The 72089-nt window shown below is 32.3% G+C and overlaps 5 protein-coding genes across 14 annotated transcripts; 2 read left to right on the forward strand and 3 right to left on the reverse strand.

Moving 5' to 3' along the window:
- Positions 1-1850: 1850 nt before the first annotated feature.
- LOC126665739 (uncharacterized) lies at positions 1851-12715 on the reverse strand. Of its 6 annotated transcripts, none has more exons than XM_056104014.1 (20): positions 11012-12715; positions 9804-9889; positions 9307-9327; positions 8845-9198; positions 8651-8734; positions 8201-8566; positions 7325-7385; positions 6001-6112; positions 5813-5919; positions 5477-5722; positions 5103-5350; positions 4773-4994; positions 4457-4690; positions 4323-4376; positions 4070-4135; positions 3855-3995; positions 3717-3770; positions 3509-3568; positions 2511-2906; positions 1851-2392 (listed from the first exon to the last, which is right to left on the reverse strand). In XM_056104014.1, exons 1-20 carry the CDS (start codon positions 12327-12329, stop codon positions 2378-2380), a joined length of 4245 nt encoding a protein of 1414 aa, XP_055959989.1. In that variant the 5' UTR covers positions 12330-12715; the 3' UTR covers positions 1851-2377. The 6 variants fall into 6 exon arrangements, with proteins under 6 accessions (XP_055959989.1, XP_055959987.1, XP_055959988.1 ...); XM_056104012.1 differs by having other exon boundaries at positions 1851-2432; positions 8213-8566; positions 11012-12714; XM_056104013.1 differs by having other exon boundaries at positions 1851-2432; positions 4475-4690; positions 11012-12714.
- Positions 12716-13762: 1047 nt separating this feature from the next.
- Positions 13763-19794, reverse strand: LOC126655984 (uncharacterized). Its single transcript, XM_050350418.2, has 5 exons — positions 18763-19794; positions 17843-18588; positions 17665-17754; positions 14736-15437; positions 13763-14291 (listed from the first exon to the last, which is right to left on the reverse strand). Exons 1-5 carry the CDS (start codon positions 18869-18871, stop codon positions 14163-14165), a joined length of 1776 nt encoding a protein of 591 aa, XP_050206375.1. The 5' UTR covers positions 18872-19794; the 3' UTR covers positions 13763-14162.
- An 18570-nt stretch (positions 19795-38364) lies between these two features.
- LOC126664248 (mitogen-activated protein kinase kinase kinase 1-like) lies at positions 38365-43900 on the forward strand. Of its 2 annotated transcripts, none has more exons than XM_050356543.2 (9): positions 38365-39613; positions 40302-40386; positions 40570-40632; positions 41196-41353; positions 41932-42004; positions 42106-42165; positions 42371-42481; positions 42762-43009; positions 43362-43900. In XM_050356543.2, the coding sequence occupies exons 1-8, from the start codon at positions 38667-38669 to the stop codon at positions 42969-42971; spliced, it is 1707 nt and encodes a 568-aa protein (XP_050212500.1). In that variant the 5' UTR covers positions 38365-38666; the 3' UTR covers positions 42972-43009; positions 43362-43900. The 2 variants fall into 2 exon arrangements, with proteins under 2 accessions (XP_050212500.1, XP_050212498.1); XM_050356541.2 differs by having other exon boundaries at positions 38366-39613; positions 42759-43009.
- Positions 43901-44545: 645 nt separating this feature from the next.
- LOC126663365 (uncharacterized) lies at positions 44546-48289 on the forward strand. Of its 4 annotated transcripts, XM_050356420.2 has the most exons (3): positions 44546-44815; positions 45811-45973; positions 47000-48289. In XM_050356420.2, the coding sequence occupies exon 3, from the start codon at positions 47013-47015 to the stop codon at positions 47952-47954; it is 942 nt and encodes a 313-aa protein (XP_050212377.1). In that variant the 5' UTR covers positions 44546-44815; positions 45811-45973; positions 47000-47012; the 3' UTR covers positions 47955-48289. The 4 variants fall into 4 exon arrangements, with proteins under 4 accessions (XP_050212377.1, XP_050212376.1, XP_050212378.1 ...); XM_050356419.1 differs by lacking the exon at positions 45811-45973 and having other exon boundaries at positions 46739-48289; XM_050356421.2 differs by lacking the exon at positions 45811-45973 and having other exon boundaries at positions 46964-48289.
- Positions 48290-65628: 17339 nt separating this feature from the next.
- On the reverse strand, positions 65629-71082 carry LOC126681606 (nitrate reductase [NADH]-like). Its single transcript, XM_050377154.2, has 4 exons — positions 69939-71082; positions 68988-69128; positions 68482-68714; positions 65629-67212 (listed from the first exon to the last, which is right to left on the reverse strand). The coding sequence occupies exons 1-4, from the start codon at positions 70963-70965 to the stop codon at positions 65863-65865; spliced, it is 2751 nt and encodes a 916-aa protein (XP_050233111.1). The 5' UTR covers positions 70966-71082; the 3' UTR covers positions 65629-65862.
- Positions 71083-72089: the final 1007 nt, after the last annotated feature.

Genomic DNA, 72089 nt, shown 5'->3' on the forward strand with positions numbered 1-72089 from the left:
TTTTATTTTAATATATGTATTATGTGTGTATTTTGAGATGTGGTATTAAAATTATTATTTGTTAACTTCTCTCATATGTTTATTTTTATTTATAATTTATGATTTCAACAAATTTTTTAGCAAGAAGTTTAGTATACCGTATTATTTTTAGAGAATGTTTTTAAATTGTCTTTGAGATGAACACAAATTGTATCCGAGTTGTTTCTAAAATTTCATGGATTGAACTCCAATTCGCTGATAAATTATCGATAGATCTCTGATACATTGTTGATAGTAGTGACTGTAATTTATTAGAGTTAGTAAATGAAAAGAGCCGTGAAGTAAATTGTTTCCGTTTTAAATAGTTTTTGTGATACATAAATAATACATATTAATAATATAATTTTGAGACACATAAATAAAATATATAAATAAAATATATAGTATGTTTATCAATGACGATAAATTTAATGAAGGGGATAAATATTGTTATTAGTTCTTTTTTTGTATATTCAATTATATAAAGATATTTATATTGATAAAAGTTGAGTTAAAAAAATTATAACTTATTATTTTTATATTTCAATTTATAGTGGATAGTAACATATCAAAAAGTTATTGATATTATTTGATGTATGAATTTTAATTAAAGCACGTGATACATATATCTTTTAATTTAAAATATATTATACATACACCTTAGACACACATAAATAATACATATTAATAATTTATTTATTTATTTTTGTTTTAAAAATATGAAAAAATAATAATCAAATATATACTTGATACATATCTGATACATAACAGATACATAAATGATACATGTTTGAATAGTTTTGAAAACCTGACGCGTGGCTGACACACAGTTCTGACGCGCGTGTCAGACGCGTTTTTGACCTATTCTGACGCGTTTTCACTTTTTTTTTATTTTTTTGTGTATGCCATGTGTTGCATTCTCATTAGAAAGGTATTAAATGTAAAATTTCAGTTTTTTAAGGTGCTCATGTAATATTTCAGCAAGCTTAGCATTTTCGTTATTTTCTTCCACTTTTTGTCTAGTTTTGTAATCTTCCCAAATTTTAATAAAAAAATCTTGACTTGATTAACGAATGTTAAGATTACGAATCCTCCAACTTCATAACGGTATTCTTGAATTTTTACTCTTCTCACAATTGAACCCTCAAACTTCACTTTTATTTAAGTGAATCTCAAAACTTGATTAACGAATGTTAAGATTACGAATCCCTCTCATGCTCGATTGCATGAGATAAAAAAACAAATACTCAAAATATGTCACCCAGTTCTTTTAAATTAAAACTTTCTACGTTATTCTGAATGTAGAAACTTGGAGGTGATAGTAAAAAAGTTAATAGACACATGCTGACGGCATAAGAGCAAATTAATTTAAGAAGCAAAAGATTAAATGGCTTAATTACTTAAAAACCACCCACCTTGAATTTTTTTTTCGTTTATACCCTGACCTAGAAAAAAATTCATTTATACCCTGACGTATGTGTTTATGTTTCACCTCTACCCTAAATTTCAAAAAAAAAGATTATTTATTGAAAACAACTAAATATAAGGATTATTCTATACTTTTTTCTATTAAAAAAAATACAAAGAAATACTTCATCTTTAAAAATGTTCAAAAGTAAGAATTATTTAAAACTTTTTTTTAAATGAAAAGAGGTTAATTTAGTGCCTCGGGGTAGAGGTGAAATATAAACACATACGTCAGGGTATAAATGAATTTTTTCCTAGGTCAGGATATAAACGAAAAAAAAAGTTCAAGATGGGTGGTTTTTAAGTAATTAAGCCAAGATTAAATAGTGCATGGACATAATTTAGAACCTCCATCAATCTGAAGCTGCGTGAAATTACTTTTAAGATTGGCATTGCAGATATATTTACATTTAACTTTACAGCACAAGCAAGCACCAGCGCTACCTTTAATTCCTTGCGTAAAGATAAAAGAAAGAAGCAGAGCTTCTCAACCACAACAGAGACTGGAATTTGAGCCGCTTGCGATACATGTAATACATTTAACCCCTCACCTCACCCACTGTACAATTACTCTCACAATGAATATACAACAATGCCCGGGAACGCCTGTTCCTTCATAATGCCGCTCCTGTTAAACGTGTTCATCTCTGCATCATTCTGCCTTTCTTCCTCCGTAAATAAAATGAAACGTAGAGCACTGAGGCAGAAGGCAGTTGAGCCGTCCAACAGATGGTTGTGGATCTCAAAGTGCACAAATTAAAATCCAGAGTTCACTCGCTCTACCTCTGTTCTTCCAAAGGTTCCCCAGAACACAAGTCCTGGCTCATCTGCTTCTCCTTAGGCAAGCAATCAACAGGAATATAAAAATATCCTTTAGGTAACTTCTGATTCTTCATAGATGCTTGATCTGATGTCATCACTAACTCTTTCTCAAAGGTTTCAAAATGCTGTAAATTTATATATCTAGCGAGAATGAGCAAACATGCACAATCTAGAACAAAAATAAGGAATAATGCAAAGCACACCTTTCTTGTTATAGAGCTCCATTCTCCATCATCCAAAGGATTGCGCAAAGCAAGGGAAGCTCTGTGAGGAATTTGCTTTCCAGCAAATGTTGTCCTCTCCATAGGTTTCCGATTAAACAGGCTTTGCGATGTGGAGCTATCATCTGTCTTTTGATCAGTGTCCATGGTGACTTTAACTCTGTGCAGAACAGAAATATTGCTGTCTACTGTTACGTCATCTGATCTTTGCATTGCATCACTACATGATCTATAACCTTCTATATTGCCTTTAAGGGATGTTGTAGCTGATTCAGAACTGATGTCTGGATGGAAAAAAGGATTATGGGCAAGCACAGAACGAGCAACATGGTCTCTTTTGCAACTAAGAATGCTATGAGAGCAAAGGACCAAATCCCGCTGCAAGAATCCATATAAAAACAATTGCTTTTGTGATACATGCTCATTGGAATTAAAATCTTATCTATAGATAGAACAATGTGTTAAAATAAAAGATGCTGCCCCATTAGAGATCTAAAAATACACTTTTTTTACAAATGATAATCTATAAGGGAAAACGGTTGGCTCAAACAGTAAAAAAATGAATTACGCTTTAACAAGCCCATTTTTGAAGTAAAGGGAACAGCGGATAGAAGAAAAAGATTCCCAAATAGAAGGAGCTTCGCTGCTACCATCAGGCTTCAATATAAAGATAAAAGTAGAAAATTCAGAAAAGAAAACACAGTGCAAGCGCCTGTTTGGTAATTATAATCTGAGGTTGCAGAAGAATATCTCAAATGCCAACAGATCATATTAAGACAATAACCAAGGGAGAAAACACTCATCAATCAAATAAAGAATTATTTAAATGTCTCCTTTTTAGGACCTAGAACAAATAGCAAGGAGTATATGCAAAGGCCAGTGCATTCAAAAAATACTAATTCGCTACAGCATGTAAGCTGAGCACCAAACTAATTAACTAAAACTACTATTACAATAAGTAATTAATTTAGAAAAAATACCTTTATCTTTTCACGTTTAATGATTCTCTCACAAAGAAGACGAAGCCTCTCCAACTCAACCTGTAAGAATGCAAATTAAATTACTACACATTCTGACAAGCAAGTAGAAGATGAATGTTTCATGTTCATCAAGATTAAAACAGTATATCATAAGAATATATAAACATTGACAAGTACTCTGGACATCAGAATGGAAGTACACCCATACCCTGATTTGCTTCATGCTCCTTAACTCATCAGCTCCATGCTTTTGAGTTTCAGCCTGATAACAAGCCAAAAAAATCTCAGTATAAGAATTTTGTTAATGAAGCACGGAACATTTTGAGTGCTTAAATGAAGCCCAGACCTTTGTCTTCTGTTCCAACCCATGTCTTTCACAATAAGCCTTGTGCTGCAACTTTCCATTAAGAGACTTAACATTCATGTAAAAGCCTGCACTTCTAGCGCAGGAAGGATGGAACGTGGTGTGACAATGACCATAGCTACACTGCAGGGGAAATTCGTTGATTTAATAAAGTGTCATAGAGGAAAAAAGTCGCAAAGCAACCAAATTGAACAGACCTTTATGCAGACACCATGTTTGCGACGGCAAATACAGCAATGATCAATTCCTTTACCAACTGTATCCTGGATCCCATTACACAAAAAAATAGGATGTTAGACAGAGTCACTGAAACTATATTGACCCGCATGGAAAACAAATATGTAGCATTTCTCATGTAGTCAATTTAAATCCAATAACTCAAAACTATTTCATGAAACAGGTCTAAAAGCAGCTCTTTGACAAATATTAACATAAAAGTCAAGCACATACCATTCCTTCAACAGGATTCACTTGTCCCCTTCTGAATGTTGGTTCAAACACCCACTACAAGAAAAAATATGCATTAAACATCGATCCTCTTTATTGAAGATGAAGTGAAATAAAGTCAAGACAATCATAACAACCAAAATCAAGATATCCACCTCCGCACAGAAGGCATGCACCCATTGATTATCACTAGATTTTCTAAAGGCCCCGGTGGTTCCACCACATAAACCACACTCAAAATAGTTCTTTTCCCAGAAATCAAGTGAACCGGCTGAAGAGGATTTAGATGATAATAATTCATCACATAATTCACAATACCATGGACCAGTAGATTCTCTGACACTACGGTAGCAGTCCAAGTGAACAGCAACCTGACGCAGGAGCTTTGTTGAGTTCAAGAAAAAAAAGATTGTAAAAGAGAGAAAAGGATACCCATGTCTCAGTCAAGAATACCTTGCAACTGGAACAAACTAAAATAGGGTTCAGTATAGTGTCAGATCCTCTGCAAACATCACATGATCTAGGGTGCTCTTTTGAAAAATCTGAAACAGATTGAACAAATTCAGAGTACTTCTCTGAAGAATTTCTTGGAATCGCCACCCTTGATAGTGTCTCTTTCGTACGTGACAACAGCTGAGAAGAAATTCCAGCCCTCCCATTAGAAATATTAAATTTCTGCAAAGAGCAGAGAAATAATAAATATTGGATTCTGGAAAAGTATTCAAGTTGTTCTTTCAGGAAAGGCTAGAAGTAGCAAATAGAAGAAAATGCAGCATCACAAACCTCCTGATAAGAAGATTCATCGTATACGTCCTTCCTAAATGATGAAATCCTCGAAGAAGCTGCAGCAGCTGCAGTTGCAGCTGCCAGCACAGCCTGTGCCTCTTTATGCTTTCTTTCTTTTCTTCCCTGCTTTTTTGCTTCTCTAATGTCATTTAGATACTGATTAACAAGCACTGCATCCCATTTTTGAGACCTGGTTATGTCAATCTCGTGTGGTAAACTCTTGACAACTTTACAAATTAAGTTATCTGCCAGAGTCGAAGCAAAATATATGCGTTAGAGTTCCAATTCCATTTCATAACACAAAGACAATTCAAGGGCAAGAGTTGGAAAAAAAAAGGGAAAAACAGCAGAGCAGGAAGAAAAAATGAGACCTGTAAAGCGCTTTCTTGATATTGCATTACTGAGCAACCTATGCTGAAAGTAAATAATTTCTCCTTCTACTTCATCCACTGGAGACATTTCTTGAACACCCAATTTTTTAGCCTTAACAAACTGCTCTGGATTTACTTCATCAAATCTGCAAAGATCGTTACATTGTGGATGGCTAGTTTGGTGATCACAGCAGACACCAGTATTGGATGACGCTTCCAGACAGCAGGTTTCTCCCACCCTCAAATCTGCCACAAGAATATGCATTAAAATTGCATGTCATGGAATATCAATAACAGATAGTTTATCATGAAACTTATCTACTGTGGTATTTCTACCTTCTGACCCATAAAAAGTGTCTTCTAAAAACAAGCCACTCTGCATCTGCAACAGTTTCTTATGGATGTACGGGTGCACATATAAACTAGAATTTTCTTTGATTTTTCTGCACCACAGAAATACAAATATTTGAGAAAGCTCCCATAAAGTTCGAAACTTTGTTGAGAGATCACATTGCAAAGCTTACTCAAGATCAGGAAGGACTATACTCATATCTGAGTCGCCATACAGGATACCAGCAGTATGCTCTAACTCGGCCTTTTCAGAACGGGTACAGCCTGAGGGACAATCTGAGCTGCCTGTACAACATACATACTTATTTCAGTATAAACAAATAGTAGTTACATCATTAAACAAACAAAAAACAAAAAAGTCAATAGATTATTATTATTATTTTTATTTTTTTCACATGAAAGCTGCAGAAAAACAAACTACTTATTTGAAAATGTATCAATACTAGTTACATAATAAACATCAGGAATTTAAATGAGTTAAATGTAATATGATTAATAAAATTGACGGCAATCAAATCACAAATAAAGATAGCCTAGTAAATAAATGGCATCCAAATCATAGCTCTTGATTGGCACTAAATCTTATGTTAGAGAGCAATAAACATAAAAACAACATGCTGAATCATGTTTTAACATGACAGCTTTAAACAACAAAATATGCTAAATTACTCTTCTAATTTGTTTTTACATGAAGCTGCATAAAAACAACTTTTTCAGACAAATGTCTCGAGTGTATAAATTAGATGGCATGCAAAGAAAAAATAAATTAAGAAATTCAAGATGAAAGCCAACAACCTGATTTGCTATATTTTTTAAAAGCTCCAAAATTCCTCTTTGACACAAACAGCTCTACAACTCAAGCAGAGGGAGACAAATAGCAAAAAATGAGAACATGCACGTTTCTATTGACAAACAATGCAACGAAGAACAATGCTCGAGCAGAGCAAGAGCAAAAGAAGGGACAACAATAACATTAAAACTCCGGGTGGTGATAAGATCTACAAATCCTAATAGAAGAGAAAGGAAACACAGCGATGTCAATATACCTAATTTAAGAAAAATTAAGAAATGGCAGAGCATTGAGATTGATGAGCAGAAAACTATTCATAAAATTTAAGTCCTCAAAAATTGAAATTATAATGTTTCAAGAACATGAAGTGCATAAGGCATTAAACTCATACCAGCTGAAACATTATCAACCCAGAATAATCTTTCATATTTTCAAGAGAATCGCATTCCATAGAAATTATGAGAAGTCAGACTTCCCTTAAATGTAGGTCATCCACAAAAATGTCATTTTCCATTTCATCATACTTGCAGCATTATCCTATTATTGTGGCCTCTAAAAAATAAGAAACAACTATCCAAAAGAAACAACTATTCAACTTCACAAACGCCAACTCTAAGATACCAAGCGAAACCTACTAACCCAAGAATGCTACGGCTTTCATCCAGCACAAAGGAACTAGATCAAAAAGACAACTTTAAAAAATATACCTTCAGATTTAGGTAGATGTGCTGCCAAAGCGTCATGGATCCCATTAGGCTCTATTGATGTCTATACAAAAAGCAGAGGAAAAGAAAATTAGAATGAAGGCAACATAATAGGGGAAAATACGCCTTTTCACAACCAAATAAAATAATAGGAACCTAAAGGTGCACATGCTAACCGCAATCCATTACTATCCAAGACTGAAGAGGCATCCGGATGCCCCCAGACAATTAGTTTGTGGTCCCCACATGAATGTCAAAAAATGCATACAGAATAATCCCACTAAGCACTTTCACAACATTGCTTCCACATACAAATACATGAGGCATTATAAAAACTGCTGCTAAAGGGAAGCAAATATAGAAAAGAGCACCGAAACAGATCTACAATTATAACTTCCATAAAAAGAAAATTCCAGAAAAAGATACTAAGATAAAGAAAAAGAGCATCAACGCTAAAACAAATGCCCACCACAATCATATTATGTACTTCACCTAAACAGTAGTATTCACTTATTCAGCAAGCAATACTCAGTTCATGATTATTGAACAGAATTACATTCTTACTTCCATTAGAAAATCAAATAAAAAAACAAACAAGAATACTATAGCATAAATTATCCATATGCTACTAGTCAGCTAGAAATGCTCTGAAGAGCCACATCCAAACAAAAATTGGGTTAAGAAATAAACACCAGGAACAGAGGGGATAAGTTACAAGAGCAGATGAGAGGAGACCAAAAACGGAATAATTCCCCAGTCCTATACAATCAAACTACAGAGATAACTTTTTATGAAGAAAGATAATGAATAGAAAAAAACAATAAGATGCTTGCCACATGAATCTTCCAGAGAGAAAAGTAATCGATATGATAAGATTACCTTTTGAATTACCTCAGTCGAATTTTCTGGTTCTTCATGTACACGTTGATCTACTTTAAATTCGTCCAACAACATCCCCCCGTCACTTGAATATTCCTCAGAAGAACAAATTATTTTGTTATCGCGCAGAATTCTAACATTGTTTTTTGTTCTTCGTCGTGGGGGGACTGACCTTACCACAACATGATCTGTCATGTCAGACTCTGATAACGTTATACCATCAGAAAGATCATTTGCTTCCATTTCAGTCTTAGATAAAACAGTGACTTTTTGAACTTTCATATTCTTATGTGAGGTGCCCAAATAAGCATGATTTCTAAGCCATTTGACTAATTTGCATTGCATTTCAGGCACTAAACTATCTTCCTGCAGGAAAAGGATCATTAAGTCTAAAGAAAAAAAATCAGAAAAAATAAATTGCATAATAAAGCATCATCATTTGAACATTACATCAAGTGTTGAACGTAATGACTCAGGTGAGATGCCAATGTCCAATTCTAAATCTTTCAGATTGACTTTTCCACGGTCAATTAGCTGCAAGAAAAAAAAATATGCTTAACTGAAATTGGGTGATTTGATGAAAATGTCAACTGAAATATCTGATGAGAGACAGCTGATGTATCTACAGAAACATAATATCTTACCTTTTTCAAAATAAGAGTAACATTTAGTGAATCTGGAAGGTTAACAGCCTCGCCGTCACTTCTCTCAGACATATCAATGTTACTGACCTGGTCCCCATCTGCAGATTCTGAGATAAGCACATCATTTGATCTGGAATCGGACAATACAATTTCCCGTGATGCACTATCACCAGATATATCAGAAATGATATTGGGTGTTTCTATAAGGACAGCAACTTTATCTCCATTTCGACCAATCCTCAAATTATGTTGTTTATTGGTTGAGTCACTGCTGACAGCTTTATTTCCTAATTGCAGATTAGTTCTGCCCTCAGGCAATTCTGAGTGCTTGAAACAAAAAGCCCGTAATTCAACCTGTAAAAACATTTGGAACCACCACATGTAATCTATGAGGAGAACTCGTTAAGATGGCACTCTTACCTTATTAACACAAGCATAGCAAAAAGCCAGTGATTTACATACTGAATTGAAGACTTCTTGTCTCTGTTGTATGAATAAAGCAAGTAAAATAAAAAGCAAATTACTATGAGGCCCGCTACATATGTCATGATTCACACTTTCGTCCCTCTTGTTTGAAAATCAAACGATGCGGTCTCTCACTTTTGTTTCCATCAACGATTTAGTCCTTCCGTCCATTTTTTGTATTAGACAACCGAGTCAAAGGACTAAATTAAAAAAAATCAAAAATAACAGTGTGGTCCCCAACTTTTGTTTGTGTCAAAGATTTCTTCCCTCGTGTTTGAAAATTAATTTACCCTTAAGTCGTTTGACTACTAACATCAAAAATGGATGGAAGGACCAAACTATTGACGGAAACAAAAGTAAGAGACCATATCATTTGATTTTCAAACAAGAGAGACTAAAGTGTGAATTATGACACATGTAGAGGGCTCCAAAGTAATTTGCTTTAAAATAAATTGACAAAGTATCACTTTAGCAAAGAAATAGAAGGAACTTACATCCTCAGATCCATGTTTTCCCCACACCTCGATTCTATGTTTTGCCTCCCTTGCACAAATGGGATGAAATGCAAGTCTACAATTTCCTGAATAAACAAACCAACCAGGAAGCCACTGCCATTAGAAGCAAAATCAGCATGCTTACACAAAATTGGAAAGGGAAGCAGTAACAAAAAGGCCAAACATAATTAATCCTGGGGCACATTATAAATATACTGGCAAATGTAAAATGAAAAAACCAGCCAAGCAAGCCAACAGAAATAATTAAAGAACTGAAAATGACACAAAGACAGCTATCATCGAAAAAATAAAATCTAAAAAAAAAAGTGAATTGAGGGGTAGAAAGGAAGAAGTAGAGGATGCAGGATGAGGGAAAAAAAGACCAAGCAATTAACCAACAGCAAGAACATAGATAAAGGACCTAGGTTTACTTTACCAAGATACTAACAAGAAGAGCTAGTTCTTGCACCAATCTACAAGAGCACAAAGATGCCGCTTTCAAAGACAACAGGAAGATGAACATGAAAAAAGAGGCCAAATAAAAACAAAAAACTGAAATAAATAACCAAACAAATAGAACTCAGCAAAATGATTCAGGAATAATATTTGAACAAGACACTAAGTAATTACCATTAAAAGCAAATGCGATTAAACTTTCACTAGCAAAATGTATTAGTTAGTACAATAGTAAAGTTTGGGCTTGCAGAAGTATGGAATAAAATCTTAGGAGTTAATTATTGTCAGAAAGTGTAAAACAGTAGCCAAAACAGCTAAATTTTAGCAATATCACAAATACAATGTAGCCATACAGACCCCTAGTTTTATAATTTATGCAAGCATTTGCGCTCATAAGAACAAAATATGGCAATAAACATCCATCTGAAAGACCAGGTAGCGAGAAATAGTGTCCAACATAAGCCCAAGTCACAACTAGGCACTAGATGCAGCAAAAAAAGCTTACCCCTGGCAACAGCTGATTTCAGAAACGAACATAGCAACTGCAGCTTATAATGTATGGTTATGAAATGGATTGTGTGAGGGGAAAAACAACAGCAGTTACACCATAAAACACTGTATGCAGCAGGTTATCTGAATTCATTTTGCAGTGTAAAGTCCGCACAAGTAACATAAATCCAAGACGGTGTACGGACCAAATAGATAAAAGAAATTGCGAACAGAAAAACAAATAAAGGAGCAGAAGAACACACCATTACTGCAGCGAACACAAACACCGTGCTTCACCTTGCATACACTGCACACTGATTTCCATCGTGTTTCCGGTATTAAATTCACACCCATTATGTTTTCCATCTTTGTTAACACCTCAACAAAGACCTCGGGCATCCATAAAGAGCAAAACAAATGAACAAACTCAGTAACAGAGTCGCCATTTTCTGGCCTAATAGGTTTTAGAGCACCAGCCTGCTTTGGGCAAAGAACACAAGGCTGCTTCACTGAATAGTCACCATCCGTCCTGAACTTACACCAGGAACACAGCCAATATTCATCTATATCCCCTTGCACACCATAACAGTTCAAATGAACAGCAACCTTACAAGAAGAACAAACAACTAATGGATTTGACTCATCACTGATCTCGCTCTTGCAGCAAAAATCACATAATGATGTATTCCCTTCACAAGGTGAGCCCACCAGAACCTTCTCCAAACCTGCATCCGTACCTAAGAGTTTCCTCCTCTTCGATGGCCGTTCTGAAGTCAAAACAGTCCTACTTCTACACCCTAATAGCCACTCTAAGCAGCTAGAAGAAGTTGAATTGGCAGAAACCTTTCCTTCCTCATGAACCAAACAATCTGCACTATCCTCAGGTACACACTTAGCTCTGTCACTTTGAGCTCCAACACTATCAATTTCCATGAACTGTTCTTCTTCTTGCTTTACCTCATTCTTTACTTGAACTTCAGTCCCATGTTCATTTCCATTCTTCATAACTAAACTGGTATCTGCAGTCTCCTGGGCATTTCCACTGTCGCAATTCAGGGTCAGGTTACTATCATTTTTCTCATTTCCAACATTAGGAATCGAAAAACACTGACTAGTACCTAAACACTTAAGGGAAGAAGACAATTCGTACAAAGCATCAATATCTGGCAATGCTACATCTCTAAAGTAATCCTCAGTCTCAACCCAAATATTTCCTCCTTTAGAACGGTTGGAGGATGACTTTTTTTTATCAGAAGTAGAATGTGATCTCTTATGTTTCTTTCTACTGCTATCAGATTGCTTGAGAAGGTTAGCTAATCCACCAGGCAAAGTTGTTACACTTGAACTGCCCGACCCATCCTCGGGGACATCAAATGGAGAGCGTTCACTTAATGCCTTACGTGCCTGAGAGAAGAAATCAACGTTATTAATTGGAGCGGTCTGCTTCTGTTTTAGAGAATTTTCAGGTTGGGTCGCCGGAACCCTAGTATTAAGGCGGCAAGGCCTTTCGTCGGTGCCGCAACCTCCGTCAGGACACCTACCCATCATCTTCTTCCGCCGGGGACATCTGCCTCCGGTCATTTAATACGCCATCCCCCACCACCGCCACCAGCATATGCTGATAATTTCATAACGGAAACCTAAACCCTAATTTCTAATTCCTAACCAAAATAAATAAAATAATTCGAAACCCTAAAAACAGAGCATAGCCCTAACCGTAATATTTGAAACTATTCGGTGTAGATTCCCGAATTAACAGAAAAGGGAAAAATCAAAAACACTGATAAATTAAGAAAGCAAAGCCGCGGCCGCTAGGGTTAGGGTTTCAGTTACTCAGGTTCGTGTTGTTGAGGATCCGTTTTCACGAGTATTTTTTTTTTAATTTCGTTGTTCTTTTTTTATTTTTTTGGTGTAAAAAATTGATTTTCGAGGGTGAGATTCGCGTTTTTTGCAGGCAAAAGAGGGCGGTTCATTTAAAGAAAATGATTCTTTTTTTATTTTATATGGGGTTTGGATTGTATGTTGTGACGCAATAGATTGTACTCGTGTGGCTGCTGCCAGGTTGCACGTGCCTTTGTTTTATAGGTGCTTTGGATCATTGGATGATCTTTTTTTAAAGCAAGATTAATTTTGTGAATTTCTTACATTCATCAGTTATAAATAATGTTAATTTTCATTTCTTGGGGAAAAAGTTATTGCTAAACAGAAGTAATTACATCATTCAAGATAGCACATCAATTCTGGTTTAAAAAAAAAAAATAGCACATCAATTCTGGTTTAAAAAAAAAAATAGCACATCAAAACTTAAAAAACAAAAAGAAAATGAGAACACGGTAAAACATGTGCTACTATATTACATATTATTAAATATAATTAAAGATTAACCTATTTTAAAATCTTTTGATTTTATTTATTATTTATAAGATCTCTAAACATTCATTTAATCTTACCTAATCTTTCAATTTGTAGTACAAATTTTTCATCTAAAACTTATACTTATGTCTTATCTAATTCCTAATTTTTAATTATTATTCTTACCTGGTCTTTGAACTTTAAACTTTTTGATTCCTCAAGTACTCAGACGGATGCCCGGTTGAGGATCTGAGGAAGCAAAAAATCCAGATAAGATCAAATGGAAGAATTAATGGTGATAAAATTATAATTAATAATAAATTGTTATTAATTTTTAAAATTTAGCATATTCTATACTAGATGCTAAATTTGCCATTAATTATAGCATTGCATTGGAAGAATTAATGGAGTACTAAATTATAGCATTAATATAAATTTATTTAAAAAAAATCTACTACCATTATAAATGTGCACTAATAACCAGTAGTGGAAACAACTTACAAGCTATTTTCATTTTCACTTTACCTATTTATCACCATTGGATGAATTATGACCACCTTAATCCCATGGTGGAATTGATAAAACAGATCACAAATAAAATAACTGTAAAAAAGCCCTAAAATATAAACTGGAAATGCTCTAAATTTCTCTTCGAAAAAGAATGAGGGACACCAGAAATGCTTATATTAATATGAACTAAACTAAAAATCAAAGTTTTTGATTTCCCTTTTTTTGTTGGTAAAATTGACAAAAACACCATAACACTTTTTTCCTGTAGGATCAAACCCTCATAAAAATAAAGAAAAGGAACCAAACTACCCCAAAGAAGATGAATCTTCAATCTCGGACAAAATAGCCCCTATCCTACCCTCTCCCACAAACCATCAATCTCAGTTGGGAAGGCAACACTGAGGCAACTGTTACTTATTGCACTATTTGCAAATTGTAGAGTTCCATCAAAAATCCATCCCCAGCAGCTACCATAGTAAGGAACAAAAAAAACTAAAGATCTGCCATCAAAAACTGGAAGCTTTCTCGATCTACATTTCAAAAGGAACACCATCACATCCCTGATTCGGAGTCAGAAGAGTTCAGTTCAGAGGAAGCTCCAACCAAACCAGTTGCTCGAGATTCAAGCATCTTCTGCTGCACGCCTCGGCAGACTTTTAAGGGCATATTTGTTTCTGAAACCTGGAAAGAACATGAAACAAACATCATAAGTAATGCTGCATTATATCATATTCATTTAAAATCAACAGCTCAAACCCACATATGATAGGTACATAAATTTGCTGGAGGGCTTTAATCCATGAATTTTGCTCATCACTTGGTTTCCAAAATATCCCATTCACCCAAAAACCTCAAAATACAGGATCCCAAATCCCATCATGATGAGATTTCTGTAAACCCACTCATTTCAAATAACAGGGGACTGCGTCTGCTCTATATTATATAAAAGCCCTTAGGTAAAAAAAATGAACTATTTCTTAGACTTGAGAACTCAAAAAACCTCGGTTTTATATAAAAAAAATTGAAGAGCTAGTAAAACCTAGGTTTTACAATAGGCTGATTTTGACAATATCCATGCAATATACCATGAAGACCTCATCAACCAAAAAAGTAAAATATGTGTACCTTGCTAAGAAAGGCATTAATCTCCTCTTCTGTAAGGAACTCATCTTCCCCGGAATTTTCTTCCCACCCAAGAGAACGAAGGAATGCAACCTCTTCAGGGGAAACCTCTTCATACATTCCACCATTATTGGTCAGAGCTCCATTCTTAACACCCTGAGAAGGTGGAGGAGAACTAGCTGCTTCCTTGTTTGCTTCGCAAGATTTCTCACTTACCGTAGATGAAACAACAGAAGTTGAATCCGCAAAAGTTGCCGAACTGTTTGTTGAGGTTTTCTTTTTCAAGAGATTAAAAAAATCATGTCGACTCTGGGTTTGAGATAGAGAGGGTCTCTTTTCCACATTGAACCCCGAAATCAAATTCGAGCTTGCTGACTTGCGATCCCCCAAAGAAGATTTAGGGTTGTTAGGACTTCTCGAGGGAGCTGAAGGAGCAGCAAGTTGGCTATTTGCTACCCTGCTGGCGTTATTCGTAGGGCTTGCAGCATCTTTTGGAGAAGGAGAAACACCATTTTCCCAACCCGGTTTCAGAACAAACAGCTTCCCATGAGATGCCTTTGGTCCATCTGATTTCACATGTCCTCCAAGTGCAGAGTGATTGGCAGAGTGCAGTGAAGATTGCTGCTGCAAAATCTTGGAAGCCATATTCATCTCACCAGATCTAGCTACTGTTTTGGGCTTTGCTTTGTCAGATGCATTAAGAGCCTGTAAAAGGAAAATAGGAAATAAATACCATATATAGAGAGAGCCAGAAGGCAGTTATTGTAAGTAGAAGAAACTCAGTGTACCAAATTAGGCTCAAACACAAGCATCAAGAACAAAACCTAGCATAATTCAATACTATAGCCAACATCCATTAGAAAAAAGCACATCTAGAGTGGCAGCCTTTTTACCAGTAACAGATATTCTGCATTCCTAACAATTGCATCAATTACCATACTATAGAAGAAATTAGAGCAAAAGTTTGCTTCTTAACAAATAATTAATTCTCGGTCCTAACCACAGTGAACAGCAGAAATAGGTCCAAAATTGCCGATAGAAAGTTAAAGCTAAGACCTTCGCAATTTTTTCTAAGATTTATGAGACAGAAAAGGACATATTTAAACAAAGATAGCCGTATTACTATTGTCCACTCCATATGCATTGCTACAAGTCAGGACTCTAGCAAAGGAACCTTATTCACTTCAAACTTCCAACACTGGGTTCTATCATCAAACAAACGACATTAAAGGGGGTAACAGTCTCCAAATTCTCAACCTTTTTTTAAAATTCCCAATTTAACTGACTTCCACTGTCATTATCTTCGCAAAACCTTACATAATAAACACAATAGAAAAATACATTTCCAGTCAATTCATAACTTATTATACAAGGATGAAATACAAGATAGGCATTTCAATGCAGAAATTGCAAAGAACAAAATGATTTAAAAGAGGGAAGCAACTCATGGCTTAGTTGGCATAAATAATTAAGCATATGACACAATACATATCCATCATCGTAAAACAATATTCATTCAATAAAAGAAAATATATGACAAAGAAAACAGATTTAGCAATATACATCTGCTGGCTTCATTTATGAACGAATTTCCATGTATCACTATACACCTAATAATACTGCATACCAGAATCTAGAATGAAAAGATCTGCTAAAATGCGTTATGTGTCAGAAACCACCACTGTAAACTGCCCTTGGAACTTGAAGAATGACTATCCAAGTCATTCTTGAAGTTCCAAGGGCCATTTAATAGAATAAGGATGTAGAATGAATAAATCTGCTAATAAATGTGTTATCTATCAGAAACCACCACTGTAAACAGCTGTACATTTTTCATTTTGCTGCACTAGAGAGAGCTTCGCGGTCATAGAAACAATGATAGAAATCAAGGATCGTTGGATCATAACATCTAAAACAGTAAAACTATACGCATTGTCTTAAAGAAAAAGGATAAGACATTCCAAGTCATTCTTCAAGTTCCAAGGGCCATATAACATCAGTAAGGTCTCAATAATATAGAAAAAAACAATGAACTACTACAGCCAAAGTTAACAATTCCATATTAAAGCTGATCATCAAACAAAAGTTTGAATCACAAGACTCCATAAAGATAATTGATTTTATATTATTAATCAAGATAATAAAACATACGGCCAAACCATAAACAATATACAAGTAGTTACCAACTCAAATTCAAGATATTTGGTTACTCCCCGATATCCAAAATAACAAAATCCCAATAATGATTCAAAAATGAAGCTCAAAGTCCAAAACAAACAAGAGCAAACAAACATATTATAGCCACATCAAACCAGAAAAGGCCAAAAGGGTTTCTCAATTTCTTAGAAAAACAGCTCCTTTGTTTAAAATGCAGAATTAAACATTTAATGCAGATATGGTATTCCAGTGCAATTGTATGCGGCACTCTAAGATGTTAAAGTAGGCACAAAATTAATAGGTCAATACCATGAAAAGATTAGTATGGGTGGCAGTTACACCATACATGCAACTGCTGATATATGCTAGGTCATAAGCATTGAATTGATCACAATGAGAAAAAGTAGCAATCATATGGTTACCTACAATCAGACATGGAAGGACAGAGTACATAAATTAAACACATTTTCATCAGCTGGTTAGGACTAACTATAATTTTTAATAATTTATGAAGCAGAATAGGCATACTGTACAAACACACAGGCAAAGAAATAAGGCAAACAGGTTGTTCAACATCTCCAGCTCCAAATTGGAGCTTCCATGATATTAAATATTTCCCATAACATTATCTACATAATGAACAAACAGCAGTGAAAAACACATCTATAAGCCATATCAGTGATATCACACATGCAAAAAAGACATGCTTTACAAAAGTCTAAAATCCTATAAAAAGTAGTAACATGTACAAATAAAAAAATAACAATGCTCTTACCAAACTCTTAGGCATTGAAGGTGTCACTGGTATTAATTGCCTTGATTGTTTAATAGCCAATTCCTCGAGCCTCTGAGTTTGGACAGACAACTGCAAAACAATATTATCTTTCATTTAGACCAACCAAGGGTATAATGATTAAACGACTATCAGAGGACAATGTTACTAGCACACTTACCTGTGGAGCAATACGAGTTCTTGAGGGAGCCTGAGTTAAAGCTTCAGCCATATTCAGACCAGCAACAGAACTTGATGTGACAGATACTGAAGTTGTAACCGTTTGTGAAGAAGACAAGGAACCACTGCTACTATTTCCTATAATAGCAGGCACCTCTGCTAGAGCTGAGGTCCATCCTTCCCCACCAATCAAGGCAGAACCACTAACAGGTAAGCTTTGGACAGCTGTGCTCAAGCCAGGAGATGAAACCCTTCCTATTTCAGGCACTCCTTGTCTCTCTTCACTTCCAAGGGAAGGAAAATCCTTCTCAAACACTGCCTTTGGAATGCTACTACCGACACTACCCCCAGAAACCAACCCATTACCATTCACATGATTGCTGCTGCTGCCGTTTTTTAAGTCAGAAACAAATCTCCGGGGTAACACCTCGCCCGGTTTCCTAGACACCATAGAATTAGAACGGCGCAAGGTGTCCTTCTCATTCCTTGACAATATACTTCCCAGAGGATCAGAAGCGTCATGATCCCAATGGTTCCCAAAACTCAATCTGTCTTTATCCCTTTCCCGGTCCTTGTCACGGTGACTTCTACTAAAATTGCTGTATGCATGCTTGGCAGAACCATTACTAGAATTTTTCCGAGAGTTAGAAGAAGATGTGCGGTCAAGATAAGACAAACGAGGGGAATCAAAATCACTCGTACTCTTTGTATTCCTGCTTCTAGTGTGATGCGCGGATGACGATACATCTATTTATTACAACAACAACAACACATGTATCATCTAAAACATTAATATATATATATATATATATATATCTTAAGACATGCCTAAAACTAAACACATATATAAGCTTCTAAAAGACCCAAATCAAAAAAGGAATTATGTGATGTAAAAAATGAGGAAAGTGACTAGTAATATACCTGAATGCGAAGAAGACGATGCAAAGTGGTGGGCGGAACTGCCACCCCCTGGTACACTTCCAGAACTTCTCAACCATTCTGGAACTAAAGTGGGTTCACTTCTTTCCATATGGAGCTCTAATTAACTTCATCAGTTTCAACTATAGCTAAGAAAATTATGTACCTTCTTCACCCCACACCCCAGGTATGCTAATAACTCTATATAATATATAATATAGTCCTTTAAGATTCTATTTCAAACCCTATCTCCCAACCACCACCAGCAATAATCCAACTTTCAATTGAACCAGCACCCAGTTGAGTTATTGACAATTTAAGATGATCAGATTTTCAGTCAGTAATAGGGCAATGTCAAGAACAAGGCAATGGAAATAGAATCAAAAACTTCTCTCTACGCCTCCATCTTCAATTAAAAAGACGGATTTGCAGATAAAGAAAAAACAAACAAATAGAACACGTTTTGATTAGACCCCCATCCCCAAATAAAAATTAACGAAAAGAATCCATAAACAAGGCTCTAGGGAAAGTAAAAAATCAATAACCACCACGATTGAAGAACAATAATAGTTCAAGGACAAAAAAGGAAACCCTAATAAGAAAGCAGATAAAAATCAAGAGTGTGTGCACACACCCTGCCCCCAACAAAAATAATGTGCCACAAACCCTAACTTAAACACCAGAGAACACAAGGGTATATTATGTTAGCGTGCCAAACTGCAACAACGTTCTAGGGTTTGAATAATAAGAACCAGACAGTAAATTTCAATTTATAATTCTTTTAATAGTGAAAATAACAGAGAGAGATAAGAAGAGAGGAAAAAAAACAGCCAAAGCAAGGAGAGAGAAATAAAAATTATATGATAGAAACAACTAACCCTAAGCGCCCTCTATGCTAACATATCACGAAAACGTAACCGTTTCAATAACCGCTCTCCACCTCCGAGTGTTCAATTTTAATTTCTCGCTAACCAAACAATGCGTTTCAAGAGAAAAGAAAAAACCCACACAGATTACTGTTGCTATTATAAATTTATAATGTTGTTATTGTTAATGATAATGTTTCTTTTTGTGCGTGTTTGTCTCTGAGAAAACTGAGGAAAACAAAAAAAATTAGGGTTTTGTTTAGAGAGAGGTGCAATTTTTATTTTTGTTTTCGTTTCAGATACTGAAATTAAGAAACGTATGAAAACAGCCTCTTTCCTTCTCTTTTCTACTTAGCATTTTTTTAATTTTTTTAATTTTATTTCATTTTTTGTTCACCAATTTTGTTGGACTTTTTTGTTTCTTTTTTCTTCATTAATTATTTTATTATTTCAGATATATTGGTCTGTCTTTTATAGACCACTCTTTCGGTCTATCAACAAATGAAATTGCATGTGTCAATTAAAGAACATTCTAGATTTTGGTGGAGACATTTTAACAATAAATTCAAAATTAATTTAATTAATCATACTTACGATTTAGATATTTAGAAGGAAAAAAGTATTTGTTTCGGATAATTTATTTTGATAATTATCGATACAGAAAATGGTTTGATAAGATAGTAGGTATCTCTCGTGTTTGGCTAAATAAGGATATATATTATAGAGTTTGATACTTTGATTATGGTTATGTTTTTTAATAGATAAATGTAATTTCATGTTTGGAACAATTCTGCACGCGTTGGGTCGTATGAGAATGATGTGGCTGTGGCAATGTCATCGTTCTTTCGCCTTTTATTTGGCTAAATAATTAAAAAGGACTAAATCTTTCACCAAAATTTTAAAAAAAATCCAAAAAATTTCAATTTCATCTAATTTATTCTCAGACGCAGAATTTTATTTCAATAATGTCCAACCGTCAATTACTAATTGATTTTACATATGTGGCGCTTACGTGGAGTTAATGAGGCAATGCCGCACATATGTCATCATCGCAAATACAAGGTAAAAAGTGCAAATAAATTCTTAATTTTTTTTAAAAAAATATCTACATTCTCAAACTTTAAATCGTTTCAACTTAATTTTAAAATACTTACCAATTCTATATTTCTAAATTTTTTTAAACAATTTCACACTCTTTTTCATTTAAATATATACATTAAAACCAATTAAATAATCAAACCAATCCAATCTAACACCCAGCCAAATCACATACAAACCATCCCGTCTATGCCGTTTGACGAAACTTTTTTCCCGATAATTTTTTTCCCGTAAAACAGAGGAGGAGGAGCTGCTCCTCCTTAAGCGAGGAGCATATTTACCCCTCCTCTGTTTTCAAAAAAAAAATTAAAAAAATACCGCATAAAATTTTGATATTTTAAATTAGTTCGGTTGATTTAATATGGTTTCAAAGTGTTTAATTATGTTTCAATTGGTTTAATTGAGTTTTAATTTGTTTTAATAAATATTTTAATTTTAAGTATTATTTAATTATTGATATGTAAATGGAGAAGAGGGTGAGATGTGCTAAAAAAATTATAAGTATAAAATTGGTAAATTTTTTAAACATTAAAAATTTATTTACACTTTTCACCATTTAGTTCCCATGGTGGCACATGTATGGCACGCCACATATGCAAAATCAATTGGCAATTGAGAGTTGGACATTATTGAAACGAAATCCTGTGTTTCAGGACAAATTGGATGAAATTGAAAAATTTGGACTTTTGTGAAATTTTTATGAAAGGTTTATCCCTTTTTAGTCATTTGGCCTTTTATTTTCATTAAACTGCACTATAAATAAACTAGTCATAAGCCCGCGCATTTGCGCGGAATGAAATTAATATTTATTTTAAACATTGATTATGTTAAAAAACAATGTTGACAAAAAAAATGTCGACATTTTATATTTTATATTTATACTCAAATATTTTTAATTTCCTCACAAATTTATATACAATTGTTTATGATAATAAATTTTGAACCGATTATTTTAATTCTTAATACTTTAAAATATTCATTATATCTTCTTGTGTGATCTTATTTTATTTTTACAATTTCTAAAAAAGTTTGTGTTTCATTTCTATTATAAAATGTATGTTCAATAACTACATAGGTAAACGTTGCATATTTATTTCTCCTTTATAAAACTGTTTTGGGTTACAAAATCCTTGTAATCTTTTTTCAGCCAAAAAAGTAATTAACTTCCAATAATAAATAGGGCATATTAGTTTTTAGCTTTCATATCAAAAAAATTTAACATTACATATGAATTTATAATAAAATTAACATACAAACATAATTAAATTGAATTTATAAATTTAAACTATCACTCATAAGATAAGAATATATAAAAAACATAGTTTTATTTTTAAAGTTGTATGATAATTTTTTTAATAAAGAATTACTAAATTTTGAAATAAACAAAATATATTTGTTTATAAAATAATAAGGTTTTTAACTATTTAATTTAATTTTTTAAATTTTTAAGACCAATTTGACCTTTTTATTTATTTATTTAACATTGTTAGAGATTAAAATAACACTTATTTTGCTACTTTTTGAAGAATCCATCCTTTTTCGAATAAAAATTATACAAAATAAACAGTTTATATGATTACAAATTTAAACAATATGGTTACATTAAAATTAGGAAATTGGTGTAAAGTTTTCGGGTTTTGTTTTCGAGGATAGGAAGTTGACGTGAGGAGTTCTCGATAATTGTGATTATTACTTGGTTTCTATTTGAACTGTATATGATTAGTATACTTATTAATCTGTAGATAGATTAAATGATCAATATCAGTTGGAAACTATGATTACAATTTAATTTAATTAATTAAATTAAAATAAGTAGTTTGAAAATAGTAGAAACTAATGAGAATGTATTATTTGGTGAGATTGAATGTGAGAGCTCCGTCGGTCCTCTCAATTATATAAGTATATGGATATGGATATAGATATAGACTAGTCGAATGTCTACACAATTACGCGGAAAAAATATAATATTATTATATTTGAATAATTATATCAAAATTTATTTTATATTTAATTTATCAAAACAAATAATATCATACACACACACATATATATAGAGAATTTAAATGTTATGGATGATATTGATTAGCTGTTGAATATTAGTAATAAAAGAATTATGGATAAAATTTACAAAATAAAATAAATATTAAAATAATCTACAAAATTAATAAAAATATATCATAAAATCTATTAAACTTATTGTATTTTATTTGATTCCTACTTAAACTAATTCAAATAACTGATATTTTTATAACATTGTCCGGTTTACTTTTTTGTACCTCTTAGTGATTTTTTTGTAATTTCTTCTTGTTATGAACCGTGAATTGTTTATCTTCTATATATTTGATAATAAAATTCATTTTTCATTATAAAAGGCAAGCATTTATATTTTGAATTGTAAAATATAATTTTGAATGACATGTTAGAAAAGTATTAATAGCACACTAAATACTTTTCAAATGCTTTTCAAATATGTTAAATAATATAAATATTAGATTTTTTATTTTGTTAACTATGAGTAATTTATTAAACTTTATATTAAGGCGCCGTTTGGATTGAGGGTTTTTAAAATCCATGGATTTTAACAAAATCGATGGATTCTAAATCAATGGAATTTAAATCCATAGATTTTAAAATTTCATCGTTTGGATTGAAAATAAGATCAATAGTTTTTAACATTATTTATGGAAAAAAAATAGTATAACAATCCATCATTCATAAAAAAAAATGGTGGATTTGCACTTTCCCACCTAGTAGGTGGGAAATCAAAACCCTAAAAAATGATGGATTGTAGAAAATAAGGGAATTTATAAATTTATGGATTCTATTAATTTTTTTTTTAGGCAAACGATGGATTTTGTCCAAATACATTGATTGTTTAAAATCCATCGTTTAGAATCCATTAATCCAAACGGTGTGTTAGATTTTCGACTTACTACGTTATTTAACCCTTAAATTTTTTTATTTTATTTTCTGCTACCTCTAAACTAATTTCATGTTCCACTGGACTTCTTAACTATTTCTTTTGTTTTATTTAACACCTCAAATTATATTATTTGTTCTATTTATCCTATTAACTATTTTTTTTGCCTATAGTACAGTTAAATTTTAAATTTTTGTACATTTAACCTCCTAAAAAATACATTTTTTTCATTTTCAACCATAATATATCTAGCATGAATGCTTAGAAGCATATAAATTAATTTATGTACAATGACATATATTTTTTTTAAATATATTTATTTGATATTTTAATACTATTTTCGTAAACTGTTGACGACAGTATAAATTAGAAAGAAAAAAATATAAATAAAAAAAAATTGATCGAATAATTATATAATATTACTTCTCAAACATGTAAATATTTTTTTACTTTTCAACAATGATAAAAGGAGTTTGTCTCTTTTTGTTAACGATATTTATAAAATACATAAATGTAATACCCCAAAATATTTAAGTATTTAATTGGACCACGTGTCCAGTTTCGAGTCGCCAGAGTGGCAATATCGGAAAGTCTCCCGATAAAAGTAAGATAAAATAAGTTTTAGTAGATCGGTTTTGAAAGAGATTATTGCAAATAATTTGACATTTATATTTCAGTTCTAAAGTTAGAATTGGAATTAGAAGGAAAAAAGTCAAGAAAAGCTCGAAATAAGGTACAGGGACTAAAGTGGTAATTTAGCCACTACGACTTAAAATGGAAATTATTTCGCCAAGGTCCGCGAAATGTTTTATAGTATATGTGGTAAAAGTTTCGGGTCAATCGGAGACCTTTTAAAATTTGGACGCGGATGCGTTTGGGCTAAATTGTAACTTTTGAAAAGTTTCAAGGGCCAAAGTGCAAATTAGCCAATTAAGCTTCGGGGATAGAAATTAGAAGATTTTTGATGGAAAAGAATAATTTTTGGGTTAGTATTATTTATTTGAATATAAATAATGCATAAGTAATTACGTTAAAAGGATAATTTAACCATTGGGTTAAATTAGAAAGTTAAAAGGAGAATTGGTTTAAGTTAAAGAAATGAAGGATCAAAATGGACAATTAGCCAATTATGTATATATGAATTGGTAAGGAATCAGGTGATTCCAGATGAAAGGGGAAGGAGCAGAAGGAAATGGCGATCGATACGTTCCGCCGCCGTTTCGCCGTTTCTCGCCCAAATCGCGAGTTCTTTATATCGACTCGTTCAGAATTCGATTCTCTATCATCGCTAAGCTTCAAATCGAGGTAAGCTTGACGTTTTTATTATGAGAATTGATAAATAAGGGTTATTTCGTTTTAACGATTTAAACGAATCGTAATCGCGTTTCTATTGGCATTTTTGATGAAATTTGAAGTGGCTATTAATGGAAATCATGTTAGAATCGACTTTGGACGTTTAAGCACGTCGGAAATGGCCCGGGGAATGAACCCCGGGGCTGCACATCGGCAGCCATTTGCTGCACGAACGTGCAGTACACGTTCGTGTAGCATACTGCACGAACGTGCAGTACACTGCTGCACGAACGTGCAGTCCTTCGCCAAATGGGGATTTTCGAATCATGCCTTCTGGGCCCTGACGCGACGCGGAAACTTGATTTCAGACAGTTTCAAGTCGCATAAACAATCACAATTCGATTGAATATCAAAACGTAAACTAGGACGTTTAAAAGAGAGGTGTGATTAAGAGAAAGTTGAGAGTCGTATTTGAGATACGATCATGATAACCTAAGTTTATAACTTAGGGTTTTGATACTAAACCTACGTTTACGGATTTAACGTATAGGTCACCCGAATAAGTAACTGGCGTATCGGTGAAATACCAGATCGACGGGCCAGGATAGCTAAGGGATAGAACGACGCATGGAGCTTACGCTTGCGGGATTATAATAGTGCAGTTTTGGATAGCGGTCACTGTGAGTGGCAATTTACTTTCGCGTATTATCATTATTAAAGTTATTTTCATATATTATGAATATGATTATCAATACGTCGCATTTATATGATTAGCTTATATAAAATGGTATGTTTGATGAATGTGATTATATGAATGCCATTATATTCATTGTTTGAATATGAGTATCTAGCATGCGATCCGAAGAAATCAACTACCTATTGGGTGTCAATAGGCTGTGTGATCACCAGTATTTGAGTCAGTCTAGCGTGTCTAGATTGTCTATGAGATTATGAGATGAGCATATGATATGAATGCGATACGCGTGAGAACTCGGTTACGGTGTAACCTGAGCCCCGTATCTAGTGGGTTGGACCCACCAGTGAGTTGGACTCACACTTGGAGATTAAGAGATTGGTCGCGGCTGACGTGGTTGAGTGTGAACACTCCCGGGTCGGACCATTTGGATCAGTTTGATTTGAATATTCCGAGTAAGATAAATTAAGAATTTAAGATTAGGATTTCGGTCGGATCTGCTATTTGCGAATATTATGTTATTTTCATATTATATTGAATAATTATGCATATGTTTGAGTATGCGATGTGTATTTTCATAATACCGATAATAAGTTGCATACTCACTCAGTATTTTCCTAAATACTGACCCCTCACTCTGATGTTGCAGGTAGACAGAGTCGGATCAGACAAACTATCTCCACTGTGCCAAAAGTCATTGGACTTGCACAAGTATAGATTCCTAAAGCTGTAATAGTCAGTAGGTGTCGGTATTAGATAGACATTTTTGACTTTAAACAATATTTTATATTGTAAACGCTAGTATAATATTTTAATATTTATAAATGCTTTATCCAAAAGAGTTTTTCTGAAAACGTATTATATATAATGATATATTTATTCGCGAAAAATTATTAGTGGTTTTAGGCTTGCTACGGGTTTCGGAGCTACCACTCCCATGCCCTATCTCCGGTCTCGGCTCAATAAATTGGGTCGTGACAATAAATTTATTATACTTTGATGATATTAAATGAATGTTTAATTGTTTTAAAAAATAGTAAATTTTAGTGTGTTACGTAAATTTAACTTAAAATTTTAATTTTAGAAATTTTAAGATACCAACTTTAAATTTTTTGCAATTTTAAATTTTTCAAATCAATTACGAATCTTTCAAGTTTGTATTTAAATTGCAAAACACACTAAAATTCATGATTTTTAAAGCAATTAATCCTTAAATGGATTTTAAAATAATATATAAAATACATCGATTTTTACTTTAAATGTAACAAATATATTTATATCTTCTTTTAAATTAATATATTGTGGGAGAGGTTAAATGGATACAACAAAAGTAGTTTGGATGTTCAGTAGGAAAAACATTTAGTTAAGGGGTTAAATAGAATAAATAGTATAATTTGAGGGGCTAATTAGAATAAATAAAATAATTAAGAGGTTCAATGAAACACAAAATTAGTTTAGGGATCACATGGAATAAAGTGATAAAATTTAGGGGTTAAATAATGTATTAAGCCTTGAATTTGCCCTGGTTTGTTATAAGTTGCATGTTACCTATTAAAAAAATTAAAATTATTATTTCATAGTTAATTGTGTCTCAAAACTTATATGATATATAAAAGAACAAAAATTATGATAGTAATTAAACTAAAACTTTATCAATCTATATTCTTTGAGTTTGTATAACAACAAATCAACTTATAGCAAAGTAGTCGTCCATACAAAAATAATGATATAATTTCTTAAACATTATAAAATTAAATAAAAAATATCACAATGAAATATAGATACCAAAAGTTGGTTGTTGATCCATTGTCTCCAAAATGCAAAAGATTAAAAAGAGAGTATTACCATAACTTTATAGATTTGGGAACTAAAATGGTCATAACATTTATACAAATCTATATACGTGTATAATTGAGAAGATTAATGAAACCATATCATTCAATCTCATCAAATAGAGGAATATGAAATTTTTAATATCCAAAAACGCTCTCGTTATTTCCAATAATATGGTTCGGGAACATATATTTTTTTCCAAAACACGTCTTGTGCGTTCCCCTCGCAACAATTTATTAGAAACAAAATTTGAAAATTAATGAGAATTGATGGATACCGAATCCTATTCTACTTATAATGGAGCCGAGTCGCAGGAGATCTATTCTCAGACGACACCAGACTCCCGCCCAAAGGGCCGAATACACCGAATCCGCCTTGACTGGAATACATCATTCGACATCATAAAGACCGAATCCCTGAGGACTCGGACAAAGCACGTCGACCCCGGGATTCGGATAAGATCTCCAAGATCTACGCATATTCGGAGTATCTGTCCTATTTGGATACAAATTCCAACTTAGGAAGATAACCTCCAACTTAGGAAGACGAGATTGTTTAGGAATATCTTCCTAAATATCAGGGTCAAACCCTACTAAATAGGAATCACTTTCCTACTATAACTCTGCAAGGTATACATTCGACTACTATAAAAGGAGTTTGAGGTATGCCTAAACACACAACTTATAACAAATACAATTATTCTCCCTTAAGCCTAAATTGACTTAAGTATCGGAGAGCTAATCGGACAAACCGTCCGATCAGCCATCTACACTGTTTTGCAGGATTAGTGCCGTCGAGATGCCGAAATCCATCAATTGGCGCCGTCTGTGGGAAAAGCTTGAAAACTTCAAACTAGAAGGAGCTTTTCCGAACTCAAATAAATTTTTATTGAAGGATGGCATCCGACGGGACTAATTCAAAATAATAATTTCGAAAGAGTCAAATTCATCAAGAATTATTATCGATCAACTCTAATTGATTGGCCAAGAAAAAAGAAAACGGGTGACAAAATATTAAAGCTAAGGCTAGAAGCAGGTCCCTGGAACATGGAGCATAATCGGCCAAAATAAAAAAAGAAGAAACAAGGTCATAATATTTGGCCACATTCAAAGAATAAAAGAGTCACAGAAATTGATTAAGTCAAGAAACAAGGAAGCAGGTGATAATGGCAAAACAAGCAGGTTATATAATTATTGTCCATTTTTCAAAGGGAAAGCAGGAGAAGATTTTCTGTAATCAACAAGACCACGTTCGGAACAGACAAATCAAAAATATTATTTTATTATCGACAAGCGATGAATCACGATAAGTTCTCAAACTCATTAAATATTTTATTACATGTGAAATTAATTGCTCGTGTCATGATTTCAGCATGTTGCCCATCTCGCATGATTTTTTCTAAATTGATCGATTAATCATGTCTATAATTTGCAATTATTTTTGCATTAATCGAAATTACAATATAAGATCTATCAAAATATATATTTTGTCTTAATATAATATTTGAGATCTTTACTTATTAGGAAAGATTTATACATGAATAAATTTACAATGCTTTAACTAAGCACATACGTATGACTATATGAGATCTTTTCTTTTTAGGAAAGATATATACATGAATAACTTGACAATATTTTAGCATATAAGTACAAATATCTATATATATATGAGATCTTTGCTAATTAGGAAATCATATAAAAAGAATATTGCATTACTACAAAAGACTAATTAGCTAAGGAGGAAATAATCAAATGTAGCATATGGAATCATTAATTTCCTTTATCAAGTAATAGATTTACTACTTGAATATAAAATATCTTTATGAAGAAGAAAACCGTTTAATAAAAATTTATAATGTAAGGATGTACTATATCCTACATAATTTATATAAGATCGCTTGCTATCTTGAACACAACTCTATATGATAAATTTATATTATATCGTGAAGTTTATTATTGGACCAGTCAAAATTTATAAAAAATACAGACATAGAAGATGAAGAAAATAAAATAAGAAATGCTAGAAAATATACTGAAAGAAGAGACGTGATGTCCTAAATACCAGAAAACTAGGCGAACAACGCCCAACAAAAAATAAAGAACGAAATGAATTGAGAGGCGAAAAGTGAAGCAGCCCAAGAGGCAAAGAGAGAGATGGTTCGAAAGACAAACTGAAGGCGAAACAAACATATTGATGAAGAGGGAGTTCCAATCAGGAGCGAAAGAGGAGAAAAAATAGCAAAAATTGCAAAGTCAAGAAACCTTCGCCAGGAAAAATAAAGACAAACAAGACCTAATAAAGAAAGCAAGAGAAGTGAAAAACCTACAGGTTGTAAGAAGAGAAGAAAAAACCAGAAATCACTAGAGGAAACACCACTGGAAAAATAAAGAAGAAGGGTGTAATACCTAAAAATAACGAAGCAAGCGACAATCACAAAGATACCATTTGAAGCGGTGAAAACTAAAACTAAACCATGAGCGAACCAAATTCAAGAAGAGAAAAACAAAAAAATCAAAAGACAGGAAAGAGAAAAAGTAAAAAGAGCCCCACAGAGTCAATCCAAAAAGAAAAATTAGAAAGACAAAGGCGAATCCTCTGAATTTGCACATCGGAGCAAAACCACATATATAGCGGAAGAAGTTATGGAAGAAAATATAGTCAAGACACTAAAGAGCATCAAAACTGAAGAACTCGACCTGGACGACGTGAAACTGAAGTGCTCACCCCTATCAACGCAACAAAAGGAAGAACGAAAACGGCCCAAGAGGCGAAAAACGAAGACATGATCTAAAAAACGGGCATAAATACCCTTTGAGATCGGTGTATTTGTGGGGGGGCTTGAAGGAAAATATACAAATTCCACGAAGAATGCGATCAAGAAAAAAAAAGATAAACAATTAGCGGAAGAAAATAACTCAGATTTAATGATTACAAAAACAAGAAAATATCCAGAAAAAGGAAATAAAGCGAGAGATGGTGGCAACAGAATTCCTACAAGGAGTAAAAGAATATAGAAAGCATAACAAAAATCGGTGGCAAGAAAAGAAAAAATAAATATAAAGGCCGAAAGAAGAGAAGAAATAAGAAATCAAATGAATTTTACCCAGAACAATAATGAAGATGGAGAAAGAAATCAATAAAGAGAACACCACTTGAGATCATGAAGAACCAAGCGATGTAAAAAAAGAAGAATAAGACAAGGCTTAACCAAGAAGAGACTCGCCTTAATAAGGCTCGGTCAAAAAGAATAAACAAAGAAGGCTCCGCCAAAGAAGAATAAGCCAAAACTTAAACAAGAAGAGACTCGCCTTAATAAGGTTCGGTCAAAAAGAATAAACAAAGAAGGCTCCGCCAAAGAAGAATAAGCCAAAGCTTAAACAAGAAGAGGCTCGCCTTAATAAGGCTCGGTCAAAAAGAATAAACAAAGAAGGCTCCGCCAAAGAAGAATAAGCCAAATCTTAAACAAGAAGAGACTCGCCTTAATAAGGCTTGGTCAAAAAGAATAAACAAAGAAGGCTCCGCCAAAGAAGAATAAGCCAAAGCTTAAACAAGAAGAGACTCGCCTTAATAAGGTTCGGTCAAAAAGAGTAAACCAAAAAAACAACAAAAAAGAAAATAAAGCTTGACAAAGATGAATCATCCAAAGAAGACTCATCCAAAGGAAAACCCCAAGAGGGACAAAGAAGATAAATTCGTCTGAACCTTGAAGAAAACCCCAAGAGGGAAAGAAGGATGAATAAGATAGAAGTCAAAAGGCCCACCATCAAGTATATACTTTTGGTCATACCCGATGGTGTCAATCGCCCATCGCCAAGTATAGAGCTTTTGTCATACCCGACGGTGCCAATCGCCCATTGTCAAGTATAGACGTTTGTCATACCCAATGGTGCGAACTATCTTTAATTCATACAACGCATCAAAGCAGACAGGAATCGAAATAAATAAAGGCGAAACGCCGAAAAATCAGAGTATAGATTTACTCTAAAATAAAGGCGAAACGCCCAAAAAACCAGAGTATAGATTTACTCTAAAATAAAGGCGAAACGCCCAAAAAACCAGAGTATAGATTTACTTTAAAATAAAGGCGAAACGCCCAAAAACCTGAGTATAGATTTACTTTAAAAATAAAAGCAAAACGCCAAAAACAGAGTTTAGATTAACTCTAAAAGCGAAATATCAAAGATCAAAATCAACTCGAAGCAAAATAAAGCGAAAGGCGAATCAACTAAATAAAGCAAAATAAAGCGAAAGACGAAAATGCCAAGAAATAGAGGAATGCGAAAGAAAGGCAAAATGCCAATCAAGAGGAATGCGAAAGAAAGGCAAAATGCCAATCAAAAGGAATGCGAAAGATCTCAAAACAGAAGACCGAGTCTAAAATGATTCGGGTAAAAACAAGGCCAAGTGCCAAAATAAGGAGACTCACTCAAATCAAAATAAATAAGGCTACATGCCCAAATCAACGAATCACAAACAACTCGCCCAAATCAGAGGAGCAAATCTTAATAAGGAATGCAGTCCACCCGAAAAGAATTAAAATCAAGGAAAATCGACGAAATAGATTGAATAACCTGATCTCAAAACGGGCATAAATACCCTATGAGATCAGTGTATTTGCGGAGGAGCTTGAAGGACTCATATCTATCCAATGAAGAAAACAAAAGAAACAAAATGAAAAAGAATTGCAAACAAGAAGAGTCACCTCGAAGAAACAATTACTTATTAAAAGAGTAAACATCAGCTGGAATAAAAGACTTCGAGTAATGAAAATAAAGACAAGCACAAAGAACACAGAAATGTTGAAATCCGAAAACCAAGAAAAGAAGAATGAACATCAAGAATAAAGAGGAATAAACGACCTAAAATCACAACCAACGAAGATCAAACATAGCAAAACAAATGGAAAATAAGGAGTAATGCAGCAGTAAAGAAGAATACATAGGAAAAACGAAAAAGAATCGGACGAGTACTAAACAAAAAAGGTTCAAAACCCTGAAATAAAAAGAATAAGGTTTGGCGCACAAAAGAAAGTTCTCCCAAGCTAAGGGAACACCCAAAGATAAGGGTTCGCCCAGTACAAGGGCTTCGCCCAATACAAGGGCTTCGCCCAATACAAGGGCTTCGCCCACTAATGAAGATTCATATAGTATAAAAGCTTCGCCAAATGATGAGGAGTCGCCACATGAATTTTGCCTACAAAAATATTTAAAAGAAGACAATAAGTCTCGCCAAGAGAATGAGCTTCGCCATAAAGAATCGCCGAGAAGGATCTCAACAAAGAAGAAAAGGATAAACAAATAAAATTCAAAAGGCCGATGGATCAAATCACAAAATTGATTGGAGATTAGAAGACAATTGAAGAAATTAAAAGAACATAAAAACAATCAAAACATGAACAAAGGAATACCTGGAGATAAGGCATCAAAATAAATCAACGAGATTCGCCAAGAGTCTCGCCAAAAGAAGAAATCAAACACGAGAATTAAAGATTGAAGATGAGGCAAAGCTACTTTCGAACAACCAAAAGTAAAAGATGAAAAATGAAACAAATACAACAATTTAAAGACAAAGGAAGATAGAACGAATGGACACATGTCCTACCTTCAAAAAATAACGAATAGATGAACGACACATGGCGAAAAAGGAGGAAAACTGGAATCTTGCTCGAGAAGCAAAAAGGAACGCCGAAATACAAAACGACTCGCCTCAAATAGAGCTGAAATACTCCAAGGCATAAAATACCATGACTTCAGCTCACTTGCGGGGGGCTAATGATGGATACCGAATCCTATTCTACTTATAATGGAGCCGAGTCGCAGGAGATCTATTCTCAGACGACACCAGACTCCCGCCCAAAGGGCCGAATACACCGGATCCGCCTTGACTGGAATACATCATTCGACATCATAAAGACCGAATCCCTGAGGACTCGGACAAAGCACGTCGACCCCGGGATTCGGATAAGATCTCCAAGATCTACGCATATTCAGAGTATCTGTCCTATTTGGATACAAATTCCAACTTAGGAAGATAACCTCCAACTTAGGAAGACGAGACTGTTTAGGAATATCTTCCTAAATAGGACTCCTGTCTGAATAAGGAAGGACACTCCTAATCAGGGTCAAACCCTACTAAATAGGAATCACTTTCCTACTACAACTCTGCAAGGTATACATTCGACTACTATAAAAGGAGTTTGAGGTATGCCTAAACACACAACTTATAACAAATACAATTATTCTCCCTTAAGCCTAAACTGACTTAAGCATCGGAGAGCTAATCGGACAAACCGTCCGATTAGCCATCTACACTGTTTTGCAGGATTAGTGCCGTCGAGATGCCGAAATCCATCAACAATTATTTAATAATAATAATTTTTAAAAATGAAAATAAGTATTTTACATAAATTTAATATTTATGAGAATGCTAATTTGATATAAGTATTTTATTCAAGTTGGATACTAATGAGAATTATCTATTAATAATAATAAAAATTCATAATCACGTATATTGAAATTTAATTATAAAAATATAAACATTGAAATCTTAAAATCTGTATCATTAAAACCCTTTTAAGACAATTTTTTTATTTTGACTCATAATAGGATTTTTAGTTTTAAAAGATAAGAATGGTTAGATGAGCATGTCAAATTACTTTAATTTCTCAATATTTAATATTTTTTCATTTTATCAAATATCTGCTTAGTTTTAAATTTTATTAAATAATTTATTTTGTTATATATTTTTAAGAATTATTATTATTATTATCATTACTATTATTATTATACTATTTTTTCACAAATAAATGATGTAAATTGGAATTTTATCGTAAAAATATAAAATAAATAAAATGGAGATAGATATTGAAATCCAAAAATATGTATTCATTAGAATTCTCAAGACAAAAGTAGTCTGATTAATAGTCTTGAAGATAAATATCCAACTTAATTTAAAGATACATAGATATTACAAATGTTTAATTGGGTGTTACAATATTTGGAAAGACAAATAAAAAACGGAAAATGAAACTTGTGTGAGGGCTAGTTACATTGTTGCTAAATTCATTTGTGCATACGTAGTGTCTCATGTAATGGTTGTAGCATGTCATACTTATAACAAGCCAAAGCGTATTAACAATTGATAATTTTTATTTTTAATTATTAAAAAATCCACATGAGTAACGCACATAATTTGTTGCATGAATAACATGACATAATAGTTGTATTGAATAATTTTTAGTTCTATAGATTGTAGTTAACCGTGCAATTTAATATGAATCACTTCAAGTTATGTTTCTCCAACGATGTGGACATGAGCATTTTTATAAAAAAAGTCAATTTTATAAAAATGACTTTTTGAGCATCAATTTTCATTTATTCTTTAATCATTTTGAGTATATATATATGCATTTTGATATATTCAAGGTAGATAATACAAAATCATCCAATCTCAATACTTTCGAATAGTAGATCTCGCTCACAATTAAATTTTAAAATAACACATAATCTTATTATTTTTATATTTATATTCAATAGTTTCCAATAAATACACACAAATAAATATTTTTCTATTTTATTTTACTTTTTGTACGTATTTTATTAATTTCATCATTGAATAAAAAGGTGGTAATTCATATGACGATGGTGATAAGTGAACTAGATAAAATTTACTTTGTAAGATGTCAAGTAAAAATAGAAAGCTCTTACAAGTAAATAAAGGCTCGGTAAATAAAATGACGATAAAAACAACATATTCATACACAATCAATATATAAAAACCGTTTGTAATAAGAAATGAAATTATAAGAGAAATTATGAAGAGTTGAGGGTTTTTTTTTGGCATAGTTGAGACTTTAGAAACGAAAAAATATGCATGAGAGCATCTCCACTCATGTGCTAAATAACCTCACAATCACATTTAAAATATAAAATACACCTTCATTACTGTGCTATTTCATATGCTACATTTAGCATATGCTAAAACTTGTGCCAAATTTATTAGGAAATTTAGCATATGCCAAATTCTAATATATATCCAAACAGATTTGTCATTAACAATTATAATCACGTGTGGAATTTATTTACCTGTATATTTTCCTAATGTTTAGGAATTACTTTGTCTATTTTTTTCTCCATTATTCTTTTACAAGTTTCGTGCTGTACGTTCTTCTTCTACCTCTCGTTCTATTTTTTCTTTTGAAGCATTATAATACAGCTCCCCTATAAAGAATTTGTGGAATAAATTGCTCATTGTTGATAAAAAAAAAAGAATTCACCGTGATTGCTCTTTTTTGGCTAAATTTTGGCCAAGTTGGTTCTTCAAGATTTTTTTTTTAAAAAAAGAAGAAGAACAATTCGTTTTTATTGATTGATTAGGAATTAATCATCTATTTACATTTTAGGGATCATATATTTAAATCTTTGGTTGAACATTTATGATTATTGAATTTAAATTTAAATTAATTATAAAATATAGATTTAGCATTTCATTTAGTATTTTGCATTGGAGCAAAATTTAATAATTTATTTTATATTTAGAATAGTGCTATTTTTGTGCTAAAATAGCACAAAATATAGAACATGGAGTGGAGATGCTCTGACTCTTGGTTTGCCATTGCCAAGCTCATAAATTTTGATTCAATTTTTATAGATGAGCATAGTTGAGACTTTTTTAAATTTACATTTAAAACAAATAATAATGTTACAGCATGTAATGATAAAAATAAAAAAATACAACATCCAATTTGTAATGAAGTGAAATCCAATGACCTACCAAATTTAAAATATGGTTTGAGATGATATTTTATTTTTATTATTTTAGTTAAATCAGTTCAAACATTTACAAAAAAAATGAAATGCTAAAAATTTTTTATTGGTAAATCACCAAGTTCCTGATAGATTTATGCCGGAAACATCACCTGAAATTCATAAACAATGATCAGAAAGAACGCTGAAAGGAGGTCTTCTAGCGTTCTATTTTACGCTTAAGTCAGCCTTTTTTGATTGGGGAAAGAAGAGGGAAGAGAAAAAAATAATATAAGTGAATAAAAAAAGAAGCATTTTATGATTTTCTCATAATGTGAGTTATATAGGTAATATTCGGCGGTCCCCTTTTGCATGTTAAGTAGGTAATATGTGATTTTTCCATTTATCAGTATTAAAAGCAAGTCCTTTTGTAGTAAAGATATAAATCCGAGTAAACTGAACTTCAGTATTTGTGTCTTAAAATATGGGTGTGAACGTCTGAGAGTAAGTCGTGCTGTTATAGCAGTGATACTAGACACTGGTAATTCATAACCCGACGTTTACATCCTTGTCATCATGGATTCTTGGCAGATCTATGTGTTTGAATCTCAATTGCTGATCTGGAATAGTCAGGACCTGTGTTTGTTTGATTTAGTGATCTCTCATCTCGTTGAGATTGTTTCACCCCTATGATGAAACATTATCATTTTTAAAAATTATATTTGAAAATATAACGAGATTTATAAAAATATACAATTATCAATTATAATGGTAACTAATTTCCACCTTATAATTCTTAATTTATACTATATTTAAAAGCACATATGGGTTAGGAGTAGGCAATTGCTAAAAATCCTAAATATAATAGAATTAGAGTGCAAATTAGAATAAATTTATATTATATGTAGCTTATTTATTTAATTCTTGATAAGGACCTAATTTTTAAAAGTGAACATACGTATCAATTTAGTTTTGATTTTTGTATTACAATATATTAAAAATCGATATTACAAAATAAAATTATACTTACTAAGAAAATAAAGAAAACAAGAATTCAACATGGATTTAATAAAAGAAACAAAACTTTAACATGGATTGAAAAACTACATTTTCTATAGCAGATTAAATATTAAAACTTAACAAAATTAACATTTAAATTATTACTTGCTACAAACTGTTATAACTACTACTATTTTAATTATTTATTGTATACACTACAAATATAAATAAGGATAAATATTCATAAATTTTCATAATTTATTATTTATCTGTCCATTTAACAAATTAATATTAGAGATTTATTTGTATAAATTATAATTATTTTTATATAACTATAAATGTAAAATTAATTATTATAAAAAATGATTTATAGGAAAAATTCACTTAAAATAATAAGATGGTCGTTAAGTAAATTATATTAATTTTAAAACATATTTGGAAAATACACTTACTACTACTTTAATCACTAATATGATTAATTTATATAATTAATTATCTTAATCCAACTCTTAAAGATACTTTGTAATCCGATAAGTATTCTAGATAATTTAATATTAATTATATATGTTGGTATAATTATAATAAATTTAAATTATAAATAAATGTCAATTATTATATTAATAAATATTTGATGAGTCACAATACGAATTACGTATAAAACACGTAAAATGATACTATTAGTTTTAAGAAAAAGGATGAAAAATAAAGGCAAAAGGTACAAAAAAACCCTCATAGTTTTTACAAAAGTACAAATCAGCCCTTTTACTTTTTTTGAGATATAATTAAGCTCTCTTTGTTTTCAAATAGAACAAAGATCCCCTTTCATCCAACATCATTAGAAACACTCGTTAATGGCTGACATGTCTCTCATAATCATATAGGAAAAAAGTTCAAAAATAATTTTAATGTTTAAAATATTTATCAAAAATTTGAGGGGGTAATTGTCCCAAAAGTAGACTAAAAGGGCTTATTTGTTTGATTTTAAAACAATAAGGGTTTAGTTGTTCAATTTTAAAAACACGAGAGCTTAATTGTGCCCAAAATAAGTAAAAGGGCTGATCTGTACTTTTGAGAAAAAGTCGAGGGTTTTTTTGTACCTTCCGCCAAAAATAAATAAACTAGCATGTACGAAAGGCGTACGTTTCGGAATATGATACCACCCATACAGAAACAAACCACATCCTTACAAAATCCAATTTTCCACACTCTCTTATTTCGCCACGTGTCACCGCGTTTTCTTTCTCTGGCTCTGTTCACCTCGACGGCGTTTACCAGTCGCTCTCTCCCCTCGCAAAGGAAACTTTTCTCTCTTGTCAACCATTACGACCCTCATGCTCTCGTCTTCTTCAGATTTTCCCGGCAAAGTGACAGAAAATAAGCTGCAGCTTTCTGTTTATTAAGTTAATTTGGTGTTCTATTTCATTTTGTCGGCGCGAAGTAGATGGGTTTTGGTCTCTACTATGCATCACTTTCCTCGATTTTTCACTCATAACAAGGACAAGCATCCTCCTCCTATGGATCCTAAAAGCCGTAGCAGGAGGCCAAGACCAAGACTAGAGCGTAAAAATGCTGCTAAAGACATAGACTACGACGCGTCGGCGTCTTGCTCTTCTCTGGACAACTCCTCCTCTTATTGCTCTTTAGTTACTAGATCTCTCGATATACCAGATCGTACTAGTTTTCGCATCGAAGGAACTGATGGCGAGTTTGACCGCATTTGTCGGAGCCTCGGTCTCACCGGTCCTGAAGATTTTGCTATTCCGGTCGCCGCTTGGGAAGCCATGAAGGTCCGTTCGGCGTCGGATCTTCTTCCTTGTACTAAATTGTACTCTTCGGATAGTCCGAGATTATCGGAAGTGAAACAGGAAGAGGAGAGTGAATTGTGTGCTAGGGTTTTGGATACTGTTATCATTAACGATTCTAATGAGTTGACTCGTAATGAGCCAGCCACAGCTAAGTTGAATACTACTAGTAAAATTGTGGGGATTAAAGGAGTTAGACCGCCCTTACTTAAACCGCCTCCGTCAATTGTGTTACCGGCGATAGATAACGGCTGTTCAACCTGGGACTTATTGAGAGATTTTGCACCTGAAAACGACAGGTCATCTATGGCGAGGGTTAATAATGTAGAAGATTCAGGCTCTGATGGCGGCGGCGACGACGACGTGGATACTGATGTTAATAAAGAGGAAGAAGAAGGGAATCTGTTAACAATAAGGGAAACAGCGGTGTTATCGGAGTCATATTCGTTTACTACTTCTAATGATGATGATTCATCCAGTACAACTACTGACCCTATGTCTAATATTTCACCCAATGCCAGATTTAGAAGGATTATTAATGATTGGCAGAAAGGCGACTTGCTGGGGCGTGGCTCTTTTGGAACTGTGTATGAAGGAATTTCCGAGTAAGTGCTATCGATTGAATAGTTTTATGGTTTGTTATTTTGTCCTTCGTGCTGTTTCAGTGCTGGTTTTATTAGGTCTGGTTCGATTGTGTGTCATTGCTTTTCTTGCATTTTGGGCTTTTTAGAATTGTATTTTTTGCGATTAGGGATCTAACTAGAGAAAGAAGGATTTCTTTGGATTGAAAATTAGAAGTTAAGTGTGCGTATGCGCATGTGTGTGTGAAGAGACTGGGAGAGAGAGAGAGAGCTGTTGATGCATTTTATGAGCTGGGTAGGTTGTCAAACTGGATTGTGAATGTACTGAATCTTTAGGATGAATTTTAAGGGGAAAATTGAAAGAGAGTGTTTTCGAATGGGAGAGCAAACTTTACATGGTTTTTCTAATTTGGTTGATGTCTTGGATTGTGCAATTCTTTGATCCACATATCAAATTCCTGCCAGGATAGTATAGTCTGGGATATCTTTATGTGGTTGTTAGGGCAGAAGCAGATTTTGTATACGGTTTATTTTATTTTATCTATTGATAAAACAAAAATGACAAACTCATTCGTCCTTCTTTTTTTGAATAAAAAAAAAGTTATATCATGCATCTTTTCATTTTATATTGTTCCTTTGCGAATTTCTATTGCTTATAAATGATATTTTGGCACTTTTAAGCTAATCATGGGTCTCATTTGTTATATTGCAGTGATGGATTCTTTTTTGCCGTAAAAGAGGTATCCTTGCTTGATCAAGGAAGTCAAGGCAAACAAAGTATTTATCAACTTGAGCAGGTGAGTTAGGGTTAGCAATTGCCATTATGTCCTCTTTTATATTTTTCACTTGTTTTCTATATTTTATTTTGGTGATGGATTGAAACCAGAGCTATCCTTATCATAAATCTTGTTTTCCTCACCATACATATGTACTCTTCAGAGTTATTTTCCACTTATTTTCTATGTGCATGTGTTTCTCAGGAGATTGCTCTTTTAAGTCAGTTCGAACACGAAAACATAGTTCAGTATTATGGCACTGATAAGGTACATTTCTCAGCTTTTCACTTTTATTGTTGCTTTACTTCTTTAAATTTGTTTTGTTTTGAACACATTATTAGCGAACGTGCTCTTATTTCTTAATCATTGTATATTTGTATGCTTCAGAGTTACATTTGGATTAAAATTCACTGTATGCAATACTTCTCCGTGTTTCAAACATATTATACTCATAATTTTTTGAGAATATATCATTTATTATTGAAACAAATATATTATGGCTTGGAAATCATAAGTGTCCCACAGCTGGAAAAAAAGTAACTCAGTATCCTCAGTATTTTCTAATTAAATTACTCATAGATTGACATAAAAGTTTCAAAAAGTAGTAGTAGTAGTAGTAGTAAGTGATGCTGAATAGTTGAACTCTGTCCTATATGGAACAACTAGTCTAAATTACTTGGAAACATTTCAATGTACTTGCTTATTGGCAGTTATGCACTCTGTTCATATTTTTCATTTCTTTCTTATTGTTCGAAAGGAACAATCGAGCTGCTTGCTGTTTTGAGCATGTGTTTGGTCCTTGATTCTATTCTTTGTATTGATTTTTGCAGGATGATTCAAAGCTGTACATCTTTCTTCAGCTTGTAACTAAAGGTTCCCTGATGAATCTTTATCAAAGATATCACCTTCGAGATTCCCAAGTTTCTGCATACACAAGGCAAATTTTGCATGGTTTGAAGTATCTTCATGATAAAAATGTACTTCACAGGTGAGATAAGTCAATTTATAATGCCTTTTGTGAGTTCTCTTTTAATGCGATTAATCATGGAATTTGTTACTTGCATTTACCTCTTTATTGAGTAGTAATCTCAATTGAACTCAGATGGATTTCCTTAAGTATGATTAACTTAGGCCTTGTCTACTTGTCCATATAGATCCTTTTTTTCAATCCATTATGTTTATGGGCATATCTTATTTCGGTAAACTGCTGCTAAATTTCTTCAACTATTCGCGCCTTGTCATACTAGCCTCTCTAGGTCTACACCTTTGAGGTTAACTTTCCATACTAGCCAATTGATCAGTATGTCATAGTCTACTGTTGAGGTTAACTTTCCATACTAGCCAATTGATCAGTATGGCATAGTCTACAAATTTTTCTTTACTGGGCCATTTTCACTTCTTGTTTATTTCCTGAGTGGATAAGTAAATCTTGATATGCATTTTTTCAATGTAAGAGTTGATGGCAGTTGATATGTGCATTCTTGCATGTATAAACCATAGGGCATTTGCTTATATCACGTGGAAGAACTTATTGTGGAATCTCACTGCATTTCTTTCTTATGACAGGGATATTAAATGTGCAAATATACTAGTGGATGCAAGTGGTTCGGTGAAACTTGCAGATTTTGGATTGGCCAAGGTTTTCATCTTATTCATATTCTAATTTCTCATTTTTTAAGAGGTTATATTGTGATGATTTTTTGGTTGAACCATGCTGACATGTTCTATGTCTTTTGCCAGGCAACCAAATTGAATGATGTTAAATCTTGCAAGGGAACTGCTTTTTGGATGGCTCCAGAGGTCTGTATATAATTAGCTTCAGTGTTTTTATTTTATTATGGAGTATGCTTTCCATGCAGCATGCTTGACATTTATGTTTCTTCAACGAAGTTTGACATTCCTTGCAAGACATGTCACTATTGCATGTATTCATTGGACTTTCTAGTTTACATCTTGTTTAATACTTCTCATTAGGTGTTTCTAATCGCCAAGCTTTGTATCACAGGTTGTCAATAGGAAAACCCACGGTTATGGGCTTCCCGCTGATATATGGAGCCTTGGATGCACTGTTTTGGAGATGTTAACCCGTCAGATTCCGTATTCCCATTTGGAATGTGTAAGCTCCATTTTTCCTATACCTTTTTTTGTTTTAGACTTAATTCATTGTCATCATTATTTTTACATTTGTACTGTTGTTGACATGACAGTTAAATAATTTATGGCTTCTAGTTTTATGACTTATATTTTTACTCATGTTCTGATTGTTAATGAGTAAATCCTATAAAACAAGTGCAGAATAATTAAGTTTCTGATGCTTGCCATGGCGGGGCACAGTATAACCGATTAACCGGTTGTTTTCTCTTTTGACAACGTCTACATTTTCTATGATTCAGCAGATGCAGGCATTGTATAGGATAGGCAAAGGTGTGCCGCCTCCTGTTCCCGATTCACTTTCCAAAGATGCCAGAGATTTCATTCTCCAGTGCCTTCAAGTTAATCCAAATAATCGCCCTACAGCTGCTCAGCTCTTAGAGCATCAATTTGTGAAGCGTCCACTCTCAACATCCTCAGGTTCTGCATCACCTTTTCATGGTCGGCGGTTTTAGAAGCTTTTTGCTCAGCTAAGATTCTAAAAGATAACTAGGTAACGTTTGTTTTTTATTGCCGATCTCTGCATTCTGTACGGGTATCCTTTGATAGTAATGATGAAGAAAAAAATTATTTTTACAATGTCTCTCATTAAAAATAAACACTACCATAGGCCTATGCTCAAGTCACTCGTATCATTTCTTAACAGAAGTTGTTACTTCACCTATCAATGGTCTTTCTAACGTGGCAAAATTTCTGCCATAGTTCTTTTATTAACCTTCCATAAGCTGGATTATTAATATATATTATCTTGGCATATGCTCTGTAGCATCCATATTCTGTGCAGACCTCATTGCATTTTAGGTTATATTTTGTCTGCTCATGTCTTTTTCTTTTTCATTGCTCAGCAAATGAATCAATTAGGAGGTTGCTGTTGAAATCCCATGAGGCTTGCAAGACCGCCCCCCATCATGTTTTATAATCTCGAGTGGGATGAACCGACTCGGCGACCAGCAAACTTTCGGTTGCAGCAACTCAATCTCGATGTACTTGGCATAGCTTGGTGAAATTTGAAGTAATACGTTGGGTCTGGAAATTCAAATGATGCGCAGGGTCTGGGTGCAGGATCTGGCCTTTAGATCTCTACCTTGAACGAGAAGATAGCAATAATTCTGCAATTCTTATGCCCTGCTCTGAGAATTTAGCAAAATAGATCCATATGTTCTGAGATTTACAATCTTGTTAGTGGAAATATATTCTCCTGATGCCAAGTTCAATATTGCTAGTTTTTGCCTCTAATTGTATTCTTTTTAGCTTCATAAGAGCTAGGCTTTTAGAATTAGAAAACAGATGCCACTTGTAAATATCCCCATTATTGTAGCAAAAAAAATTGATTTGTAGATTGTTATTTTCCAAATTGTATGTACAAAAAAGTTAGATTTTGCTAGTTTGTCTTTTTTTTTTATCTATAAATTTATGTTTTCTTTTGGTGGTTTCTTGTAGAGAACATCAACACTACTAAACATTCAAGCAATTTTGCCATTGTTTACTACGTGTTTGATTCAAAATTTTGTTGAATTCATATGTAAATAATTATAATTGTGTTTTATATTTTAACTTTTTACATAATAATCTTTTCTGAGAGAACTTTTTACAGAATTTAATCCTATCTATTTATCAGATGAATAACTTTTTATTGCAAATTAATCCTTCATTTGCTTTAATTTTACTCTAGTGTTCATTTCATTTATAAATGTATTTGTTTAATAATAATCCATTTGACAAAATTAAATAAATATTTTTGTACCAAATTATTTTATAAGTACAAAATCAAACAATTTTTTTGATTTTTATGAAATTAATTCGAACCAATAAATAAACGACTTTATAGGTTAGGTAGGGACCATACGGTGCAAACTTTTACCGAGTAAGAGAAAAAATTGCTTCTCGTAGTTCACGATATTTTGGACATTTCAATTTGAGAATTTTCTGAAGGGCCGTAAACTTTAGGCCCAAATCCATTAAGGCCTAGATCAAACAGCCCAACTGAGTTGAACAGACTCCAATCGAGAAAAAAGTGCCATCTCAATGATTATAAGGAGAGAGAAAATAAATGCCGCAATTACGACATTGTGGCGTTAGGGGTCCAGGCCATGAATCGGAGATACAGAACTAAATAAAACCCCGCTCGGCCACTCCTCTACTGCTCCCTCACGACGGATCATAACCTCTAACGGCGGTATCTCACCGAACTAAAATATTTTTTACCTTTTATTTTCCGCCCTCTTCGACCGAACCCCAAATTAGACCCGAAGAAGTTTTTGAAATAAATATACAACTAAAACCCACATTTCATTATCAGGTAATTTTCTTTGTTTTATTAACTCATGATCTCTTCAATTATCGGATTCTTTCTGCTCGTCTGTGATATTTCTACAGACATTTCTAGGGTTATGCATTTGTTTGATTTCATTTACTTGATGAATTTTGTGAAGTTTTAGCTGAATAAGCGTCCTTAGCTAAATTATGTATATGTTATTTGTTTGGAATGGGTATTTGTGGTCATTTTCGATGGCTAACTGTATTGGCCAGTACTTACAATTCTCTCACTTAAGAAGGTATGTTTCTCATGGATGTTATTCACTACTATAAGGAGGCTTGTATTGTTTTGTATATTTGTTCATTTTTTTCACGCTTTCAGCTTTCTTGATTCTAATCTCTCCCACTTAAAAGTTAAATCCATATTTCTTTGGAAAATGTATCTCATATTTATCTCAGATGGCGTTTATTTATGAACTGGCTGATTATTACATATTTATGAGTGCAATCTTATTGCTGTTAATTTCTGGTAATTGATTATAACTGAATTTCTCGGAAATGAAATTTCGAAATGATACTATTCTCTTCGGGTGTATAGTAAGCCTTTGAAGGAGTTGAGTGTTAGTGTTTGAATCCATGGCGTCTTGCATTAGTCACCTTATTCATGTGCTTATTGTTTTATAAGTATATTCTTATGCTGCAAAATGTTTACGTATATGAACTGGCTTTTAATTTATAGCATTTTGACTTTCGAACTTTATAAGAGTGGCCCTAAGTGGCATTGCCCCTTCTCTCTCTACAACCTGCATCTATTTTTTACTCGCTCTGAGCTTGTTGTGAGTCATAGTAGGTACTTCCGATGGTATATTTGGTCGAATTATTGATTAAATGACAGGAGAAATTCGTGTTTGTGGGTCATATTAATCCATGGATAATGTTATGTTTTTTCTTCTTCCGATATCTATGCAAGCGTGTTGGAATCATTCGACTTTGTTTACTGTGATATGTTTTCCAAGTGTAGAATTAGTTTCTTTGCAGGTTGATCATGCATTTAAAACCAACAGCTACGTGTTTGGTTGGTAACATTGGTGGAACCTCAGTAAGAGGTCAGAGCTTTATTGTGGGTAGTTTCATGGTTGTGTGGCTACCACCAGTAAATGCAAAAGGCAGAGTCAGGTTAGGTGGTGGAATTTAGGGCAAGGTAAGGGCACTTAACTGTGCAACTGAATTAAAAAAATTGAATATATTGTTTAGTGGTATATCTTGAACCATATAGAAATAATATCTTTGTATGCAGGGGCGGACCTAGGAAGAGCTTATGGTGGGCAATTGACCACCTTATTATTTTGAATCTTTGAAAAATATGAATATACACGTTAGTAGTATAGTTTTTCGGCCTTAAAATTTATAGCATTGACCACCTTAAATTTTTAAATTTTTCCTTATAAATATTTAGTACAATCTTGCCCACCTTATAATAAATTTCTGGGTCTGCCACTGTTTGTATGCTGTAGCTTAACTCCATGAACATGAGAATTTACCTGCTGTTCATTTCAGTTCGCACATTTGTGTGCTCAAGCTGCTTGCTGGCATGTTCTGTGTGGAATTAGCACTTCCAGGCATGAGGAGGGTGGATTTGTTTTGTCCATGCTTTTGTATTTGTTGCTTTTTTTCTTGCAGTTAGATGAATTTTTTTGTCTATTTCTTCTTGTTGCAATTCTCTTATTTTTGTGCACTTTTGCTTTCTTTCCAAGGTGAAGGGTATCTTAAGTCAACACTGGTGAATGTTTTCATTCCACATTGCTATTTGTTATGAAAATTTCAGTGGGACGTGTTTTATTTTCTTTTTCTGTGTTGTGCATGTCTTGGTATTAAGACTTGGTTTAGTTGAGTGGAGTTGCTCAGTTTGATTGTTTAATGTCTTTGATTAGAGAAGTTCTTTAATACAGCTGCTCATAATGCACAGTTGACATCTACATGCCAAGTAGTACAAGTTTTACGTGATATGCAAGACGGTGCATTTAGCCAACCAGGCCTAGATTTACCTTGTGTTTTCTACAAGCATGTGACTGTATGGCATGGTTCTCGAGTCTATAGCATCTGGATGCAATAAATTTTGGTGTTCTTCATGCTTTGTTAGATGACTTCCTTGAATCAGGAGTTGTTTACAATGACGAGTATATTTATGCAGATGATGAGGTTGACTCGTTTAAGTATTCTTTTTCAGACCAGCTAGGTGAATGGCTAAAGTTAGTAAAGCAAAGTGCAAGGCTGAATCTACGCGTTGTCGATTGACACGGTATCCCTTGTCGTCTTGTCAGAAGAAGAGTGCTAAAGATTGCCGCCCAAAGATAAAGCATTCAAAAGTCCTGGAGAAGAATGATTGGGAACGTTCAAACTGTTCAGTTTGTCTTGAATATCCTCATAACGCAGTGCTCCTTCTTTGTTCCTCTTATAACAAAGGTTGCCGCCCGTACATGTGTGAAACTAGTTGTCGTTTTTCTAACTGTCTTGAACAATACAAAAAAGCCTATACAAAAGTAACTTCAAATGAAGGTATGTCAAACAGCACAGTGGGCAATTCAAATTTCGTTTCGGGAGCACGGTTGGCCAATGAGAAGATAGAAGTTCCAGAGATTTTATGCCCACTCTGTCGGGGCCTGGTGAAGGGTTGGACTGTGGTAGAAGCAGCACGCAAGTATTTTAATACCAAAAGAAGAACGTGTATGCAGGATAAGTGCTCATTTGTGGGAACGTATAGGCAGCTGAAGAAGCATGTTAAAGCTAAGCACCCGTTGGCACGACCCCGAGCTGTGGACCCTATGCTCAAAGCAAAATGGAAGAAGCTTGAATGTGAGAGAGAGCGAAGCGATGTAATTAGCACAATTATGTCATCAACTCCAGGGGCAGTGGTTCTGGGTGATTATGTGATTGAGCCAGGCCGTAATGGCATTTTCAATGACCATGATGATTATGATTCGGATGAGTCTTTGGGTGACGATTTCTTCCCACTGGAGTCCTTAAATCGAGGGCACAGGAGTGGCCATTTTCGTAATGGATTCCACTCGGATTTTTTTGACTCATTGGGCGTGGATGATTATGATTTGCACCGTCCGCGTTTGTTGATGGCAAGAGGGCGTGGGAGGTTAAGGGGAAACTATAGTAGTCGGAATCCTAACTAAAATAATTGCCGGACTAAAGCTATTTCAATTCGGTTACTTGTTGTTGCCATGGCGAATCCGCATGTGATCGGTTGCTGCAGTAGCGGTTTACCCTGATGCCTGTAATGCATCGGAAATCGGCAAGTGATTTCCGCACCCGATAGAAATAGCAGGTTAGAGGGACATTTTGTAGGTAATTTACTTCTTACTAGGGCATAGGCAATTCATGATCTGTTTCCTCTGTAGGTGTATGATTTGAGTGTCATTTGGTTAATAATTGCATATTCATTTGAATTGGGTTGAAATGATTTGATACATTCTTCATACATTTATTTTGAACCCATTTTTATGTTCAATACTCATATCATACTCCGTAATGCCCAGGGACTTTTCTTTAGTGTTTATGTTATGTACTGCCTGATGACGACTTTTCTTGGGGTTTGTATTTTTATTTTTCTTTGTCTTGGAAGCCCTTTTTCTTATAAGATTATCTTTTATGTTTTAAAATTCGAACTAGTGGCTTAGTCGGTGTTACCACCAGTTACAGGTTTAGTTGTAAATAAATTTACACTATATATGTAACACATAAGTATTGTTTTTAGAATAAGTTTACATATTAAAAATTTAAATACATACATAATATTTAAGCTAGTAAATAGATTGAAAAATAAATAATGGTTTAGACTTTTAGTAAATAAAGAATCATTTTGTTTCTATGGTTTAATAATTTTTGTTTGTGCGTTAACTAAAAATTTACTAGTATTTAAGGAAAAATTGAATTGAATTAACTTTCAGCAGTTGAACCAGTTGAATTTGTTGGCTTGATTTGGCTCTTAATACTGGTTTTAATCATACTAAGTGGGCGGTATTAAACTTTGGTCAATTTTGTTTAAAATACGTACGCATTTGCAAAAAGTAATTCAAACTTGGAACATTTCTATTGTGCTTGCTTGACCATGAGATTCTTCCTTTTTATATAGTCTTCTGAACATTTTTTTAAAAACAAGATTCTTAATAGGCATATTGAATACGTATTGAAAATCTTTGTTAGTTGAGCTTTTTTGTTTTTTAGTTTTGAAAGATGCCAATCTTGTTAATGAGCTAAAAAAAAGGTCAAGTAAAATAATTAATTAGTAGGACAGCAAAATTAAGTAGTATAGTAATTTATTTATTGGAGGCCATTAAGAGGAATGTGGTGCTTCCGTAAAGGACAAACATATAGGGTTGACAAAAGTGTTAAGTGTTGGTTTAATCATGCTGGCATGCCAATGAATAGGAGTAATAATTAATGATAGTAATAGATTATTTATAATCTCTCTCAAAAAAAAAGATTATTTATAATAAAGGGATAGAAACATAAAAAGAGAATGTCATATAAGTAATTTATATTAAAATGATAATTTTTTTATTTTTTTTCCCAAAATAAAGTTAATTATGAAGATTCAACTTACAAAGGATGAAAGTCATATAACTAAACTACAAAATAATAGGCAACAATAAGATACAAGTAAAAGAAATTGAAAAATAAAGAAAATTGTAAACATCCCAAAATTTAACACAACAAAATTGTTGGAAGGGTGTTTCGAAATTTTCTTGCACCGATTTGTCAATCAAACCGCTTGAACCGTTGAAGCCTACTATTTCCGTGCGTCGATCTTCATCTTCATTAAAACTTTATAGAGATAGATTCATATCCTTTTCATCTCTTAGATCTACAATACTTTGGAGTTAAAACTCAAACAAACACTAAATTTTTTTGTGGATCTAAGAAATATGAATAAAGAAGAGAAAAAGACTTTAACTTTATTTTTAACAAGCAAGAAATACAACTCAAATCAAGTAAAAACTAGACTTTTATTCTTAGATTTATTGAGTTAGACAAATAGATTTAAAAAAACTAATAATATGGGCGGGGAGAAGATGATTTTTCGGCTAACTGGAAAAATCATCTTCTCCCACCTTCAAAAAGATAAAGAGAAAGAAAATTCTTTTTTAGAGAGAAGTGAGAGTACTAAATTTTAGAGGGATAAATGATAATTGAAAAATGGAGGAAGTATCAATTAGTATAGTTTTATTATATAGTTATAGATTATTTATAATAAGAATAAAATTTTCCTACAACTAAACTCCTACAACCATTGACATGACATCTTTTGAGTGGTCATCTTCAATGCATTTAATATATTTATAAAATTTAAACTTGAGTTCCTATATTTTATTGAAAGTTATATTTTAATTATTTAGACTATTTTATTTTTTTTATTTTTCCAACTATATTTCTTATTAACATTTTATTATGAATGAAAAATTAAATTAAGAAAACTTAATTCATATATTAATAATAATATAGAATTTAATAATTTAAAAGTTACTATTATACCTATTACCTAAAATCATTTAACTGTAACTTACTATAATTTTATAAAATAAAAACGAATGAAATATATGCTTATCTAAAATAATGTATTATTTTAAAAAAAAAACTTAATTAATAAAAAATATTAGTAGCTTAACTTATAAAAAAATTATTTGGTTAACTAATTTAATAATCTTTATTAATTTAATTTCAACAATCATTTTATTATCTACAACATTACCGTCTAAAATAACTACTAAAATATTGAGAATGATTATAAATTGAAAATAAACGATCATACTGCTTATCAGGTTGCAATTTTAGAAGCCACAAGTTGTGTGGGCATGTGTAATGTGAAATATAGGAATTAAAGTTGAAATTTTGTAAATATATTAGATACATTGAAGATGGCCACTAAAAAGATGTCATGCCAATGGTTGTAGGAAATTTTTATTGTTATAATAAAGGGATAGAAACATAAAAAGAGAATGTAGAAATCTTGTTGATACATTAAAACTTGATGATAAATCATGTTTATAAAAATCTTGATCTTGTGGTAGTTTCATTTTTGTCACATTATTTAGTAGCTAGGCGTCCAATTTAACACATTTTTACACGTTTCTCCATCAAAGCCTCTTTCAAATCCTTTATATATGGACCACCTACATCTTCTTCTTCTTCATTTCTTGCCCATATGTTAAATAGTTTTCATATTTTATAAATCTGATCAATGAGATTTAATTTCAGTTATTAAAATTAAATAGTAGTATTAGAAATTTTATTTTTATTTTTTACTTTTTTTCAATTTAGATAAAGTTTTGAATTTATTTAATTCTATTTGATCATATTATATATTTAATTTCACGATAAAAAATTTGTCGATCATAATAGACATTTTTTGTCATTTTTTTTCACATTAAGGGCAAGAAGATAATTTTCTTTCTATTTTTGCGTGGGACCAATATCCATGGAGTTTTTAGTTGAATTAAAAAGATATTTACAACAAGAGAAAGTCACTCTCAAAAAAGTTTGATTTTCATGACATTTAATTCTTGGCCATCGATTGGTTAAAGACTAATTGGTTATCAATTAGGAAATAACTTCTTGTATCAGCCATTTACTCTATGTGCAATGAAATTGAGGCATTTGCATTATACTATTAGGCACATGATGGGCTTAGTTACTAATAGAAATTAATGAGATTTTTTAATATTTAAACTACAATATGACAGCCAAAAAAATAAAATAGAATAAAAAGAAAGATTGGAATATTCAATTTCGAACACCTTTTGCTTTAGAAAATTTCCGATCAAGTTGCATGTTATTTTGAATCAGAATAATGGATCCACTTAAAAAAAGTGTATAAACAAATCAAAATTATAATTAATTTAAAAAAAGGGTAAACAGCATCAAACAGCTAGCACAAATATAATTATTTTTCTACCCAATGTCTTTGGAACCATTTCCAAGTTGTGTGGATTTCCTTTTTCTTCTTTTTATGTATATACATAATTTACTTGTTGCGATTAATTATTAGTGAAGGGTCGCTTACCAACTAACAAGCCACTTGATGTTATGCTGCTAATTGCTAGTATAAATCATATATAATGAATGTACAAAAAATTTCCTTTATCTATCTATAATTTTGTGTGTTTTCATTTCTCTCTAAAAAAATTATCCTTCTCTTCATCTTTTTGAAGATGGAAGAAGATAATTTTTCTGGCTAATCAAAAAATAGTCTTCTCTCCGGCCATATTATTAATTATTGTAGATCTATTTTTTTAGTTCAGCAAATTTTAATTTAATATTCTAGTTTTTTATTTGAGTTTTGCTTTTTTTTTTGTTGGAATAAAATTTAAAGTCTAATATAACTCATTTAATTAGATTTCTTAGATCTACAGAAAATTTTAGTGTTTGTTTGAATTTTAATTTTAAAGTCTTGCAGATCTAACAAATGAAAAGGGTATTGATCTATGTTTTTAGAGTTTCAATGAAGATGAAGATCGAAAATCGAAAATAGTAGGTTTTAACGGATCAAGTGGATTGAATGATAAATCGGAAAAAAATAATATTGAAACACCCTTTCAACGGAATCGTTGTGTTAGTGTTCGGGAATATATGTCTAGAATTTTCTTGTTTTTTCGATTATTAATTACTTCTATCTTTATTGTTGCCTATTATTTTGTAGTTTGAAAGATGATACTTTTGTCTTTTGTTATATGACTTTCATTCTTTATAAGTTGAATTTTTATAATTAGATTATGATTTAGATAATGTTGTTTTCTATTTTAGACATTATATAAATACCTTTTTGTATGAGATTTGTAACAAACATTATATAACCCTTTTTTTTTTTACCATTTTTTAGCTACTTAAAGTAATGTCTAGCTTTTTAGGATTATTGTTCTTGAACAAGTTTGGAGCTTATTATTATTAATGAGGATTTATTTTTTTGTTTGAAGAATTTTATTCCCAATTGCAATTCAAGGTATTTATATTCTCTCATTGTGTTTATGGCTAATTATTATCTCTTTTAATGACATGAGTGGCTAAACTCCAATTTTGGGAGTCGTTATGGATTAGCAATTGATTATATGTTTGATTGCGGTTAGATTAGTGTTGAATTTTATTTTTTAATTATTGGGCTTAATGCTAGGGTTAGCTTGATCATTTTATTCTTAATTTGTGTTTGGGTATTTAATTGAAAAATTGTTAACCAAATAGACTTAAGTAATTAAATGCGTAAAATATAACACCGTAAGAGCGGGTTAGATTTTAGGTTGTCTTTGAGTGCGCTTAATAAATGTTTCTTAGTTAATCGAGTTGAGATTTGATTTCGTGAGAGCGAGTTAGATGTCGATTGATTAATTAGGTTGCGTTTTTACCTTTTCTTAAGACTTGAAAGAGTGGAATTTTTTCAAACTAATTTAATGTTGGTGGAGGAGTTGGATAATGAAAACCCTAACCGTCTCTCTTTTTTGAAAAACCTCTCAAATTCTAGTAAGTTTTCTTCCTCTTGTTTATTTGGGGGGTGGTTTTTGGCCATTTTTGGCCAAAAATCACCCCACCAATCTCTCAAATTTAGTTTTTTTCATAGTTTTTGAATAAAGTTTCTTTTTTGGCCAATTTTGGTCTAGATCTAGAAATTACTTTCTAGCATAGTATTTTAACTGAGATTAGATCTAATCTAATCGAAATTAAGAGTAGTTTTTTTCATCTTTGGAGATGAAATTGTTTTTTTTTGCGGTGCAAACGACTTGAATCTCTGAAACAATTATCGGCAGCATCTTACGACGGATTTCATCAAGTACAGGTATGTTTTGTGTCAATATCGATGTTGTTGTTAATCTTCAAGAAAACAGATGTATCACAGAAGATGTGATCAGTCGTGCATTCGAAGTTAGACTTCCTTACAACGTTCAATAAATCTAGATTTTATTATTAGATCTAGTTTTAGTCTACAAATTTGGGTGACCCTTGGTGGTTAGTTTAGCCCTAGTCGATGACTGTATTTTTACAGCTCTCATCATCTTTTCTAGAATAGTTGACTCAGTATGTTGAGAAACCGTTCATGTAATTTTCGTTATTATTAATGGAAATTTTAGCTTTTGTTAAAAAAAAGAAAGAAAGAGTGGGATTAGCTGGTTTAGAATGACTCGACACTTAATTAGAACACTAGAAAAATCATATTTCATGATTATATTAATTGCTTTGAAGTCTCAACTCTTGGACCGTTAAACATAATTATTTGGACCGTTATCGTTTTATAATTGCTCTTTAATTGTTAATTTGCTTAGTTTAAGATTAATTGTTTGCTTAATTGTTAAGTTGTTAGTTTAATTTGCATAGTTCTTTAATTTTAGTAATTAATGTTTTCAAAACTATCGCTAAACAAATGAAAGTTACAAAATGAAATATGTGTGTTAAGTAGAGTTGTCTCTGTCGATATTCATCTTACGAATTATACTACTCGTTGTGATACCGTACACTTGCGGTATGGACCAACAAATTTTTGGCGCCGTTGCCGAGGCAATTGCATACCTAATAGATTGAAAGTAATTTTGTTCTTAGTCAAGTCAGCATTTATTTTCTGCTTTTACTGAATTTACTTTTATTTTGTGTTTTGTGATTTTACGCGTGGTTTTATTGTTTGTGTTTGTACATAAAATCACCGCTTGAACCATTTTATGAAAACCTTATGAGCTTTTAAAAGGAGTGTGCAAAGATCTATTCAGAAACTCAAAGAGAAGATTTTAACAATGATGGGTAATGCCCCATCATTGGATGAAAGAGGACATTACTTTCCGCCTCCTCCCCCTCCCTTTGATGGAAACATCCAACACGCTCCAATTTCGCCAAGGCAACAACAACCGAGGCATAATCAACAACAGGTACCTCAAGGACCTCAAAGGCGTACCTTGGGCGAAATTTTCTTGCCGGATGTGGATAATGCAAGTTATAAATGTTTTGTCCAACCGGTCCAAGCGGCCACTTTTGAAATGAAGCCTAGCACCATTCAACTTATGGAGAATCGGTATCAATTTTATAGTTTGCAAAGCGAAGATCTTAATACATAACCAAAATAAAACTAATTAAATTTAATCACTAAATTAAAATAAATAATAGTTTAAGTACTCTGAGAATCAATCATCTTAATTAATTAATAAGAGATTATTTTAGATAAATTAAAAGTTTAATCTGCAGTTTGAATTTGAATTTATAACCGCATTTAAATTTAATAAAAAAAAATTATCGTCTTAGATAATTCCGCCCGAATATTAAATAATTACAGAATAAAGATAACTTATAAAGAAAGAAATATTAAGTATATATAGTAGTAATATAGAGGGAAGTTGTGTATGTGGGGGTGTTTGATCATGCATGCATAGGGATGGCAATGGGGAGGGGATTCCCCGTTCCCCGTGAGGACCCGCCCCTAATGGGGCGGGGAATCCCCACCAATTACCCCCATGGATACGGGGATGGGGGGAAGTCATTCCCCAACCACGGAGATGGGGAGGGGACGGGGAGTATAGTCCCCACCCCATGGGGATCCCCATCCCCGCCTCCATGGGGATCCGATTTATATTTATGTATATTTATATTATATTATAAGTTTTAGTATGTTATTTATAATTTTAAATAATTTAATATAATTTTTTTATTAATTTCTATTTAGTTATAAATATATAATATTATAAAAGGTAATAGTATTTTCTATAATGATCTTTTTTTTCAAATATCTTATGAAAATAATAAAATTATTTATAAATTATATTTAATTGTACGGGGAACGGGGATCCCCATAGGAATGGGGAATCCATGAGAATGGGGACGGGGATGATTTTATCCCCATTAATTAATGGGGACGGGGATGGGGATTCCCCATAGACGCGGGGATGGGAATGGGGATGGCTTCCCCGTCCCCACCCCGCCCCATTGCCATCCCTATGCATGCATTACAATTAACTAAATAAGAGAAGAAGAAACTAGAAATAGATGGCCTTTCCGATTCACCAAACAACAAATGAAACAGTGGAACAAAGGGTCAATTCATTTCGGTCTGGCTCACCGTAAGAGGTGCGGTCACCCCCCCAGCTTCCTTGGACGCGGCGTTGGCTCCTATTTACATGTGCGCTCCTTCTTTAACCTATATATATACATATTATAAATTATCTTCAATCCTCATCACATATTATATTTTTATATAATCTTTTCCTTTTAATTTCATCATCTTTTTCGTACGCTAGTTCCAGCAACCAAACATATTTTTTCGGGTCACCGTTTCCTTATTTTACTAAACACATTTTGGATTTGCATGTCAACTGCAACTTCCTAGCTAGGGTTTTTATTAACAGTAGATTTTTTGTATATATATTATCTGGAATTTACATGTTTATTTAATTTATTTTTTTATCGAATCCAATTTATTATCGATCTTCCTCTGAATGTTTATGTTGTACGGAATTTTTTCGACTTTTACATTTCATTGTTTCCTTTTCGATTTTAATAATATTTTTAAAACTCAGAAACCTTAAATTTATGCCAACTATTGCCAAAGAAAATATTGTTTTTCCGTCCCAATATAATATGTTATTTTCAAATCTATTCGATATATTTAATTGCAGAATTTCCCCCACATATATTTTTTGTTTCGATATATGAATTTTGAGATATTTAAAGAAGATTTTATGAAATGCCAAGATTTTTATTTGAAAAAGAAAAAAAGGAACAGAAAATGTGTTTGCTCCTTTTTCCTGTATGCTCGTTATAAATGTGTTTGCTCCTTTTTCCTTTATGCTCGTTATAAACTCATAAGTGTCTGTATTTGTATTCTTATATATTAAAAAAAAATTGCATATTGATTTGAGGAGCCAAATTCATCATACTCTTCCCCTTAAAAACTACTATTAAAAGAGTCAAGTATTAAAGAATTAAAGGAAAAAAAATCAATTTCTACAATAATTTTAAAAACAAGTACATCAGCTATTTTGAAATTTGCATATTAAAATTTCTATGATATTTTTATAAAATTTATTAAAAATTCACAAATATAACTAATTGACTTAAAATGCTCGCTCCTAGTCATAATTTTTTTCCGTTAAAAAATACTGCTAAAAGAGTGAAGGTCAGTTTCTAAAAATAATTTGAAAACGAGTACGTAAGCTATTTTTAAATTTCCATTTAAAAATTTAATATAGTAATTTCCATACATTTTTATAAAATATATTAAAACTTCCTGTTTACAGCTAATCGAATTAAAATGGTTCTTCCTAAACCAACGGAGTTGATCCAAGTGATAAACGGTTTGGTATCGCTTAAATAAGATCTCGGTTTTGAGTCTTGTGAATGCAGAAAATCCCCATTGAAAGACTCACCCACCATGTCAGGTGCGCGACACGGAATGGATCCGGATTAGTCAGAACGAAACCCTAAAAACCAGATGGACAAAAAAAAAGATTTCTTCCTAATCATAATCCTTTTTCCCTTAAAAACTACTACTAAAAGAGTGAAAGAATAGAATATGATTCTTTTTAAAAGTTTTGAAATTTGTAAAATAAACAAAACAATTTCTACAATTTTTTTGAAAAAGAGTAAGGAAGATATTTAGAGATTTGCATATAAAAGTTTAACATAAAAATTTCTATAACATTTTTACAACATTTTTGAAAATTCTTAAATATAGCTCGTCGACTTAAAATGATCACTCCTTGTCGTAATCTTTTTCCCGTTAAAAAATACTAATGAAAGATTGAAGGTAGGGTATATGATTTTTTAAAAGGTTTTGAAATTTGTAGTATTAAATACAAACTGTTTCTAAAAATAATTTTGAAAATGAGTACGTCATCTATTTTGAGATTTGCATATAATGAACAATATAGATAAAAAAAGTACAATTTTAATCAAATTAATATACACCATTCAGTACAATGAACGATGTAGATCGTAAACATGACTCTCTCAAGTTCAAAATGAACTTGAAGCAATCCCAATCCAAAAATTTCTATAACATTTTCATAAAATCTATTAGAAATTCATAAATATAGCTAATTGACTTAAATGGTTTCTCCTAGTCATAATCATTTTTCTATTAAAAATACTATTAAAAGAATGAAAGTATGATAAATGATTTTTTAAAAGGTTTTAAAATTTACAGAATTAAAAAAATTATCAGTCTCTAAAAGTAATTTAAAAACGAATAAAACAGCTATTTTGAAATTTGCATGTAAAAATGTAGTATACTTTATTTAACATTTTCATAAAATATATTAATAATTCGTGAATAAAGTTAATTTAAAATGGCCTTCCTAGTGATAACCATTTTCCCATTAAACAATACTAGTGAAAGAGTGAAGGTATAGTATAAGATTTTTTAAAAGGTTTTGAAATTTGTAGAATTAGAAAGAGCAACAGTTTCTAAAATATTTTAAAAATGAGTATGTAAGCTATTTTAAAATTTTCATATAAAAATTCTACAATATTAATATAAAATTTATTAAAATTCATAAATATAGCTAATCGACTTACAAAGCAAGGTATATGTATTATTTTAAAAGGTTTTGAAATTCATAGAATTACAAAAAATCAATTTCTACATATAATTTTAAAAACGAGTATGTCAGCTATTTTAAAATTTGAATATAAACATTTCTACAACAATTTTATAGGATTTATTAAAAAATCATTAATATAGCTAATCGACTTAAAATGATTGAAAATATACTCCTTCCTTCTTTTTTAGTTGTCTCTTTAAGAAAATATATTTATCTTGAATAGTTGTCCTTTTAGAATTTCTAGGCGACGTTTACAATTATGTTCCGCATTTACCCGTCACATTAAATCACTATATTAAATATACAATTCAACTTTCAAAGCCAAATTATTCACTAATAGGATTAGTTTTTACTTTTGTAATTTAGACAAGAAAGACACTTTTTTAATTTTAGCAATTTAACTTAAAGGGCTAACTAAATAAAAAAATTGAAATTCACTCAAGTTCATTTCAATTTGAGGGATCAAATTCAATGAATCTAAATGAATGGTGAAAATAAAAAAAGTAAAATTTTAACTAAATTAATTTATACCATTGATTTACTAGTGAATTGTGCAAATCATAAACTTGACCCCCTTAAATTGAAATAAATTTGAGCGAATCCTAATCCAAATAAAAATGGAGGAAGTACTATTAAATGAGTGAAGGTATAGTATTGAATTCTTTTAAAAGATTTTGAAGTTTGTAGAATAAAACAAATTAATTTCATCATAATTTTGGATTATGGTACCTAAGTAGTATGAAAATAGTTACACAATATTTGTAATAACCCTAATTTTCAAAATATTGAATTTTTGAAAATGCGGTGAATCGGAAATTAGCGGCGGTAGAGTACCGGCTTAGAAATTAATTTTCGGTGTTTAAATGCATGTGATTGATTTATTTGCGATGTTTGATTAATTATTTAAATGTTTACGTGTGCATGGCTACGAAAATTGATTTATTGTGCATGGGTGGCATTTTTGTAATTTTCGGCCATTAAATGATAAAACCGATTTAAATAATCAAAACGTTAAAAAATTAAGTTATAAATATATTTGCTCAAGATTTGATCATATAAGAGATTAATTTAGTTCGGAAACGTTTTTCGAGAAAGATTTTACGGAACTTCGAAAACCGTAAAAATAATTAATTAAGCTAGATTAGCTTAACTTGGAGAGGAAGCAATTGGGTAAGAAATGACACATGTAGGACACTTATCAACATGCATGTAGCTTAAGATTATGACTATGGTGGTTCTAATGATTGAAGTTAAAAAGGGTAACTTAAACCCCACAATTTTTCAATCAAAAATACTATAATTGGAAATCTTTTTCTTCTCCATTTTCTTAGGAGTAAAAAAATATTATTTGAGAAAACCAAAAGTCATTCTCTCTTTTTCTTGTCTTTGCCGAACCAAACTCTAAGAAAAATAACAAACCCCATTAATTTTAACTCAAGCTTTTTGAGAAAGGTAAGATTAAAAGCTTCTTTAAATGGTTTCTATGTGATTTTTTTTGGGTTATCATTCTTCTTCTTCTTCTTTGGTTTTGTGCTTGAATGGGAGATTTTACTCAAAGTTTTTTTAAAAAAATGTGATCTTTCTTTCAAAATGTGGGTTTTTAAGAGGATCAAATATTTGAGTGTTGTTTATTTTTGAAAAATTTCGGTTTTAATAAAATTTTAGTTCAAGAGTTTAAAACTTACATGCAATCATGGATTGTAGTGTTAAAGAGTGAAATAAAACATGGGTAAAGATTGGTTTTGAAAGATTCAAAATTTTTAAAGTAGTTATGTGTTAAATTTTGTTTTAACTTGAACAAGTGTTATGAACTAAGCTTAAAAAGCTGGAAATTTATATTTTGGTGTTAAAGCTTGATTCTTGAAGAAAATTAAAGGTTTTAAAAAGAAAAATTTAAAGGGTTAAGTTTGTGGTGTAATGAGCCGAATATTTTCATGATTTTTCATGAAGTAGGGTTTAAAATTTTATGATTTAAAATGTTTTAAATTACTTAAGAAAATTTGGTGGTTTCAAAGTTCAAAGTGTAGAAATTTAATAATTTTTCCTTGAAACCGAAAGCAATGGGATTAAAAAGAAATATTTATGAGATAAATTATTTTGAGTTTAAAAATTGTTAAATGGGTGAATATATGTGAAATGTGTTTAAGATTTTGAAATAAAGATTTGTGGGTAATTTATTTGTAATTGCCGAATGGTACTATGATTTCTTATTCATTGATATTTTGTTGTGCTTATTATAATTTTTGCATGATTATTTAGATTGTTTAAATGACCAATTTAAATGTGATGCATGATAGAAATTTTGGTAAAATATGTTAGTGGAATTTTTATTTGGCCGAATATGTTTTTATTATGGCATGTATAAATTATGAAAGTTATTTAGTGGGTATGCCGAAATATGTATGAAATTTTCTATGATTATTGTGGTATGTTTTAGGTAATTTTTGTATGTAATATATATATGTTTAATTGTCTTGCATGCTATGTTAAAATGAGATTAATAATAGAAATTTGTAGCATGTGTTGATTTAATTTTATTATGGCCGAATATAATAGAAAAATTATTGAGAAATTTTAAGCGATGTATTGTGATTTACATGTTGATAGTATGGAAATTGTTAGATAAATTGTGTTGGTTGTGAATTGCATGAAATGGTGTAAGTATGTGCCTAGGATGCAAATATTTGAAAATGTGTTTGAATGATAAATAGTTGTTGGCCGAATAAATGAAAAATGCAAATAAATAATTTTTATTGTTTAGATGGCATGTTATTTGGTGATTAGATGTTAATTGAGATTATGTTATATGTTATATGGATTTAAATGTTGAAATGCTAAATTTTGGCTAAAAGCCGAATAAATCTATGATTTAAAAGAAATTGTACTTTTAAATTTCTTGATTAATAGTTGAGTTAATAAGCATGCCATGAAAATGTTTAATTGTTAAAAATTGTGATATATGGTAATTTTGGTGTGGTGGCCGAATAGATGGCTATATGATGTTTGATTGTTTAATTGTTTATGATGTAGTTAGTGTTATAATATTTAATCAAGTGTGATTAAATATTTTAGTAGAGTTAAATTTCGTTCAATTTGAAATTGATTGGCTAAATTTTGGTATAGGTGGTTTAGAGAGTGGGGTGGTGGTCGGCGAACCACTACCGGCCGGTAAACGGAGCACAGTGTCTCTGTTTAACCGAGCCAAGATTTGGTCGGGTTAAAACCGTACCATTATGGACCGGGGCCAAGTGGGGCCAAAACCGTAATTAGATCCCGGACTTAGAACTTTGGACTTTTATTTAGACTTGACTAAATAATTTGGACCCAAAGTTAAAAAGTTAAAAAGGTAAGTAATTAATAAAAAAAAATGTGGTAAAAGGACTAAAATGTAAGATTTGAAAGTATAATGACTAGTATGTCCTAAATGGATTTTTGGTGGACTTGAAAGGTAAGTGGAACCTTGGATTTATTAAATTAAAAGTTTTTAAGTTTTAAAATTTTAATTTGGGCTTGGACCCAAAAGATTTATATTTTTAATGGGTAAGAATTAATTAGTTAGATATAAACTAATTAATGTTTTATTTAATTAAAATTGGAAAATTTTAATTAAAGGATGTATATATGTATATTGTATTTTTTATAAAAGAGAATTTGAAATAAGGGTATTTTGGAATATGGAAAACTAATGAGGACCGAATAATATTTTTAAAATATATGGAAATTTTTCCGAAAGGGTAAAATGGTAAAATTTACCTAAGGATTTAGAATGGACCAAATTATGAATTTAATTGGATTCCTAAGATTGAACCCGATACGTAGTGTGTGTACGGGCCACGATGTCGATCGTGATGATTAGTGGGAGACGTTTTGATTATCAAACGTTTATAGAATTGACGAAAGGTCAATCTCGGAATGCGAGACATTCACGGGGCAATGGTTGAATAATTGCCGAGGAGCTAAATGTGGATTAGCGTGCGTAAATAATTGTGGAACGACAGTCTGTGAGTTTGCATTATTACATGCATATATTAAAGTAATAAAATTACTATTATTACTTTAATGTGGAAAATTAATATCGTAAAGCATTTTAAATATATCGTATATTTATTTTGAGTAAATAAAATTATTATGGAATGAGTCTATGAAACGTGCCATCCTATTTGGGCTATAATAGGACTATGTGATCACTAGTTATTGCATGCATATTTATTTTTACGTTAAGTGGATGTGGAAATCTAGACGACGGTCTAGAAGTCTGAGACGACGGTCCAGACATTGCGGGAGAGCTTCTAAGACGACGGTCTAGAACCCCGAACAAGTTAACGGTGACAGAACGATAGAGTTCGGCCGATTGATTTAAGAACTAACGGCGTCATGGAACACTTAATGTTATCGGTCGTTGAGTTCATGAGAAAAGTTGGGAACAGTCTAAAGAAAGGTTTAGAACTGTAAAGGATAATGGAAAATAAACTAGAGTCGAGTGAATCTACGGGTTCAGCCGACTAGTTTATTAATCTAAGTCTGAAAGGAGACTTAGAGAAATATGGATTAGAAACAGCATTTCATTTCAAAAGCTTTACGTTTCTGTGATTGAACCGGTAGTAAATATTTAAATATATCTATTTTACAACGAGTTAAATTATTTAATGTGTGTTTGTAAGATGTCAACTCACCAGTTAATCTGACCCCGTTGTTGTACCAATTTTTCAGGTACGTAGACTGTCATTTTGGCGAGACTTCATTTCCTTGTTTCATGAAGTCTCTATTTTGGGCGTAGTGGTATTGTAAATATTTTTATATCTTAGCGCTGCAGTAGAACTGTCTAGACGGACGTACATTAGCATGCTTAGTTGCGATGAACTGCCACGTTATAACTCTGTTTTATTTTCATCGCCTATATTTATGTATATGTATGCATGCTTATTATGATTATTTTGCGATGCCTCTCGGGTATTTGAGATACCGAGATAAATGTGGAAAACAGTAAATGAAACTGTTGGCATCGAGGCAAAATGTGTATGTGGGCCTGACGTGGCATAAATGTGATTTGCATGTCTTACCCTAAAAACGTTTTGAAAAAGGGTTACAAAAATTGACATGTTGTGAAAATGGAAAAGAGGTCCCGTGAAATGGTTGACCTAATGTTTACGTTTCGGAATTTAAAATGTATGATTTTATTCCGCGAAAAATTTATAGTGAATTTCGAAACAAATTTATATGAGAAAACTTTTTAAAGAAAAGTTAAATTGTTTTAATGGAAAAATGGATTTTATTTTAAGGCTTGCTACGGGTTTCAGAGCAACCACTCCCATTCCCTAGCGCCGGTCTCGATCCGGGAATCGGGTCGTGACAATATTGCACGAGGACACAATTTTTTTGAACATATTAAAAATTTAAAATTTAGAAAAATACTTTCATGTAAACATATTTATTTAAATAGAAAACCAAACAAAGAAAACAAAAACTAATTTTCAAAAAGTTTTAATATAAAAAATTCTTAGATATAGTTATCTGACTTAAAATTGTCCTCTTAAATACATAATTCTTTCTTCGAAAAGAAATAAAAAAGATAACAATTTTTAAAGGTTTGAAAACTTGTAAAACAATTTTAAAAGTTTATAGTCACATGTGGCACTCAAATTTATGCACTCCAACCACCAAATCTCCTGAACTAAAATTTTGCCCGCTAAATTCTTTAAACTTCACTTAATGATTACCTATGGCACTTTTGCACCAAAACCGCCCCAAAAAACCGCCCCAAGCCCCTTATTTTTTAAAAATGCCCAAGATCCTCTAAAGTCAATAAAACAAATCAAGCCAACCCAATTTAACTAAATCTAAAGTCACCCACCCAACCAAATCAAATATAATCCATTCATTAAACCAAATCATACCTAAATCACCAATCCACCCAATTACATCAGACCACTCAATCGGAAACAATCACCCGCCACCGCCAATTTTTCTGGCCACCACCGCCCATCGCCGAAATTTTTTATTTTAAAAATTAAATAAATAATTATTTTTAATTTAAATAATTTAAATGATTTAAATGGTTTTTTTGATTTTTTTTTAATTTGATCCAGTGAACAGACCAACTACGGTGGGTCTGTTCACTGAAGAGCATTCCCAACGGCGGTGTGTCTGTAAATTGCAACCGCCGATGGGTCTACTCTCCGGTGGACAATTTGAGAAAAAAAAATTATTTAAATTTTTAATATTGAAAAATAATTATTTATTTAATTTTTTAAAATTAAAAAATAATTTATCATTTGAATGAATTTAGGTTTGGTTAGATTATATTTGATCTGGTTGGGTTATGTTTGATTTGATTGGATAAGTGGTTTTAAATTTGGTTAGATTGGTTGATATTGGTTTGTTTGTTTGTTATTCTTATAGATTTGAAGGGTATTTTAATCAAATTACGCTAAAAATGCCACTGGTGATCATTAAATGAAGTTTAAGGGGTTTAGCATGCCAAAATTTGGTTCAAAAAATTTGGTGGTTGGAATACTTAAATTAGAGTGGCACATATAAATATAAGCCTTTTAAAAATGAATACTCAATCTATTTTATAATTGCATATCGGATAGAGTGTACATTTAGTATTGAGAATTCATGACCATATAAAAAGGATTGGAAATTGTAGTGTGTGTTGAATGATTCCCCATACAAGATAAGATAACCTCTTCCATTCTTGGCTAAATTTATCTAGAGACTCTTTTAGTATATTATTTTTATTTAAAAAACTTGTATTGTATTTTTATTCTTCCGGTTTCTCTATTTATATAAATTTTAATTTTATATCTTTTTTTAATTTTCTACAGTTCTTCTACTTATAATTTTTCTGTTCCTCCAGTCTCTCAAAAGAATCTGAAAATCAAAATTTTGTCAAATACAAGAATCTAAAAGTAAATAACTTTAAGATAAGAGTTTGTCGAACAAAATTGAAAAAATAGAGGGGCTTCCGTATAAGTCTTGCCTGCATTCTTCTTAATTTACAAGCTGCGATTCTTCTGTCACTACCTACCTAGCTGTATAGTATTATCATAAATTTAACCGATCCAATTTGTTTTATTCGTGTCACTTATTATATTATTATTTAATCAAAAAAATGTCCTTATTTTTCTCCTTTTATGTCCATTTTAAAATGCAGTCATCATTATAATAGAACCATTTTAATGTGTTAAGACATAAAATTATATTTATTGAAATTAAATTACTATACAATAATATGGAGAAGGCAAATGAATTATGTTAAATTAACAAGAAAAAGGGTGCGTAATTAAAAAAAAAGGGGAGAGAGTTGATTTTTATACACGAGGAGCTACATTTACGTACAAAGAGCATTTGTACTCACCATTCGATGCATCTTTGCTCCGCTAAGTACTCTAGATTGAAAGTCGAAACAACTAAGCATACAACTTATTATATATATAAAAAAACAATATATATAAAAAAATATTTACATCCTCAGTCCTCAGATAGTTATAGTAGCATTTTTTCTCCATATCCCCGTCTAGAATATTAGCAGTGAATTCTTGATATCGTGATTCATCTTCTCCAAATTTGGCTGCACAGCAAACTGAATCATGGGTGGTGGTCCACAGACCAACGCTAGAGTATCGTCTGATCCTTCAGGAACATGCTCCCTCAGGATAGTTTCAGTGATGAATCCTTTACTATATTGCCACTCTTCGTTGGCTGATTCAACAACATACCATACCTTCACTCTTTCAGAATATTCTTTTGCCCAAGAATCAAGCTCTTTCCTCAGCAAAATATCCTCCTCACTACGATTCGCATACACCACGTACATCTCGGTATCGTCCTCGGGATCTTTCAAGATGGCTTGCATTACTTGATATATCGGTGTTATTCCGGTTCCGCCCGCCAACATGGCTAGCTTCTTGGCGAACTTGGATTTGCCATGAACGGTGAAGTTTCCGCGACCAGTGTATTCAATGTGACCTACAGGACCTTTTACGTCGATGCTGGATCCGAGTTGAAGTGAGTCAAGATATTGAGACATTTGCCCTCCGTTAGGGAACCTTGGATGCACACCCTTGAAGTAAACTTTGATCACGAGCTCGAAATATCCTACTACATCAATGGCGCTTGATGGTGTATAAGCTCGCATGCATAGCTTATCATCGATACTAGCACATATGAAAATGTGCTTCCCTACAGGTAACCCCAATACTTGATCTTCGTAAGGTAATGCAAATCGAAAGAGACGTGTGTCGTGCGAAAGTGATTCCTTCTTCACCAGCTTGCATGGGATTTTTTCTCTTGGAACAAGGGCGATATTGCTCACCGGAACAGCAGGGGTAATTTCCTTGATCGGTGCCAAATGGGTCAGCAACATATTAGATGCTCCATGCACTGAATTGTTTGGCGAAGATGTGTTGGAATCGGATCCGTAAGAATTTGAATTGACAAGCTCTCCGATACGATAATCCTCCAGCATTTTCTTAGCCTTATCGGAGTGAATAGCATCGAATTCTTCAGTACAGTCAGTTCCGCCATTGATCAAAATGCTATCAGTGCCTCCTGGATGGTCTTTAAGGAAGCGAGTGCAGTCGTAGACGTGGCCATGAACGATTATCCAACATGAATCGGCTGTATTGTGCTTCTTGACCTCAGCCATTGAAAATGTTTTTGACGCAGTATTCATAAAAGGAGTTGACACACTTTTCTTTAAAGTCGTAGTTGTATCTGATGATTTCTCGAGATGTCTTTCCTTGGCCATCCATCCACCAGACTGGTTGGCCGGCAAGGTTGGGTGCTCGAAGACGATACCGATTTCGCCCCTGTGTCGCTTGCACACGTTTGTTTTCACCCGGAACCAGCAATTGTTCATCATTCCCTGTAGCACAATAAAGACATACATAAGCTGACTATTCAACAGCTTTTACTTTCATTCTTTTTATATAAAATTGACTCTATATAAATAGTATAAATATGTTTAGGAATCAAATGGTGAGGTAAGATGGAATTACAGAACTCAATAACACAAAACTACTATTTAATTAATTAAAATAAGGCCTAATCACTCAAAAACCCCTCAGCTTTAAACTTTTTTTCAATTCTACCCCGACGTTGAAAATTTGTCAATTTTACCCACTTTTAAATTTTCCGTTTTCAATTATACCCCAATATTTTAATTTTTATTAATTTTTTTACTTAAATGATGAAATCATTCAATTAATTAAGTCTAAACATGAAATTAAATTCTTTTTTATTTAAAAAAGTACAAATAAGTCCTTTATTTTTAAAAACTAACTAAAAACCATAATCAAATTAACACTAATTTAAATTCTTAATTAATTTAACTAAATTTAAATAAATTTTAAAAATATACAATTAATATATGCGAGACATGTAGAATGTATTAAACAAATTTCCAAATGCAAAAGACGTTAATTTAATTTTTCAGGGTACAATTGAAACACAAAAATGCAAAATAGGGTAAAATTGACAAATTTGCAACGTCAGGGTATGATTGAAAAGGGGCTAAAAGGTCGGGGTTTTTTAAGACATTAGGCCTTAAAATAACATTGTTTGTTTGAGAAGCAAGATATTTTTCCTTGGTCTCCCGTCCACATCAATCTAAATAAATATTATGATAATTAAATTAGAAAAAAAATATAATTTTTCTCGAAAAAGTAACAATTCTTTAAGTAGGAAGCAAAAACGACAGAAAGGTATGGACAAAGTGCCACTAGTGAAGATGAGGTAAGCGTAGTTTTTGTTTGATAGAGAGAAAGAGGCAGGCAGGCAAGGCGTGTTTATAATGGTCCTGTGGGCACACAATTCCAAACTCTGTGGGGTTGTGATGGTTAACAGATCTCATGTCACTCTCATTACAACCCAGTCTATAGTTTCTATTGGCTTACAATTTTTGGCCTTCACCGATTTAAACTACACAAATTTTCCCACCACACAAAAAACCCAACCACCGCTCAAATCAATTACTGTCACATTAATTAGAGTTTAGACCATACATGTAAATTATTATCCGGTAATAGTTTAAGTCTTACTGGTATCAATTGTCAAAGTAACTTAAGCTTTATGTATGAATAATATATTCATGTAAAACAGAGTTGATTATTAAATGAGATTAAAAATTGCATACCATAACATTCCAAATGAGTTTTTCAGGCTGGGTACTAAGGGCTTCATCCCAGGCACGAACAGCAATCTCCTTAGCACTGAGCAGGTCAAGAACCTCAACTTCCAGTGACCAGAAACACCAGCACCAGAATTTTCCATATTTGTTTCCCTTCTCAGGATGATCCAACGAACACACTAGCCACGATTCTCCTCCGTCCAACGTCACTTCAACACGTGTCACCTTCTTTCCACCGCCTGCAAATTGCACCGCAAACAAGAAGATCAGTTTTATCCTCAACTCGGCATTAAAAAACACAAGTTGCAATCTAATAACCTAGAAATTACAGCTTTTCAGCTTTTTTCATATTTTTGCAGATGCAGCTCCTGAATCAGTTTGATGCACAACAAACAAAATTCAATGTTCATAATGTGTTACATGCATCTCTATGATTGGTTATTTTTTCTTTTTAATTTCCCAACATGATATACATAAACATAATTTATTGGTTAAATTTTTAAGAAACTCACCAGAATATGCATATCCCTTCAACGTGTATGGCCTCTGCGTTGTCCACGAGTTAATCGGCAGAATCTCATCATGCGACGGTGTCGTTATCACCGAATTCACGCTCAACTCGTTTATTATATACTCTGGTTTGTACCACCATGCTATACCAACAAAACAAAATACAATTAATTAAACTAAAACTTAGTAATAAAAAAATATTTTATTGTATTTTTTTTGTTCTTTGTAGAAAGAGAGCGCGATTTAGCCATTTGTTGTCTAAGCGCTTGTGCTATTTGAGCTACAGCTTATTGCTATTTTATGTATATCAAATAGACATTACTATTAAGAAAAAGAGCAAAACATTTGAACAACATAAGTTGTGGCAATACTCTTAAGCTGCCATGTAGCATTTTTTTATATATTCATTTAACGGGTTATTTAATCAGTTTAATTTTTATATTTATATTTTATTATTATCTAAATTTAAAAATAAAATTTATTTATAATACTAGTGTATACTATATACTATATACTTGATATTCTGTTTTACTGAATAATATTATCTAATAATAATAATAATAATAATAATATTGTAATAATTACTATATAAATTATACATTATTATAAACAATAAAGCTATGATGTTTATTTTTTATTAAAATTAAAAAAAAACAATAGAATATTTATATAGTTATCAAAGTATTGGAGGTTATTTTTCATAATTTAATATTTTTACCAGTTTTTTTATTTTTTAATTAATTGATTATAAAAAACAATATTAATAACAATAAAGTGTGTCACATAATGCATGTTTAAGTCATATATTGATAAAATAAAAAAAACATTAAATTTAAATATCAAAAATTAAATTGATTAATTAATTTTTACTTAATTTGTTAATTAACCAATTTAAAAAAATAGTGTAAAAATATAACATGCTGGTTAAATTTTATTCTTAAAAAAATGGGTACCTTCAGCATTAGCAAGCTCAGCATCGACATGAGAGGGAAGGACTCGATTGTCCTTGTAATGGTAATAATTGTCTGATTCTTTAGTAGTGACTGTGATTTTTTTCAACCATTTGACCATTCTTCCACCGATAAATCCCGGAATAATCACTCTGACGGGGAAGCCGTGATCGGGAGCCAAAAACTCACCGTTTTGCATGTAAGCTAAAATTATATCACGAGCTGGATCCATGGCATACTCCTTCCTGATGCTGGTCCCATATTTGGACCCACCGCCACCTGGCAAATCCTCAGCCCCTTCAAAGCACACGTTGAGGGCCCCTTTTCTCTGGCTGAAGATCCCACATCGCTTGAGCACCAAATGCAATGGAACACCGCGCCACACTGAAGTGGAAACACCTGCTGCTCCCCAATTAAAACCTATGGTCTGTTTAACCATATTTTGCTCTTTTCTTCTGTTACCCGCGCAAACCAAAGTCACGGGCAATTCCCGGGCCGGAAACTCGTTTACCAATTGCTCCATGGTGAACCGGGTCGGTTTTTTAACCAGCCCACGTATCTCAACGGTCCAGTCTTTCCAGCTAGTTTTAGGAACTGGACCGTGGTTACGGACGTAATGGAGAGGGACGGGCGTGATGAACCCGTGGTGCATGAGTTGGGTTAATGGGGCTTCACAGTTGAACGGGTGTTTACCCGTGAGTCGGATCATAGACGGGTTGCGTTCAATCCAGTGATCAGCGGTTCCTTCATCCCTCGGGTCAAAAATGGAGGGCTGTAATTCGCTGTTCCCCTTGCGGATTAAATCCTTATAATCAGCAGGTTCCTCTTCATCGCTGGAAAAACCATCATCATCATCCATAGGATAAATCGGCTTCTTGTTAGGGCTGCGGTTGAAATCTTGAGGAGTGAAATTGAAAGGGGTGCGAATGGGAGAATCAGAGCGGCGAGTGGGGCTGGATTTGAACTGGCGAACGACGCCGTTTAAAGTTTGGTCAAGGTGGAATTGGCGATTGTCTACTGATGCCGCCATTAGAGATTGCAGAAAAAGAAGAAAACAGTTTGTTTCTGTTTTACTTTCTTGAAATCAAGAAAGCTTTTTTTGTTTTGCTTTCTTTTGGTTTGTTGAAGTGAAGGCGAAAATGAAGATGCGATGGGTTACGACTTATATAGGCATGTCAAGCGTCTTGAATCTATTAATGGGCTCTTTGTAAATTACCACTTACGTCATTTTTCTTTTTCATTTTACACTTTTTTTTTTAAAATAAAAACCAGTTGGTTGGTGTCGGCTGCAACAGTGGATCCATGGCTTTAGTGGCAGCTATGGGCTGAAAGGCCATGGTTTTGGCTACAGCCATACATCTACAGTACCAGACAAAATGCCAAAATCTTCTCATTTCAACCAAATCTTATCTAGGGTGTACATATTCCTCATTATACTAATCTGAATAAATTATTTTTTACTATCTAAATTATTTTTTTAAATATTTTATTTTATTTTTTATAATTGGAAGTGTAAATTATTTATAATGAACTCAATAAAAGTTAAATAATTTTACTTAAAGAGTTTAGAAATAAATTAAGAATGTGATATACCCTTTATAACATAAATTTTTAAATAGACTGTTTCGGTTTCCGTAAATTTACTCATGTATAGTTAATTATATTTTATTTTTAATAAAAAATTGTTGTTTAAAATTTTATTTTTTTAAGTATAAAATTTAGAAAGAATAAATTAAAATGAAAAATTAGAAAAAGAAACTAGTATTATATTTGTGAAAAAAAATTAAAATAGAGAATTTATAAATTAAAAAATTTAGAGCAAATTATTATGACAATCTTTATTCACATTTTCTTCTTTCCTGTTTGAAAATCAAACTACATGATCATCCACTTTTATGTTCATTTAATATTGTAGTTATTTTGTTCGTTGTTTGTGTTAGTCAACTAAGTCAAAAGATTTAAATAAAATAAAAATAAATTTATGTTTAGCCTTAAACTTATTTTTAATATAAATATTATTGGGTCAAATAGCATTTTCCATTTACTAGTGACTAATTCTTTTATGCCTAAATGACTAAAAACGCTAAATTTTTCATGAAAATTTCACAAAATTCTAAAACTTTAAATTTTATCCAATTTGTCTTCAAACACATG

The sequence above is a fragment of the Mercurialis annua genome, linkage group LG1-X, assembly GCF_937616625.2.
Source record: "Mercurialis annua linkage group LG1-X, ddMerAnnu1.2, whole genome shotgun sequence".
In the NCBI taxonomy this organism is placed as follows: Eukaryota; Viridiplantae; Streptophyta; class Magnoliopsida; order Malpighiales; family Euphorbiaceae; genus Mercurialis; species Mercurialis annua.

What these genes read in the sequence shown, in the direction of transcription:
- LOC126681606 (XM_050377154.2), bottom strand. Translation starts at nt 70,965, where the DNA reads ATGGCGGCATCAGTAGACAATCGCCAATTCCACCTTGACCAAACTTTA. An exon ending in GAAGGGATATGCATATTCTG is followed by an intron (nt 68,715 to 68,987) that starts GTGAGTTTCTTA and finishes TGCAATTTGCAG; the next exon opens with GCGGTGGAAAGAAGGTGACA. An exon ending in AACTCATTTGGAATGTTATG is followed by an intron (nt 67,213 to 68,481) that starts GTATGCAATTTT and finishes ATTGTGCTACAG; the next exon opens with GGAATGATGAACAATTGCTG.
- LOC126665739 (XM_056104011.1), bottom strand. Translation starts at nt 12,329, where the DNA reads ATGACCGGAGGCAGATGTCCCCGGCGGAAGAAGATGATGGGTAGGTGT. An exon ending in GAAAACATGGATCTGAGGAT is followed by an intron (nt 9,328 to 9,803) that starts GTAAGTTCCTTC and finishes TTCATACAACAG; the next exon opens with AGACAAGAAGTCTTCAATTC. An exon ending in ATAGTCCTTCCTGATCTTGA is followed by an intron (nt 5,920 to 6,000) that starts GTAAGCTTTGCA and finishes TCTGTGGTGCAG; the next exon opens with AAAAATCAAAGAAAATTCTA.
- LOC126663365 (XM_050356420.2), top strand. Translation starts at nt 47,013, where the DNA reads ATGGCTAAAGTTAGTAAAGCAAAGTGCAAGGCTGAATCTACGCGTTGT.
- LOC126664248 (XM_050356541.2), top strand. Translation starts at nt 38,667, where the DNA reads ATGCATCACTTTCCTCGATTTTTCACTCATAACAAGGACAAGCATCCT. An exon ending in AGTATTATGGCACTGATAAG is followed by an intron (nt 40,633 to 41,195) that starts GTACATTTCTCA and finishes TGATTTTTGCAG; the next exon opens with GATGATTCAAAGCTGTACAT. An exon ending in CAGATTTTGGATTGGCCAAG is followed by an intron (nt 42,005 to 42,105) that starts GTTTTCATCTTA and finishes GTCTTTTGCCAG; the next exon opens with GCAACCAAATTGAATGATGT.
- LOC126655984 (XM_050350418.2), bottom strand. Translation starts at nt 18,871, where the DNA reads ATGGAAAGAAGTGAACCCACTTTAGTTCCAGAATGGTTGAGAAGTTCT. An exon ending in ATCGTCTTCTTCGCATTCAG is followed by an intron (nt 18,589 to 18,762) that starts GTATATTACTAG and finishes TGTAATAAATAG; the next exon opens with ATGTATCGTCATCCGCGCAT. An exon ending in TTAATGCCTTTCTTAGCAAG is followed by an intron (nt 14,292 to 14,735) that starts GTACACATATTT and finishes TGTTCTTTCCAG; the next exon opens with GTTTCAGAAACAAATATGCC.